The 64,135-nt window shown below is 48.6% G+C and overlaps 3 protein-coding genes across 8 annotated transcripts in view; 2 read left to right on the forward strand and 1 right to left on the reverse strand.

Annotated features, from left to right (window-relative positions):
* LOC144142420 (calmodulin) overlaps window positions 1-11,868 on the forward strand; it is a 25,254-nt gene extending 13,386 nt beyond the window's left edge. For all 3 annotated transcript variants that reach the window (XM_077673924.1, XM_077673922.1, XM_077673923.1), the window contains exons 4-5: window positions 8,560-8,802; window positions 9,332-11,868. In XM_077673924.1, the coding sequence (XP_077530050.1) occupies window positions 8,560-8,802; window positions 9,332-9,360 (272 nt within the window). In that variant the 3' untranslated portion in view covers window positions 9,361-11,868. The remainder of the gene's footprint in view (window positions 1-8,559; window positions 8,803-9,331) is intronic.
* Window positions 11,869-19,086: 7,218 nt separating this feature from the next.
* Window positions 19,087-34,160, reverse strand: LOC144142418 (uncharacterized). 4 transcript variants are annotated; one of them, XM_077673917.1, is made up of 5 exons: window positions 34,089-34,160; window positions 32,608-32,691; window positions 30,476-30,575; window positions 24,516-26,385; window positions 19,087-19,932 (listed from the first exon to the last, which is right to left on the reverse strand). In XM_077673917.1, the coding sequence occupies exons 1-5, from the start codon at window positions 34,143-34,145 to the stop codon at window positions 19,599-19,601; spliced, it is 2,445 nt and encodes an 814-aa protein (XP_077530043.1). In that variant the 5' UTR covers window positions 34,146-34,160; the 3' UTR covers window positions 19,087-19,598. The 4 variants fall into 4 exon arrangements, with proteins under 4 accessions (XP_077530043.1, XP_077530044.1, XP_077530045.1 ...); XM_077673918.1 differs by lacking the exon at window positions 34,089-34,160 and adding an exon at window positions 33,417-33,553; XM_077673919.1 differs by lacking the exon at window positions 34,089-34,160 and adding an exon at window positions 33,226-33,352.
* Window positions 34,161-34,540: 380 nt separating this feature from the next.
* On the forward strand, window positions 34,541-59,424 carry LOC144142419 (uncharacterized). Its single transcript, XM_077673921.1, has 5 exons — window positions 34,541-34,879; window positions 39,352-39,471; window positions 42,787-42,922; window positions 46,470-46,602; window positions 59,283-59,424. Exons 1-5 carry the CDS (start codon window positions 34,718-34,720, stop codon window positions 59,377-59,379), a joined length of 648 nt encoding a protein of 215 aa, XP_077530047.1. The 5' UTR covers window positions 34,541-34,717; the 3' UTR covers window positions 59,380-59,424.
* Window positions 59,425-64,135: the final 4,711 nt, after the last annotated feature.

Genomic DNA, 64,135 nt, shown 5'->3' on the forward strand with positions numbered 1-64,135 from the left:
GAAAGAACGAGCTGCAGAAGTACCCACACGAGGCCAGCTGAAGCATGAGAAAGCACATATATTTTTCAAACACAGACTAGACGCTAGGCCTGCGACACTTTAAACTTCATTCACGGATGCCAATCTGCCAAGCGGCATCGCTTGCTTTGGGCTGTACCAGCAGGGGTGAGACAGTTGTGCATATTGCACAGATTTGATACAAATCTGTTTTCCTGCTCCAAAAGCTTGAAAATTGCAAAAATTGCGTCAAACTGCTTCCAGAACAGTCCGAGAGCCAAGGATTTTAACGCTCCCGTCTGTTTCGGGGGGGGGGGGGGGGGGGGGGGCGGAATGCTTACTGACGGCATTATTTTTCAGCACCCCCAATGTGATGGTGTTTGTAAAGGTTCAATTGATTGATCATTCATTGTCCCCGAGGAAGATGTCAAAACGTGGCCACCGGGAGAAGCATTTGCTTGTGGTTCAGGCAGAGTGCTCTTTGCCGATTTCTACCTTGGTTTTGTTATGGGGGTAGCTGGGTTTACATTTAGTCCTTTGATCTGTTGCGGGTACGTTGCGGGACTTGAAAGACGTGCGAGTTCATCAAAAACATGACGCCCGCGAATTTGCCGTGTTTCGGCTTTTGAGTGTGAGGCCAGCGCGTGCTTGAAGTGAAATTTCGGACTCATTGCAGTGTTATAAAACGCTGAGTTATTGCTGCCTTTCACAGCGAGCTTGCGAGCGACGGGACTGGGACAATCGATGCTGCAGAAGCAGCGGTGCAGGCTACATCGCCGCAAAATGTTCAAGCAGTGTCCGATAGCGGGACGGGGTATTATTTCACGCTAGTAATGATGGTTCATTTATCTGAAGTGAAATTTAATGCCAAGAGGGAGGCGGCTAAACATAGCAACGTTGCTCAAATTACGATCGTAGTGAACGTGCACCTTGGGAATTGAAATGGGAGGGCTGGTGGGGTGCGACGACTGTCACATCGCTTTCCGCAACTTTTGTCATGGCTCTACACTTGTGCGTAAAGCCGAATCTGGGATTACAAAAATAAGAATTTCGGCATTCACATGATAATAAAAATGCCCTACGATTGCTTAGTATTTCAATTCGATAATTTGAACGGGGCTCCACTATGAGTCTATCTATTCATAGAACCTAAGAATTTAAAAATGGTTTGTAAAAAGGTAGTGCAGTTCGTACCTTGTGATACTCTGGTAGAAAAAAAATTTTGAGAGGCTGTTTCAGTGTTATGTATGTTCAAAACCGATTAAAAAGTGCACTTTTCTCCCGTGAGTTGCCAAAAATTTGATTTTTTAGGCTCCTAAGGTGACGCAATAAATGTTGTTCTTCTGCTCCAAAATTAAGGTTTCGCTGCTCCAAAAACTGCTCCCAAATCTGATTCACCTGTCTCACCCCTGTATCAGTTCAACGCTGACCCCCATGAGGCGATTGCTGTGATGAAACAAGCAGTGCGCTTCTCTAAATCAGTGGTGGGAAACCTGCGCAAATTGCGCCAATCTGCGCCAACGGGACATTACTGCTCCGTACTGCTCCAAAAGGGCCTTTTTTGCCTAATTTGCGCCATTGCTGCGCCACAACGTGGTTTCTGAACCGAAACTATGTTTCGCGAACAGCGCGCCCCCTGAGCGGAAGGAAGTACGTCATGGCCGCCATCTTGTACCTTGCGCTGCGGTATTTGTTGATGGCGGCACTCTGATGGCGCGGTAACGTGAGCACCGTACAAGACCATAGTGCAAGCAACTCCTCGTGTGTTCTCCGCGGCCGTTTCTTGCGGTGGCCGCATTCACTGACAGCTGCCGATGCGTCATGGCGCTCCCGAAAGGTAAGTGAGGTCTATTCGTTTTGCGTGCTTGAAGCTGTATTCGTTGCACTGCAAGACTACCTTGAAGAAAATTGTCAGTTGGGCTCAGTATCGAGCTTTCAAAACGCGCACACTGTCATTTCGGATAGAGGACGATTGTTCGGGCTCTTTGTCAGCTATGTTGTTTGCCGAATGTATCTTGGGTAAACCTCGTGAAGAAACTAATGCATACGGCCGAGCTTTTTATGCAGTGTTAGGAGGCTGGGTTATTGTTATGTAGGAGGCCGCACTGAGCTTGGCAAGTGCCAGCGTCTTGTAGCGGGGTTTACGGTCAGTGGTTGGCAATGTTGCGTGTACTTGAAGCATCGTAGTCTTGTACAGTCAAGGCTACAAGTACGTTGCTGCCAGCACCGGTGCAATCGCTAGCGACGCCGGAGACCAACTTCAGCCTGGCCATGCGGACTACATTCTTAAAACGCTTCAGGACACCGAACGTGTGGAGCGTCTCGTAACTCGTGTCTTATCACCCCGCTCGATCGAGGAGCGCGCGCAAGCTGAATCGTATCTTCGCACACGGGACGGGGGAAACTCGAGAAAGACCTGCGCGCCCCCCCAATCAAACGAACCGTTCCTCGGCACGCCACGGCCGCTAGCACTAATGGCGGGAAAAGAAAGCGCGGGAGTTGCGGCTCTACGGAAGACTGCACTGCAGCGGCGTTTGCGCGAAGTTTGGGTCCGCTTCGCGTTTGCCCGCCCCTCGGGGGGGGGGGGTGGGGGGGGGGGGGGGGCGCGGCTCGTTATGTAGTAGTTTTGCCATTTTTACGATGAGTTAGGAGTAGATAACTTCAGACAAGGTAGTTTACTACATATTCAACCCAAATACATGGATTTCCGAAAAATCGATTCTTTAGCGGTTTTTTGGTTTTCAAAGGCCGCGTCTCCTTCGAGTATGAATATAAGATGTGTATCCCCTATTTCGCCTTATTTAGGGGCACGGTTTTCGAAAAATTGCATTACTGTATAATCGTTGTTTGGAAGTCGTTTCTATCGAGTTTTTGAGAAAGCTTCCATGTAGCAGTTTCCCACAAAAGTGCATAAGTTCAAATATTTAAAATTTCCTTTCTCTCTGTGTTAACAGAACTGCTGTTAGATTAAGTAGCTGAGCAGCAAATGAAGTAATTAGTCTCCTGTTTCTTCCAGGCCGTCGCAGCAAATTCAATCAAGACACATTAAGCCAAGAGGATGAAAATGGTGACCGCATCGGTCTTTGGTGTAGGCCAGGTGACAAAGAAGAAGACGCCTATTGCATTGTGTGCAGCAAAACCATACATTGCTTGCATCATGGAGCAGCAGCCGTGAAACGACATTCTCGCAACAAGAAGCATGTAGAACTTTGCAAAGCTTTACGTGGGCCTGACGGCACATTGAAGCGGCCACCGACTGTTCAGGCTGTTCTGGACTTCACTGGAGCAAGCAACATCATGTCCCATGCTGATGCTGTGACGGCCAGCGAAGCACGTTTTGCTCTGGCTGTTACATTGCGTCAACTGCCATACAGCTGGGCGGACACAGCGACGCCTTTGTACCATGCGATGTTTCCAGACTCGAAAATTGCCAAAGATTTTTCATGCAGTCGCAAAAAAATATCCTACATTGTCTCAGACGGCCTTGGTCCGTATTTTGAAGGTCTTGTATCAAAAGAACTGAATCAGCCTGCTGTTTTTTACAGTGTAGTTGTGGACGAAACACCGCTACCTGAGCAGCGTTGTCAGCAGCTAGACGTCCTTGTGCGTTATTTTTCGGACGTGCAAAAGGAAGTCGTTGTGGAGCATTTGCGCTCATTTCGCTTAGGAAGTGCAACTTCAGATGTACTTTTTAAATGTGTTAACGAGGCACTTGTGAACATTCCTCGTGCGGGCTTTTTTTCTTTCTTCAGTGATGGTCCCAACGTGATGAAATCACTGAAGAAGAAACTTGCGGATGATAATCTTTCTCTTTTGGATGTGGGAGAATGTTGGCTCCATAAGGTACACAATGCTTTTTCACATGGCCTGGATTCTTTTGCTGTTGAAGTTGAGAGTGCAGTAGTTGACGCATACTATTTTTTTAAGCACTCATCGGTACAGAGCAGTCACCTAAAAGAACAGCAAAAGGTTTTGGGACTGCCTGAAACTGTGTTTCTGCGTCACGTCACCAGTTGCTGGCTCTCCCTTATGCCAGCTCTGGAGCGGCTGCTGGAACAGTTGCCTGCACTCAAGAGTGTACTGGCTGCTGAAGCACCAGTGCGCAGTAGTGGGAGCATCAAGGAGCGCTTGAGGAAGAACATCAGTAACAAGGAATTCCATGCGAAGGCTCTCTTTGTGAAGAACGCAGCTGAGACGTTTGCAAAGTTCCTAACGTTATTCCAGAAAAGTGAGCCACTCATTCACATTCTTCATTCTGAGTGTGTGACGCTCCTTAAAAAAGTCTTGGGAAGGTTCCTGAGGTTGGATGCCTTTCAAAACATGTCCGGGCATCAGCTGGCCACGCTAGATATAGAGTCGTCTCAGAACTGGAAGGCAAATGTTGAGCTTGGTGCAGACACTGAAGCTGCCATGGTGTCATGGAGTGCCGAAGAAAAAGCGGCATTCAGGCTTGGGGCACGAACATTCTACATGAAGTGTGCCAGGTACCTTCAGAAGCAGCTTCCCCTGAAAAACTGTCCTCATGCACCTTTCATGCTTGGAGCCTCGTGCTTCCGTTTCGGAATCCTCTAGAGAGTCATTCAGGCAGCTTGCTAAATGTGCACCACAAGTTATCCCCTCAAGTGATGTGTCGTCTCTCTTGGATGAAGTGACAGAGTTTTGCTTGGAGCCGTTACCTGCTGCTTTAGATGGGCGGCTGGATAGGTATTGGCAAGATGTGTTTGAGCGAAAGAATGCAGAGAACCAAGTAAAGTACCCCCTGTTGACAAAGCTTGTGAAGGCTCTTCTCTGCTTACCGCATGGAAATGCTGATGTGGAGCGTGGGTTCAGCCAGAATGGCAGAGTACTCCATGATAGGTCCAGTCTCTCTCTTGAAAGTGTAAATGGCATTCGTCACACCCTGTCATTTGCCCAACGATATGGCAGTGACCCTTGCAAGTTTGAGATTGGAAAAGACGTTGTAAAAGCTGTGAGAAATGCTTCGAAGCGATACTCTCAACGGATGGAACAGGAAAAGCAGGCTCTTAAATGGCTCCGAACAGATGCTGAACAATCAACACCCAGCACATCTGAAGCAGACAGACAAAATGAAGCTGTGGATGCAGAGCGCATGTTAAAAAATGCGGAACTACTAATTGAGCGTGGAATGAAACAGAAAAATTTTGGCGACATCCAAAGTGGGCAGGTTTTGCTTATGCAAGCCAGGGAAAAAATGACAGCTAGCATGAAGCGACTAGAGTCTGTGAACAAGGCCAAAAAAAAATGAGCATAATTGACATTGCTTTCTCATTTGGTGCTTAACCGTTTAATGCCCAAAACTATTATTTTGCTTAAGCGTTTTTTTTTTTGTGATCTAAACTCGCACTACTGAGTCGTGATACGTTTTGTTTATGTTTCGTGATACGTTTCATATGTAATATATACGTGAATTTCTGTCTGTGAACACTTTTCATTCGGCAGCCAGTTGGTACAATATCCTGCGCTTTTGTGCCACTACTGTGTTTATTCTACGTTTGTATATTTTTGTGGTCATTTTGTGGGCTAGCTGCCTATGTTAAAATCATTATGTAAACTAAGAGAACTGAACATTAAAGTCAATGTCCTTCCTCTGTGTGTTTGATGAAAATCCCGTGCCTGCTCCAAATACACAGGTGGCTGCTCCAAAAGCAAATTTTGCATGCTCCAAAAGCTGCTCCAAAATGCCTGAGGGCATTCCCACCACTGCTAAATCAATGTGTTGGCTTCGGCGAGGCCTATGGAAACCATCTTGGCCGGGTTTGCTTGCAGAAAGGGTTTCCAGCTGGAGCCGCCCTCTGCAGGTGGTCATTTGTTTACGTCAAGTCTTCAGGCAGCATCTGAATGGTCTATTTCTTCAACTATCAAAATAGCGTCTCTTGAAACGGGCGTCGACATGTTGCTATCGCAAGGGGAGCCGAACAGGAGTCTAAACACTTGAGGGAAACGAAAATCACTGAGACCTTGAGACACTACAACGCAAGAACCAAGTCAAAGCGCAGTGCAGGCTGTCAATGCTGTCACTAGCACCGTAGAAGGAAAAAAAGAATTAGTGCTCTTCCACTCTGTGAAGGATGACCTGCGAAGCTGGATGCAGTACATGAAATGCACGAAACCAAACACGTTTGTTGTTTGGAATTTGGGATCGAGCAATGGACCTTTTTCCAGTGGCGCTCTGCGCATGCGCTACTCTCACTCCCAGCGGCTGATCCCCATTATTGGGGGCAAAATGTAAACAAAACGACACCATATTGGATTAGCTCCCAACTCGTGCCTGATAAACCTGAACCAATTATGTGCGCGGGCTTCGAAGTAAAGGGGACCACCGAAATTGCCACTCTGAAAACCCTTCAAGCTGAACAAGAAATATTGGCTCACGTCGCCGTTGCTGTTCATCCGGGAGAGATTCCCAGCTACTCGATGAGCTGGAACTTGTGGTGAAAACGGCAGCGGCGCGATTTTCAGTCGTTTTGGTGCCCATTAGTGTGTGTATGTTCCGGAAGACGCTCCTTCGATGCCCGCTGTTCTTCCTCTGAGTGAACGACACGCGTCTTTCCGCAGGGAGTGAGAACCTGGAAGGACTCGAGCCTATTCTAGTGGACAAACATGTGGCAGTCCGTTTCGTAGGCACACACCAACCCAAACTGAAACTGCTCGACCATTGAGGACAGCTGACGCGTTGCATTGAGGCCTCCACGTTTAAATTTCCCGCCAGCACAATGCTCATGTCATCGGTGGCGGCATGAGGACTAGCTGTGCGTGCACACCCCCCTGCTTCCACCCCCAACCAGTGCACGCAGAAACAGACAACCTGTGATGGGTGCGTTCTTAGGCGTGAAATACACGGGCTAAAATGTGACGTGGAAAGCCTTTCCTGCTGAAAAAGAATGATGGGCTCACGTTGGCGTTCAAAGCGGGCAAGTTGCAAGTTGCAAGATAAGGGTGCTACCGCCGTTATCAGCCGATGGCGCAGCTTGTGAAAGAGGCATTGGCGGGGACAAGGGGAATAGCAGTGGTGAAAGAGGTGTCTGCGGTGGCAAGGAGGGGGGAGTGCCATAGCGGTGCAGAGTAAATCGGTTTCACTGGAATGAAAACTGGGGGGTTAGAGATTACCGCTTTGCAGTAAAAAAAAGAAAAGAAAAAACGAAGAGAGCCAGCTTTGGCTTGCAGTGGATCCAAATGGTTCTGGCACGTGTTGCCAAAACTGCAGCCGTCAATGAGAATTGGGTTCATAATTGCGCTTTTCAGGCAACTTGAATTTCAGTATTTGATTGTAACGTGAGGGTTGACTTCAGGTAGCAAAAATTAGGGTGAAAAAAACTCTTTAGTCAAGTAAATATGGTCAACTGGCTCTTGTGATCATGGGCAATCTAGTTTTTTCACCATTGCAGTCTCCCTATCACTCACTATTGTTGGCGTGCTGACACATTTGCCATGTTCCCATGAGCCTGCAACAGTGCTGCCATGCTCTCAGGACAGGACTGGAAGGTGCAGGAGTGATTGGGGCTTTCAGCGGCTCTGAGAGGCATGAGGCAAGTTTGTCAGTGTGCCAACGATACCGCTCGCCAAGAAGGAGGTCGCAGTTCTGAAAATGAAATAACCCGATGGTCTATGAGCATGCACGCAAGTCGACATCTTGTTAATCTATTTTTTAGGGATTGTACCATCCGCCAGCCCATTGCATTGCTATGCGTTATGGTCAGCACGTTATGGTCAACAGCCAGTTGCAAACTTGCACACCAATGTACGGTACGTTCTGCTGCCCCTGTCCAAGTCTAGGTATTCAGTGCACACTAAATTTGAATTCCACTTTATGTTGTTGCTTGTCTTGGAAAGAACCTTGGTAGTGAGGAATTAGGGGAATGATCTCTCTTGGTCGCTTGTGGTAGACTAGTTTTAAAAGGTGCTGTAGCAAATGTGTTAATCTTATTTGCCAGAGTGATGCCCCCCCCTCCCCCCCTTCCGACTCTTAACGTGCACCCAATTTCCGCAGCAAGAAAAAAAAGTTGATGAAAGTGCAAGCCACGCTTTTAACAGCATGCGATTTCCACGAATGACAAGTGTGCACACATTTTTATACTATCGGATCACATCAAGCTGTATTCAGTTTGTCACATCCGATGTTTCGTAATTCTTGAATGCCTTCATAGCCGTAGTCAATGGAATCCCTAGCCAACTTGCCAGTGTGCTGTTCTTTCTATTGGGGCACTCCTCACAGCTTGCTGTTCTCGTCCATGTGTAGAATAAGCGTGCTTGAAGCTACTGTGCTGCCGTAGCATCTCTCTAGCTTCCATTGTTGCACAGAAGTATCCCATGGATTGAAGAATGGCAGCACTGCACCAGACTGCCAATGATTGCTGCAGCACTTGCCTCCCAGCCTCAGCAGCCGTGCTTTGACATAACGGTTTGCTAGGGAACGACAGTTGGGCCAGTTTCAGTGCTTCCTGTATACTCTAGCATAGCTTTTCTTCTTCTTTTCTCGGGCACTTTTGTTTTGGGCGTCCCTCAGGGCTGCACCCTGAGCCTTCCGTTCTTCTTCCTTAACAGGCAACGGGACGATTGACTTCCCCGAGTTCTTGACGATGATGGCGCGCAAGATGAAGGACACGGACAGTGAGGAGGAGATCCGGGAGGCGTTCCGGGTCTTCGACAAGGACGGCAACGGCTTCATCTCGGCTGCCGAGCTGCGCCACGTCATGACCAACCTGGGCGAGAAGCTCACCGACGAGGAGGTGGACGAGATGATCCGCGAGGCCGACATCGACGGCGACGGCCAGGTCAACTACGAAGGTGCGTCTCGTGTTGCGCGCTGCGCTGGCTCTTCCTTTCTACCAGGACCCCTTGTATAGCCATGGGCGGTGCTGATGTGGTCGACTAACCCAAGTTCCAGGCCGGGCTCAAGCCCTTTGAAAGCCCTTGGAATGGAAATTATTTTCGAAGCCTTGAATGTCATGGAGAACTTTGTTCTTCTTGAAAACATTCACTTTGAGCAATACACGGGAAGCCATTTTTTTTTTTTTTATTAGGTAACTCAAGAAATTCTATGCTTTGGTTGTAGCTGGGGATGTTATATGTATTAACCAAGTTAGGCTGGCTGCTTGCTTCAAAGGAACTTACGAGACTTTTCTTAGCTGGAGCACGAATGCTAGGCTAGCATAACTTGTGTTGGCATGCACGTTTCTTCTCCAGCTAAATGTCTAGGGATCGCAGCCATTGTTGACTTTGAGTGCTTGTTATAAGAGAATTGTTGCAATTCATTCTGTTGCGAGCTTCCAGCTCTTGCTAATGCTAGCGTTCTCTTTGTTTTTCTCTCTTGCAGAGTTTGTAACGATGATGACTTCAAAGTGAAGAGGATTCCGTCTTCTTACGGGGGGGTAATGTTGAGGGGGAAAAAAGAACTACGGAGGAGGTCCTGTTGTAACGCGAGGAAAACGCCGGCGTGCGCGGACTTTTCCCTCTTGCACGGAGAGGAGGTCTTGCCGCCGCCGCCGCCACCCCCCACTTGTAATTAATGCCGACGTCAAGAGGAACAGAAAAAAAAAGTATATATAAATTTTTTGTCGCCCTTTTTACCCGGTTTATTATATTTTTTTTTCCGTTCACTCTTCGAACTCCTATCTTCCCCTTCTTCCCCAGTCACTCTTCTCGTTCAATGCTTTACTCGCTGAGTGAGGGCGCCATACGTAGCTGCGATTGTTCGATCATCAATCCCCCTCCCTCCCTCTCTCTCTCTCTCTTTCTCTCTCCTGTAGTGTAGGCCTGCCTTAAGTCGACTCCGCGTTTTTCAACAGGCGTCGGGCCGCGGCTGCGATCAGGGAGGTGTTTGTAAAGTTGGCTTTCCACCGAAATGGCCGAACGTTGCACCGAAGCCACCGACCGACCTTCTGCCTCCCCCTCCTCCTCCTCCCCTGCCCACCGTGGGGTGGCTTGTACATCTATGGCTACGAGAAGTATGTACTATAGCGAGAGAGTGTGCTTGTTGTGGTGAGGTGGCGACGTTGCAGAACCCTCCTCCTTTCCCTTGTTATTTCGCCCGACCCCGTCCCGCCCCTTTTTACCCGACTGCGTGCGAAAGTGCTTGAAGGCTTGGATCGGATTGGGGCTCGGCTTTTGACCCTGGCCTTGTCAGTCTTCTCGGCATTGTGCTTGGTTTCCGTTCTGTCCTTCAGTCTGGCGGATTTTGTCTGCTGATGGACGCCATTGACACCGGTTCGTGTTGTGCTTGCATAGTGCTGATCCTTAGTTTGCAAAAGCCTTCAGAAGTGGAAAAAAAAAGTCCTTCACCACGTGATCCTGCTTTTCGAGCGATTGGGGGCAAACCCTGTTGCATGTATTTTCACCGAATCTGTAGGCATTTTATCCTACATAACGTGTTAGGTTTCCGTATTCTACAGGTAGTTTTACGAGAAGTTCTTGGCTTGCGGGGGTGAGGGGGGATGGTTACTAATGTGTTTTTAATGTTTCTTTTTTACATGTTTTTTCCCCCCGGTAACTTCTTGGTGTGGGTGGCATTCTTTGCAGATTACGAAGTTTGAAGGTAAACTTTGGTGGCGAAAGTTGTAGGGTATCCATTGCTTCTTCTGTGCTAGGTTGATTCCCCGTGATGCAAGGATTTAGTAATCGTGATGAACTGGTCTCTACACCCCGTTGATCGCTGCATTGAGTGCTAGGAGGCTCGTCGATGGAAGGGTCTGCTCCTTTTGTTGGGGTGCACTTATTTACGGCACCTGGGACTGCATTTCTACGTGTTGTGTCGACTCTCAAATGCGTCGCGTTGACTTGGTCTTAATTTATTGTTTCCATTCTTTTTTTAATTCTCTCGCTCCCTCCCCTTCTGATCTATTTATGGCTTTAACCCTACCTCTCCATGCTGTGCTGCGCATTTTTCTAGTTGTCAATCCAGGCCGTGTGCGTCATTTTGTGTGGTGCGTTCTTTTTACTTTTTTTGCAAACACCCCACACTCTGTTTTCGCTAGGTTTTTTTTGTGCGAAGTTTTGTAGGCTGAGGTCTTGAAGAAAAACATTCCATTGATTTCAGAGGTGGTTGAAGGAAGCAAGGGGCACTTAAACGTTGGTTCCTTTGGTATGGCTTGGTCATGGCTACCACGGTTACCATTGATTGGGGTGCGTAGTCAAAAACCTATCGGTGTAAGGGCGCAGCTTTCTTGTTCGCTTTGCTTCACGAACTGTTCTGGCTTTGTTTTGCTTTTGCGGCAGCATTTCAAGCGGATTACAGCGATTGTCTGCTGGATCGATGTGGGCTAAATTTTCCGAATGAGGCTCTTTCGAAGCATTGTGATGCAAGTCATATCGTTCTCTGTCGCATCTGCACTTTTTTCTGCTGGGTTGACCTCTCTAGCGAACGTTCTCTCATCCTGCCGCCTCTGTGGACATTGCGCGGAGATTTTCACAAATGTTAGGCTTAGCGACAAAACGCTTATTTCACAGCGTAAAGGGCCTCTTCTCTGTCCCGAGACCCATTTTTAAAAATTTCTCGCCTTGCATCCTCTCCTGGAAATTCTTCTCTAGCAAAAAAAGGTCCTTTGAGATGGCTAGTATCCAATTGCCTGGGTTATTTTGCGTTCCTGGTGCTCCGATAATGCACTACCCCTGCCTCCTTTTTTTTCCCCTGAAGTTGTACATCGCGCACACTTTGAGGAATACGTTTCAACATAATACTGTGGACGAGAGTTGCGTTGGACACCCACAGAGTATACGATGCACTGTAACGTTGAGTGAGGGTTGCGAGACGCGTGGCTCCTAAGCGAGAACCGAGGAGAAAAAAACAATGGGCCTGGCAAAGTGCGGTGTACTCTGAGAGCGGAAGAGTTTTTCAATAAACAATGCTTCACCTTTTTTGGGTGGTTTGGATGGATCGATGTACGTCCAGGGCCACGGGAAGTGCGGTCGGCGGGCAGGCGTGCATAAAGGTACTTTTGCTGTCTTTTCCGGCTTGCTGGTGCAGCTATGCCGAAACGGAGCACTTTTGCGAGTCAAGATTATTTTAGCACACATTTTCAGGCAGCCTGGCAATTTTGGGTCATTTTTGAAATTTTGAAGGGAGCTTTCTTCTTTTTCTTTTTTTTTCTTTTTTTTCTGATGAAGCAAACACACACACACAGTCACAAAATAAAAGCGCACACGAAATAATGGACCAGAACACGCAACTCTAAGAATTTGGTTTGTGAGGCTCGTATAATTTCGCAGCTGTGGTATATTTGGAAATTCATGATACTTAACTGCTCTTAAAAAGTTATCCAACAATTTGACTTGCCTTGAATACACAGTTAATTCGTCTTGACACCCGCTGTGGTGGCTCGGTGGTTGAGGTGCTGTGCTGTTGAGCCTGAGGTTCAATTCCCAGCCGCCGCGGCCACCTTTCTGGTGGAGGTGGTGGTAAAAACATTTGAACTTAAGAGGAAAGAGAAGGGGAAGTGGTCAGCCTCCCATGTCCAGGAGGCGGCTGCAAGCCGGCGCCGATTCCAGAGGCACAAAATGAAAATGTCTGTATTTAAGATTTGGGGGCATGTTAAAATTCCCAAATGGTCAAAATTTGGAGCCCTTCACTGTGGCGCACCTCGTCGCCTGTATACCGTCAGGGCCGTTAAACCTCTTAATCATTCATCCACGGCTGTACATGGTATTACATTGACCTAAAACTGTAAACTTAACATAGCCAGATGCTTTGCTTCAGTGGGAGGTGCTTTTCTTCAGGTGTGAAACGGGCAGGCGTAAATGCAAGGTGCAAGGATAATCACTTAAAGGACGCATGAAAAGTTGCCGAGATGACCTAGTGGCCGTTGGGTGCCTCTTCGACACATTAAAGCACAAAAACAGTTTTGCCTGATCAATGCCATCGCCACATGTCCACACTTCGTCTGGAGCAGGTAAGGCAAAGTAAACTGCTGCACAGTGCTTGTCTTCCTTTTCTGATACGGGCAGCCTTTAAACCTTTTTCGTAGCCACTTTTGAAGCGGCCATGCAGGCGAAAGTTTGGTTCATTTGAAATATTGCCTCGTTAGAATTGGATGGGCACTGCTAAGCTATATAATAAAGAAAAAGGGAATGGCCGTGCGTCCCACTGGTTCATATCCTGCAACAGAACCTCTGTCATATGCCCAGCTGTGTGAATGGCGGAGGCCGGCAAATGCAAATTGGGCACGGCATATAAGCTTGCTGAACCAGCTATTTGCACCATAGTTTCTTGCAAGAAACTGATTTGCGCTTTAATGGGGTGCATATTCACTTCACAGCAGTTAGAATGGTGGGGTAAAGAATGAAAGTTGCGATAGAAGGATAAGAATGGTGGAGCCCATTCGGCAGGCAGTCTTGGATATGAATGGCAGCCTACCATTGTCCCTGAAGAAGTATGGCAGCTGCATCTTGCCGGTACTTGCCTACGGGGCAGAAACTTGGAGGCTCGCTAACAGGGTTCAGCTTGAATTGAGGATGACGTGAGCAATGGAATCTGATAGGTGTTGTGTTAAGGGACAAGAAGAGAGCGGAGTGGGTCGGGGAACAAATGCGTGTTAAGGACACAAGTTGAAATTAAGAAATGGGCGTGAGCAGGGCATGTAATGCAAAGGCAAGATAACCATTGGTCATTAAGGGTAACAGAGTGGATCCCTAGAGAAGTCAAGTGTGGCAGGGGGCGGCAGAAAGCTAGGTGGGTTAGCACAGGGCGGGATAATTAAAGGGCTATAGGAAAGGTCTTTGCCTTCATCATCAGCCTAGACAGGCTGATGATGGTGATTCTCTAGAAGCCTGCCAAGGATATAGCTCTTGCAGTTTTTTCTGGGTTTTATGAACTGGCACCCCACCAACTGTTGGATAAAGCAGCTGTGTTATTGCGGCGCACTCTTGTGGTGCCGAACTTGCTTCGGAGTGATGTGCATGGTCTAGACAATGGGTGCATTCGATTCAGCCCAACCAGTTTGCAGCGGTGCAAAGCAGGTTGCGCTATCCTGAATACTTGGCAGAACCAGACCTGCACTTTCGCCTGCTTCTGCACTTCCTCGGCAGGCAAAGCCATGAACTCGTGCATCCGTCGAAACCACCAGTGGATCGAACGGTGCAGTTCAGATGCCGGGAGCTGCACCACTGAAACGAACGGCAAAGTGCTGCACTGTCTGAAGTAATTCATGTGGTGCAGGTGAAACGAATGGACCCAATGTTCCTTGAGAGAGACTGCTTTGATGGAGACTGCAAAGTTTTCCAGTTGGGAGCTTGGTCAAGCACATTGGGGAGTGGGGCTTCAAACACTACCACCACAGGATGCTTAACCAGTAGTTTGAGCACACTACCACCACAGGATGCTTAACCAGTAGTTTGAGCACATTTCACGTTGGAATGCAATTTCCTCTGGTGTTCCGACAAATCTTTCCGAGACAGCTTTTCTTTGAAGTGCATATGGTTCCACGCACGCTCACTGAATTGTGAGCCTGTGGGGTGACAGCTTATCTCCGACTGTCGTGGGGCCCACACATTTGCGAAATGCAGTGCTTCAGTGGCCCGAGCAACCATCTTCCACCAGATGGACACCGTTGCAGCTAGAACGGACACCCACGGTGTGCTCCATTACCACACATCTACAGACAACTTCCCCATCCATGAGGCCATACAAAGAGCTACCGAAAGGGCTCCCTGTCTCAAGGCTTGCCACTACAAGATACTTGTGTGTGGGCCGTACGCGCCAAACACAGACGCCAAGAACTCCGCCGTGCCTGCTCCGGACACCTTGCGTGCAGTTGGCACTTTCTACTTGCATCCGTCGAGCACGGACTCCCCGTGGTGCATCAAGACCTTCGCCACCACCGCCTACTGCGCTCCCTCACTCAGCATCATGCATGCTCTCGCGTGTGGGTGTGTGGCCGTTATTCCAACATTGAACGCGTGCATGGCTCTCTCCTGCAGCCACATGTATAGCTTCTCCCCCCTGCATTGGTCGGACAGCCGGGCGATCACTTCGCTAGAGACCTGTTGCTGAAGAAAGGAGTCCAAAGCCACTGAAAAAGAAAGACTTGCGTCAGGCCGAGTCCATTTCTTTGGTTGACCCATGGCTGCTCCCATAATCGGGCTTCTTTACCTGGGTTGTTTCTTTGCAAAAAATGGAGGAAGCTCACACAAACGCGCAAGACTTGAAGGTAGCGAAGCTGTAGCAGCCTTCACGGCCATCATGAAGGTTTAAATCCACGATTGCAGCCAATTTCCTTTGTGCTGCAGTGACCTTTACTCCATACTCAGGGTGTCTAGCAAATTTCCTAATTCAATTTCCCTGACTTTTCCAGGTTTTCCATGACCATTTTAGTTGAAATTCCCTGACCAATACAACACGCGCCATTTTGTGGAAACGGTCCGTGAAGCATATAAAATGCGTAGAGAAAAGACATTCTATCATACGGAAAAACACATTTGTTGCAAGTGCCCTAATTCTCAAAATGCACTTTGATTAATTTCAGTTTGCTCATTGAGGTTTGCTTGTCTTCAGTTACGGCTTCAGAGTTTATTTCATCTTGCGGGATAGAAACTTCAAGTTGCGCTTCAGCAAGCACCTTTTGCTTTTTTTCTTGATTGTCCTGGCTTGACATGCAACGTGAACCGCATGGTGCGTTGCGCGTGCGATTTTTTGAAGCCCGCGTCGACGATTCGCGCACGCGGCAGCTTCTGCCTCGCTCAGGAAATGACGCGCGTCGCGCGCGGCAGTGGGAGGAGCCTGACGACTTGCGCCAATGGGGAGCCGCACGCCTCATGGCGGCAGTTTCGAAGCTCTCGAGGCAGCTGGCTGGCTCTGCCAGACATGTCTTACCACCCCGGCAGGTATTGCATGGGCCCTTTCAGTAGCGGCGCGAATGATGTTTTATTGTACCGTTTTCGCCCACATTATAAGCTCCTTTACCTCACAAGCAACTTCGTGCGTGCCTTGTGCGGCATTTTAGAGAGCGCTTAGAAGCGGTCGCTCGAGCTCCCGTCACCACTTCGCGGTCGAAGCCGCCGTCATGTTGCCGCCGCCGGCAGCACCACGCGCAGCGTGCGGGTAGTTCCACGGCAGCGTCAGCGCGCCTGTGACGTGCACGGCGCGTTTTCGCGAGCAGAAAACACCCCATGCGGTTCACTGGGTTCGCGCTAAACCATGTTTCTTTTTGATTATGTAATTCTGGCTCCTGATGTCATAAGGAAGTTCTTTCAAAATTAGCCCCCCAGAAACGCTGCCTTTTAAAATTCGCAGGAAAAAAAAGGCCCGTTTTGGGTGCGATTTGGGCACCACCTAGACGTCCCTCTGCCGCAAATGCACCCAGCAACCTAAGCCAGGTGCGTGGACCGCACGGCGAGTTTCTGCACGTGATTCGTGCGCGGTATTTTCACGGCCGCGTCGACGATTTCGTGCCTGCGGTGTCTCCTTTCCTGCACAAGCGAGTGCGTTTGTACCTTGAGTAGCATTTTAAAGTGGTTAGAAGCGGCCGCTGGAGCTACCGCACTACTCCGCGGCCGGTGCTGCCGCCATGTTGCCACCGCCTGCCGCTCGGCACGCACCGTGCGGGAGGTTTCCGCGGCGGCGTCAGCGCGCCTCGGGCGTACGCGCCGCGTTTTCCCTTGCAGAAAAACCACAAAACGTTTCATGCGGTTCACGCTTTCGTCGCGCGCGAACGTGTTACGTTCGGTTTGCGTTCGCGTTGCGTTCGACTGGTTTCCCCTATTCTAAAACTGTGTGGGCAGGCCCCAAAGTGGTTTTCCCTGACTGGTACTACTTGATTCAAAAATTCCCTGACAATTTCCTGACTTTTCCCGGTGGCTAAAAATTCCCTGACTTTTCCCGGTTTTCCCGGTCGCTAGACACCCTGATACTTTTGCTGCAAGTGTGAGCTCCTTTCATTTTTTGGAAGTGTTAATCATTGGACATCACCTTGGAGGGGCGTACACTATGGTGTCTTCCCCATTCCCAACAAATGTTGCTACGATTACGGCTAACGCTGGAGTGTTTCTAGTTTCAAGCGTTTCCACGATTTTTTGGGGGTGGGGGAAATCTTGTCAAAGTGGTCACGCTTGGCTTGACAATTGTGCGCCGGGGAGGCTGGGAGGTCGCCACGAGGTGCACTCCCACAAGCGCTAGGCGTTGTCTTGTTTTATTAAAGTTCCTGGTGGTAGCCACAATCTCGGCCAATTCTCCATAAGTGGGTACGCTTGGCTTGACAAACGTGCGGACGGTACGCTGGGCAGTTCGCGAGACAGACAGACATAAGCACTAGGCATTTTCTTGGCTTGTTAACTGCCGGGTGTCTGCCACAAGGCTCGTGCTCGGCAGTTTCGTGGTAATTTTAACTGGGGACAGGAAAAATTGCGATTTGCTAAACAGGCTCCGCAGGTAATAAAATGTGTGTCCCATGCTATGCCTGCTATGTTGGACTGCCCAGACGCCTTTAAGACCTCCAATGTCTCGGCCCAGACTCTGGCATCACCAGCCTCAGTGTTTCAAAGTTTTCTATCAGTGTGCCCTTTACAAGGCACATGAAACAAAACAGCCCAAAGCTGGCCCTTGCGCCCTTTGTAAATTTTCCTAGAGGTGTGCAGTGGGGGGAAGTTGACACGTGCAGAGGAATAGTGAGTGGGGAACTTGAAGTGGAAGGCATGTTATGGTTGTGGAAAGTGTTGATGCCCCCGGTCCCTGAGGCACTTCACCGGAGGAGAGGCGGCTCCAACCACCACCGCCACCCCACTTTAGTTGATTCCTCCTCGGACCAGCGACTGCTGTTGCACTAGCAGACATTGCTGGCTTTGCAACGTGTTAACACTGCGCACAATGCAAACACAGCTTGCCTGATGTCCCCATTGGTTGCGATGTGTTGCGGCTGCTAAAGTGGGTGTGCACTGGCTGTAAATGCGGCCATGTGCCAGCTTGACATCCCGGTTGGCTGTGACCCATCGTGGCTGTCAGTGCCCGTTGCTGACATTCCGTTACACCTAGCAATGTCTTCTGGTCAACTGCACACTGCCACCGTCTCCGTGATCAACTGCTGAGACAACTTGCATTCCGGGTTCAAGTCGAGACAAATCCACTTTTTCTTTTTTATTTCCGGGACTTTAGAGGAGAGATCTTCCCGTGGACGAATTCTATGCATTCTTTTTGCAAATACGGGCGGCTAGGTCGCAGCGAGGAGCCCACCACCAGGTTTACTCGGAGTTCTCCATTTCACCAGAACTGCTCGTCTTGTACTGAAATGGGAACGGAATGTCACTTCCTGGTGCTTGCATCTGCTGCAAAAGAGGGCAGGCACTGGCCTTGACGCCCCACGGGCTGCGAATGCAACGCAACAGGGGCAGAGCTTTCAATTCGACTCCCAGCGGCAGGGCTGTAGCCAGCAGGGGGGTTTGGGGGTTTGAACCCCTCCCGAAATCTTTTCCAGGCAGCGCATAAGCAATACTTATTGTTGCTTCCGGCAAAACTACCCCCTTCACAAAACCCACAACCCTCTCCGAAAAAAATTATGGATGCGGCCCTGCTCAGCAGTGTGGTATGTGCCAGGAAGACATTAGGCCTAACATTACGCTTTTTAAGGTCGACATTGTCAACCAGTACCTGCAACATGACGTACAATGAGTGATGTTGCTCGACATGTACCATGCAACCAGCCAATCCTCTGGTACTACAGCAGCAGAAGGGGATGAGGGTATGCACTGGCCGAAAAGGCCTAGCATTGGGGCTATTATGCCTAAGCCTAAATGTAGGCTTAACAAGGGCAACTGGTGAAGGCTCTCGGTCACAGTAATGGGAGAAAGAAAAAACGATGACGAGAGGGTACGCAGCTCCAGAGTGCACACTCTACAGCCCCGCCCAATGGCACAGCAGTTGGCAGCAAGTTTGGTCACTTTGTGCGGCTGCACTTTGTGTTCCTCTTGGGGCCCAGGGCGTATTTATTTCGCAGTTGGGCATTAATGCTTTCATCGCAACTTGTAATATGTACTTGAATGTCCTCGAAACTCTTCTTTTTGCAAGTGGTAAGGGGACTTCGGTATTTGATGAATCGTTTGGGTGTGTGGCCTCAAATCTCTCTAAAGAATAACAGCCGCTGCTACTGCTACTTATTATTGCCGTGGAGAGCTTTTACTGAAAGACAGACAATTCCACAAAGACGTTCAAGCCATACAAGTCTTGGAGTAAAAAAGTGCTGCCAGTTCGGGCATATTTCCCCAGTCAGTGCACACATACTTCAGATTTTGTATTTTGTGCACAATGAATTGAGCCATTTCCCTTTTTCTTTACATTACCTACTATTGCCAAATAGATAAAAACAAGAGGGCCTGATACGATGCCAAATTTAAAAAATTCCAGCTGTGCTTTGCGCGATGCAACCCCTTCATTTCATCGCCTCTATCCTCACCTTCATTGCCGACACCTGTGGCAGGCATCTGCATGACGAGAAACTTATGAACCACAAGCCAAACTTGAAAAGACTAAGAGTTTAAAAAGTGTATGTTTCATATATACAATGCAGGTACACAAGTGAAATAAAACAGCAGAAAAATGTCCTTGTCATCCGTTGCCTCAGGTGACCTAATGCTGGATATCACAGAATGCGATCGCTGCCCCCACATCACACACCAGAGTCGGCAGCAGCCAGCGAACACTTGGCCCGTCTGCAGCCTCGTCGTTCTCGGATGTCCTCCAGCTTGAGGTAGCGCCTCACGCCTGCCCAAGAGTACTCGTTGAGCCCATCAATCTGCGTGCGGCCGTCCTTGCGGGGGTGGCACGCGACCCTCTCCTGGACGACACCGGCCAGGCGCATGAAGTCGTGCATGCTTTCGAAGCTGCGCAGCCCTTGCTGGACTCTGGCAGCCGCCACCTGCACGCTGACGGAGGCCAGTGTGGCAACCTCTTCCACCAGGACAGGGTGCCCGGAGATCGCCTCCAAGGCACGCGCGCGATACCTGCGAAAAGAGTGGGCGCTAAGGGGAAAACTCCTCGCCCAAAGCATCACCCCCGCTAGGCGCTCTAGATCGAGATTAGAAGCACAAATTGTGAATTATAGCGAGAAAGAATTTCTCGACAGCCGCAAGATTCATTGAGAAAGGGGAGCATTTCTTTGGGGGATGGTCAACTTGTACCAACAGGGGCTGACATCTTTTAATAAGGCTGAAAGCATCGACAATTGCTGCCTTCATCCTGGTAGAGTAACGTGCTCATTGTGATAAGTGTACGCATCCGTACATTTTTCCAATGCACCTGGATATGAGCTGAGTTTCAAGGAAGTTCGCAGCTTAAGAAGTAAGTGGCGAGTCACAGTGGTAACAATATTATTCACTACACTACACTCATGGAGTTTTTTTTCTTATCCCGAGCAGAATCATGGGTTCCTAATAAAATTTTGGTTGACTATTCTAAGGAGATGACTCGGCACATTTCACAATGGGGTTTAATGCAACCACTAAATGAGCTTGGAAGCAAGCCAACGTGAAGGGTTCAAGTGCAGAAAATTTTTGAATGACCAATGGTGTATTTTGCTTCCATCGGAAATGTGCGTAATGTGACAGGGTTCCGAATTTAGTTCCTTGCGCAAATCGGCGATAATGGCTTAGCCACAACACTAGCACAGTAGGTCACTCCAACCTACACTCGAACCAATTTCTTGTTCTGCTGACACAACACACAGCCCACCGTCCAGGAGGCTGCTGGTTCCCTGACTGCACGTTATAAGTGACAATAAGATAAAATTACGAGCTGTTTCACTCAACATGAAAGCTCTCGGAAGTGCAGAGCAGTGATTCGCCAGAGGGGCTGTGGTGCTATTATCCGCCATTTGCTACCACTCCTCCCTTGATGAATTGAACAGAGGTTTTGTCCAATGCAATTCAAATTTCCCTCCTTCGCCGTGCTTGGAACAGCACAAGTGGGAGTTCCGTTGTTTTGTGTCGGCTTTCATCTCGCACATGCCAGAGCCTTACTGCGCAGCTTTGAATGCGGCATTTTTTGTCTTCCGCGGCCACTTTTTTCATTTGCTATTGTAAAACCAACCCAATGAGCATTCGTAACTAAAAATGGACACCGGGACTGCCGGTCGATTACCGCAAAGTTCCAAGAGAACGCCCTCCCCCGAAACATGGCCCACCCCCGTTTACGGGTGGAATATTTTAATTCACTAAAGATTCCAAACATCGCACACCCCCTCAAATCAAGGGCTTTAGCATCGACGAGCTAACAAAATAAATGCGAATCACCTTCTCGTGTCGATGTGGTCACTTATTTGTCCTTTCCGCGATTGACCCGAAAGTTTGCCCATCTCGGATTTTTTCTTAATATCTCTGCAGTTTTGGTTGGTGGTGCGGCCACTTTATAAGGAATTCATCGTACTAGCGAACTTTAAGACAAGTACGTAAGTATGCAATTTTTTTGGCAAGTACGTAAGTTTTTGGCGAGGGGAAGGTGGTTGTGCGTGGCTGATGGATGAAACTGTTCACACGTGTGAATTTCATTTCCGCCATGCGATATGGACCGGCGCTGTGATGTGATATGGACGAATTCGTAGCGCAAAGAACGAGGACACACAACACACAGGGTTCGTACGGGCTTCAAAAGCAAAAATTCAAGGGTTTTCAAGGACTTTCAAGGACCAGAAAACACACTTTCAAGGTCCCCATCTTATGTTTTATCTGGGGTTATTTATAACTTTTTCAACAAAATGCAAAATTTTGATATTGGCTAATACCTAAGCACGTTATTGCACATTTAGATAGGTGCTATGGGTTCATGAATGCTCCCCCAGCTTTTTTTTCATAATTTATATTTAAAGGTTTTTCTTTTTTCTTGGTGTTTTGCTGAGGCTGTTTGAATTCAAAACTTAGTTAATGTTGCCTGCATCTCCTGCTTTGTCAGCATGAGTATCAGCTGAAATCACCTCGGCAAGTGTTGCTGCAAAGCAGGATGAACTATGTACACGTCCACCATTTGCACGTAAAAGCAAACGCAGGTGGAGCGTATGAGGCACAGCAAACATGCAATGAAAGGCCATCCACAGACTAGATGGAACATGCAAGATAGAGAACAGAAGCCGGCATTCACGGGAATGGTATCGTGACATGAATTCTATTGAGTGCTGCTCCCAATGTTGCCTCGTAATAACGAGAATCCACAACTCGTACTTTCACGCAATACACTAAAGCTTGATTGTTACAATGTTTCTTTACATGTGTAACACCTAAAATTCACGACGACCACTTTAAATTCTTGTGAAAAGATAGGGCCATTGGTTATCGCCAGAAAAATCGAGGGTTTTCAAGGACCCTTTAAAAATTCCAGGACTTTCCAGGCCTTGAAATTTACACTTCTAAATTCAAGGGATTTCAAGGTTTTCAAGGACCTGTGCGAACCTTGAACACAGCGGTAACTTCCAACTCTTGGAAGTTAGCGCTGTGTTGTGTGTCCTCGTCCTTTGCGCTATGAATTCGTTAAAATTGCCACCCCAACTTTACCAAGGATCCGTACTCGCTGTAATGTGGCCTGTGGTATGAGCGATAGCATTTTGTTTGTTTTCACTGCATTTTTACGATAACACCTTCAAATATCATGTACTTATTGGTGTTTCCCTGTTTTTATGTGGCATAAACTGAGTTGATCTAGCATGTGGTTCATCTTCTCCCTAGCTTTGTCTCTGTCTTAATGTTCGCTAGTCCGATGAATTCCTTAGTAACCAACTCGCCCAACTTGGTGCTTTAGTTGGCCACTTTATAGTCTTTCGCTCCCGACCCGAAAGTTCGCTCGTCCCTTATTCTTCACTCGATATCACTGCACTTTGGGTGGGTGCTCTTTCGGAACTTTATGTACACATATTTTGCCTCAAATATACCTGCAGTTTTCTTTGCTCTAAATAATGGGGGGCATGCATGACAAGTACCAGCGGTTCAGGAGATTCGAACAGTTATGACTGTGTAAACCGCTCGTTCAAGTATGCCGGTAACTCTTGGCCGGAAGGCTGAATCGAGGTATAAGCGGATATCTTTTCGAAGCATCTGCTTGGGTGCGTGACGTTGTGTGGCCCTGTCTGGGTGCGTGATACCGTGACAGCGAACGAGCTACCATGACAAGGCGAGCCCCTAAAGTGCTCTGCGCTTAAAACATTTCTGGGCAAGCAGAGTTCAAGATGTGAGTCTTCAACACCAGGTTCCTCTCTAGCGGTGAAAGGCAAGTACAGTAGAATCCCGCAGTTACGTTCCTCACTGTTGCATTTTCCTGGCTGTTACGCTGTTTGTCATCGATCCCGGCACATAGCTCCCATAGGATATAATGCATTGCGAACCCCGCTGTAACGTCGCAACTGTGGGCCCGTTCCCGTATGATGAGTCGCAACCTGTCACTCCGAAGCCGCTTGGGCACCGCTATTTTGGCTTTTGATGAGTCTTAGCCAAGCTTTGTTACTGAACTGGCTACAAGAAGCTGCAAGCGAGTTGGAGAGGCCATCACTAGATGGACATCCGTCCAGAGTGCTATCACCATCATCACTGCGCTTACAACAGAAGCTTCCCTTTGGAACGCCGAAAGTGCATGATGTTAGCGCCGCCGCACTGTTATAATGGTGCCTTTGAGCGTTTCTTGATTTGGCCAGTTGGCAAAGAGCGTGGCCTCCCAGTACCGCGGCACGGGCCGGTGCTGCCGCCGACCAGGCCGTGACGCGCGGTAGCGTTGAGATCAGTCTCGGCGCGTCGTTTGCTGCTCCCTTCGTGCCACTCTCGGCGCTTTCTACACCACCCATGCGGTCACTTGTGCCAGTTTTGTCGCACAAAGCCCATCATTTTGGCAGGATGCAACACTCCCTTTGGGTTGTTTTCTGCATGACTTTGGCGTCTTTGTTTCGACTGTTGCTCAGGTATGTTAGGGGAAATAAGTGGCACCGCGCTCTCCCTCAGGGTCCACCTGCCTCGCGGTATCCTTAGTTAGACCATTTACGATGTAACAGTTGACGATGTCTGAAGGCTATTAATGAATGTGACAGCCGTGTGTTTGCGACGTAACCTTGAAGTTTTTCCGCGGAATCGCGCTTTCCCACGCCTTCATTCCGCCAGGATCTTACGGCGCCTTCAAGAAATGCCGCGGCACAGACTTTGCCGCTGCCGAAGCAACCCCAAACAGCAGCCCGGCGCGCAGCACGTCAACCAACCGCACCAGCACTTTAGATCCGCTAAAATATGTACGCACAATGGCAGCACAGAGTTAATACTTTAATATAGACATGATTGCAACAATGGAGCTCTAGATAGGGGGTGATTTAATGACACCAGTTAGACGCCGGCCCATTTTCGTGGCTTTCCTCACTTTTACGTTTTCCCAACTGTTACGTTTTTCTTTCCCGGTTCGGTGAAAAAAGTATTAAAAGGGTTCCACTGTACATAACTTCAAGGATTACGATGAACACACACTGAGCCCCAAAACATGCTGCCTTTCTCAGACAGTATCGAAGATGTAGAAGGGGCAGTCCACAGAAAAGGCTTCATGCACGCCCTCTGGTGGCAGTTAAGCGTACCTGTCGCAGACGGCTCCGGTCACGTACTGAGCAGCTCGCGCGACCATCCGGCAGTTCCGTCCGACCACGTCCTGAATGGCAAACCAGTCTCTGTCCAGGTCTTGATACCCCGCGTCCTTCAACGTGACCTCGATGAGTCTACGGTCTTGGGCAATGCCCGAGGACAGGCCCCGCACGATAGCCCTGGCGACAGACTTCTCTCGAGTGCTGAAGCGGACTTTGCAGACGTTCGGACTGGCCCACACGGTGTTCACCAAATCGTTGGCCACTTCTTTACTGATGCGCTCTGGCTGCAGGCCCAAGTCCCTGATGCTCTTGTTCTCCATCAGTGCCTGGGCTATGATGGTCCAGAACCAGTCCGGCGGAGTATTCAACTCCGCCATCACACGGTCGTACTGTGCGCTCACGTGGAAAGTCCTCAGTGTTGTGGTGGAGGCAATGTAGTCACCAAGGGCTGACATCAGGGTGGGCTCCAAGCAGTACAGGTCTGCTGGCACATCCAGATACGTGACTGGGCCGCACGAGGGCAAGACTTGCAGAAGCCTTGAAAGTCGGCCTCTGCCCACCTCCAAATCTGGTTCTGCATACAACTCCGACAGCCTGCTGCCTTCGAGCTTAATGGGCCAGAAATCTATGAGCAAGGGAAGGTTCTTAGAGCGCACGTCTCTAAAAAAAACCCTGTCCTCCACTTTGCTTGCCTTGATGGCGTCACAGACTTCGCGCATAAATCCAGCTTCAATGAAAAACACCTCGATGGTGACTCTCCTCAGGGCCGGTTTCTGCGCCAGTGCAGCGAAGAACAGTGCCCACATTTCGTCGTCCCATATGTGCAAGGGAAGCGTGATGTCTTCCAGAGTTTCGTTGCGCAGAAGCGCTAGAGCGCACTTATTGTGATAGCCGTCAGCAAAATCCCACTGCGTTGAGAGCATGTGGAAGCTAGAGAGGACTGAATTGTCTCTCCACACCAACGCTATTGGACCGGCTGCATCATCCAATCTAAGATTTACAAGACGCACTTCTGAGATGGACTGGTTCTGAGACAGACCCAACAGACACATGTACAAACAATCCTGGGATGGCCGGCTGGACAGCTGAAGAGTCAGCACACTCGGGGCAATTGTACTCATCACGTGCATTGCCATTTTTGGGCACTGCAGTTTCGCCAAAGCAGAATCGTGGATCGAGAGCTCGTTTAGGGCGGGGGCTGCAGTCAGTGCTTCGAAGAAATCACGGGCGGTCTGGCGGTTTTTCCAGCGCAATGAAGAAATCCTGAGGGAAGCCAACAACTTCGCTCTCTGAAGAAGCAGAGGCAGAGAGGCCGCGAGCTGGACTTGGAACCTAACTTCTCCTGTGCACTCAAACTCCCTGAGCTGCGTAAGGGTAGAGATGACTTCGCTGAGGCCACTGTGTGTGTGCAGACTAAAGGTGGAGACCGTCAACGACTTGACAAAAGGACTGTCCCGAAGCGCGTTGGCTACAATCGCTGGGTGTGCGTTCCAAGTGCTACCCTGGATGTCGAGGACTGCCACGCAACGATGAGTCTTCAGCAGCCAATACACGAGTGCCGCTGCTTGTTCAAACTCGTCCCTTGAGGCCCGGTACGTGCGAACACCCTGGCAAGCAGACAGGGACAGTTGCCCATGTACTCCCGGCGTCTCTTGGAGCTCGAGATGCGCCTTGCACAGGAATTCGTTCCACACAGGCAGGTGGCGGACGATCTGACACGTGTTGTTGTGCGTTGCTGTGCAGGCGATGCGATAGTCGATGGAGGCACCTGTGAAACTGCCTCTGGCGCCATCCAGGTTGGCAAGGTCAATGCCAGCTGAAAATGCTGCACACCCTTGAAGAGCTTCAGCTTTCCTCTTGCGGCCTGCATACCAAAGGCAGAGAAGCGTACAAGAGCTTCGCTTGAGTTATCCCCCAAAAAAAATGTTGATTGGGGAAAAAAAAAAAAAAAAAAAAAAAAAAAAAAAAAAAAAAAAAGAAGAAGAAAGAAACACTGAACCACGAGCAAGGCAGTGTGCTACCAAGAAAGAGTAAAATCTGAATTTATATTGACGTATTGTTGCTTGCATGCAGAATTTTGTGCATGTTCCAAAGGTTCTATCAATTAGTCATAGTGTTCACTTCTGCTGCCGCAACATAAGACAAGACCAACAGCAGCTACTGAGACTGACAGGGTCCACGGCATGTCCTGAGAAACCACTATGAATATTGGCCCAGCCTAGAGCCACTAAATAAGAAAACTCATCTAGTGGCTCTAGCTCAGCCAAGTCCACTCAAGCTCTCTGACTGTACTCTAACAGGGGTTCGCACAGGCTTCAAAAGCAAAAATTCAAGGGTTTTCAAGGACTTTCAAGGACCAGAAAACACATTTTCAAGGTCCCCATCTAATGTGTTATCTGAGATTATCTATAGCTTTTTCAACACAATGCAAGTTTTTATTGCACAATACCTAAGCACAATATTGCACATTTAGATAGCCACTAACAGGTGCGTGAATGTCCCCCCAGCTTTATTTTTTGGTATTTCATAGTTTGTATCTAGAGGTTTTTCTTTTTTCCTGGTGTTTTGCTGAGGCTGTTTGATTTCAAAACTTCGTTAATGTTGCCTGCATGTCCTGCTTTGTCAGCAAGAGTATCAGTTGAAACTGAATCAGCAAGTGTTGCTCTAAGGCAGGACGAACTACGCACACGTCCACCATTAGCACGTAAAAGCAAACACAGATGGAGCGTATGAGGCACAGCAAACATGCAATGAGCAAACACGTCCACAGACTTGGAAGATGCAAGATAGACAACAGAAGCTGGCTTTCACTGGATTGTATTGTGACCTGGATTGGATTGAGAAAAGCCTGCTCCCAATGTTGCCTCGTAATAATGAAAATCCACAAAACTTTTTGAAATTTCAAGCAATACACTGAAGCTTGATTGACACAATGTTTCTTTAGATTTGTTAACACGTAAAATCCACGACAAACGCTTTAAATTCTTTTGAAAAGACAGGGCCATTGATTCTCTCCATAAAAATCAAGGATATTCAAGGATCATTTTAAATTCCAGGACTTTCCAGGCCTTGAAATTGACACTTCTGAATTCAAGGGTTTTCAAGGTTTTCCAGGACCTGTGCAAACCCTGTCATGCAAGGGCGTGGGGAAACATCTCAGCAGCTAGTCCATGCCAACCAACACCCACTGCTATGAGGTTTACCACATAGCACTCAGGGCCTCATCAAAACAATTACTTAGAGCCTGGCGATACTTTTCAGCGACTGCTTTACTGCTATTTGCTTTCATTTCTTCGTCTTCTTGTGTGAAGCACGTCAGTAGGCTTGTTTAATGTTACTGTGTTTGCGTAAGTGTGACATACCCCTGTCATAAGGCAGATCTAATGACATTTAGAGCAAGTGTCATTAATTTGGCGCTACAAGAGAATACCGAATGACATTTCAGGTGAATGACATTACCAGCTAACTGAGTTCCAGGACCTCAGTTAGCGGCCAAACGAGTAGCCTCGACAGCAGTTGTGCATCACTACACAAGAACATTTAGTAATAAGCCAAAGAATGCTGTTTCTAAAAACAGTCAGTAAACTTATATTTTTCTCTTTGTGTTGTTGTTGTTCAAATAAAGAAAGGCAAACAAGTACCAGCAAAAAAGAAAATCTCGTCCTTAGTGCACGTGCTACCCTAATGCGGATTTTTGCGGACTTGTCTTGCTTGTGAAGTCTACCGATGCCACCTAAAAAGGTAATTTTATTTTTATTTTGGAAAAAAAAAAATTCCTTTGTTATGTTGTTTAAAATCATGTGTGAAAACATTCTAGATGCGCTATAAATATAATTTTGTGGTTTTGAGGCCTCGCTAATCCGGACTGCTATCGCAATCAAATGATATTTGTTTCGCCGTGTAGACCCGCACAGCCAAGCCGAATGTCATTAACAGCTAATGAATGATCATTCACTTGAATGACATTACAGTTGCCGTGTGACAGGGGTATTAATGTTCACTTTGGAAAAACTCCCCCCCCCCCCCCCCCCCCCCCCCCCCCCCCCCCGACAATTCTGACCACTCACGGCCATCATGTTCACCTGTCACGGGTCAGTCGTCAGGCCACTTCTTGCTCCATTCTGGCACACTGCCCGCTTAGCGCTGCAGTTACTGCACTTGGCTGTTGCTCTCACAACCAGCGTCCACAATCCAATCGAGCCCCAATGCGTTCTTTAAAGGGACCCAGAAAAGCTTTGTGAAGGTGGCAATCGAATGCATTCAGGTGGTAGAACACATAACGGGGGATTTTTGAGTCAAGTGTGAGCCCCATACGTTGTAGGGATAATTTGTAAACAATTTTTGAAGATCGCCTTTCTCAGCCGATGAGCGCGCCGCCGCAGCGAGCCTACCGCGGCTGACGCTTTGGCGAGGCGCCCACCTGATTTGGCCGATCGTCGGTCGCCGGCAACGTCACTGCCATTGGCTTCCGGCTGCTCTTCCTCCTTCCTGCGCGATCCCAAGGCAAAGGCGGGTCCGAGGCGATTGACACGTGCCTAGGCGCAGGAATGTAGCTAGCGGAGAACGGAAGTCGAGCGTCGCGATGTCACATGGCTATTCCCAGTGTTTCCAGCTGCTTTGAAAGAAGCAGAGAGGGAGGAGGAATCGATCGGCAAGGGGGGAGAGGTGCACTTAATTGCTTCTCGCACAGCTAATACTGAATGTAGATCAATAATTCCAACGGCAATGCATCGCTATATTGGTACTACGCGACAATAAAGGCCTTTTGTGACTTTTACAAAAGGCTTTTCTGGGTCCCTTTAACCCTTTGAGGGTCATGGCCGTACATGTATGGCATCGGCAAACACTTTCAAAATGGTCAATGATGTACATGTACGGCATTGCTTGTATCTTTATCCTTAAAAAGTGCACCTTTTTCGACAACTTCTCTTGCTTGGCATGTGCTGCCACACTTCAGAAATACGTCAAATTTCTTTCTTGAGCCGATGGCTCTTCTTTTGATTTTTATGATTTACTTCAGCGGCACGCCGGCTATCGCTTGTGCATCTGCTGAACGAGGGGGCACGCTGGGTATCGCCCACCTGGCACCTCTCCCTTCTTGTGCCTGCCACAGACCAAGGTCACCTGCGAAACTGATGAGGCTCTTTTCTCCTTTTTTTTTTGTATTTTATGAGCGGTGCGCCGTCTATCGCTCCCGCATACAGTCCCACGCGCCCGCGTGCGCGCAGCCGCTGGTTTCGGTATCGTCCTCCGGGCGCTTCCCGCTTTTTGCACCCGTGAAACTGATGTCTATCTGATTTTGATTGACTCAAAAGGTGCCAGCTTGTTACTCTCTCATTTTTATTTAGAATTCTTGTGTTACTCATGAATAAACCACACGTATGTAACAACCCAAACGATTTTTGTCACTTTATAGTGGCCCTAAAAAAATTACGATAATTTTTTTCTCGAAATAGATTCATCCGGAGAATTTAAATCGGCAATAAAAAAAACGACGCTGGGGGGTCGCATTAGGCGAAAAAATTCGACCCTCAAAGGGCTAATTTATCCTCTTTACAGCAGAGGCTGTTTTGGTGCCATTCATGTTGACGATGACTACTATTACTTTTAGTGTTCGACAAGACATGTAAAGCTTTCGGCCTGGGGAAAGCTATGCAGCCATCGTCAGTGACCAACAGAACCCAGACTGCCTCTAAAGGCTGGTGCTGCTAGCATCATTTAGCAACATTTCCTACCTCGCACAGTCATGGGCCAATCGTCTACTGCAGGAGCACAAATGGAAACTGTAGACAGGAAATTAGTGTGATATTCAACGATAGGGCATGACCACCAGGCAAGAGGACAGGCCGACCCCTCACAAGCTGGGCACAGGTGTGAGATGGCAACTTCCTGGCTTGAATCTGTGCCCTTCGCTGCCCGTGGAAAGGAGCCATGGCAGGAACCCGGTTCCTTACCACTTTTGGGTGCTTTCTTGTCATCCTTTCCTGGGTTGGCCCCGTCCACAGGTGGCGTTGAGTCTTGGCTTGGTGCGGCCGCTCCCAGAAAGGCAGGCTCCTGAAAAGACACAATTTCAACATTGTAAGCTCAATGCGCCAAGGCTGCACCAAGGCTTGAGGAACGCCGTAGCGGAGGGCTCCAAATTAATTTTTACCACTTGAGGATCTTCAACGCACACTGAAATGTTGACACATGGGGGGCGTTTTTGCTTTATGCCTCCTTCAGAAAAGCGGCCGCCTCGGCCGGGAATCAAAACCGTGTCCTAGGCCTCAGCCGTACAACGGCGTATCCTCTGCGACACTACGGTGTCTAGGAATGGATACAGACAGTGCACGATACGAGCAATTTGGGAGTCAATGGCTGAGCCATTTGTACAGTAGTAGTTGTAGTAGCAGCAGTAAACTTTATTTTGTGAAAAGGGGTGAGGGAAAAGGGGGAGAGATCAAGGGTGGGACGCAAATTCCAGGACCCCAGAAGCTATTTGGCCATCCCTGGCCCTACTAAGCAGCGCAAGCTGCTGTGCAGGGTCCGAGCTGGACAGGGCTTCCTCCCAGGACTCTGACGAGGTTTGGTGGCTATTTTTGTCCCAAGTAATTGGGCAATTCCAGACTGCATGGAATAAATCGGCCTTCTGGTAACATTGCTTCCAGTCCTCACTATACTTTTCTGGGAACATTAGTGAGAGTCTGGGCTTATGTAAGCAGGTGCTCGCCTGTATTTTTCCAAAATTTCTCGCTTCTTCAGCAGTTAGGCTGGGGTGTGGCATAGGCATTGATCTTCGGTGAAGCCTGTAGGACGTTAACCTGTCCGTGCCTTTACAGTAAGCAGGGAGGGCGTACGAATGTTGCGGGTCTCTGCGGTCTATGGTAGTCCTCGCAAGAGAATCGGCCGCCTCGTGACCCTCTAGCCCCTGGTGGGCGGGAGTCCAGACAAGCGTGTGGTTCTGTTTTAGAATTTTTGGAAGAAGTCTTTCAGCATTCCTTGGGACGATGCCGCAGATGAAGTTCCTTATGGCCCTAGTCGTGTCAGTGATAATTATTGAGTCCTTATTCTTGAATTCAGCCCATCTGATAGCTGGTACGATGGCAGCATTTGTCCAGCAGAGGACAGAAATAGGTTGCTGATGATGATAGTTGTGATGTCCACACAATGTGTACGGGGGTCACCTTGTGAGTGACAAGCGTTACGGGAAACGTGCTACGGGAAAAGTTTAGACATCCCCACACCAACAGCGCGCTCTTTCAGGGCAGTTAGTCCAGAGCATATAGTCTAAAACACTTGTCTGCTCTTCACAAGGTACAAATCTAGTACAAATTACAAAAAAAAAAAGAAGAAAAATCTGCTCTTGCATGGCACTCTGTTCACTGTCTGCAGAAATTTTGTACTGATATCTGAACAACAATGCCATCAGTGGAGAGTACTAGTTAGAAAAATAAAAAAATAAGAATATAAATAAAAATATAACAAATAAAAATAAAATGGATAAAATCGGGCCGTCAACAATGTTGTGCAAGTGCAAATGGCTTATAGATCGGTTGGAACTGCCTAACATTTTAATATTTGTGAATATTAGAATTGCCAGTAATTATCCCAGGGCACACAAAATATATCATTAGGGACGATTTCTGGTGGTATATTCATTGTTTGCTACAAGCACTGAATTTGCGAAATGAGTCACCCTGACTGCGTCAAAGGCGTGCTCTTAGTCGCCACCTCATCGTCCAATTCTTGAACCCATGCCCCATGAACGCAAAACAATATGGTGCCATCAGAAGTTAGGCAGCATGCTTTTTTTTCTCCGTTTCTGTGAGCTGGTTTTCTCCAAGAAAGCATTATTAACTCTACAGTATGCCTTCTGAGAACGTGCACGCATTTCCCACGCAAGCACTGACCGCAGCAGCAAGCAATTACGTGCCGCAATGCTCTCAGCACAACCAACAGGTGCGGCGGCGGTTGTACTTGCAGTTCTTACAGCGCTCTTCGAGCCTAAGTACGCAAAACATATTACAAGAGGCCCAATCCTTGCTGAAAGCCCGCCGCACGTGTCTACACAAACAGTCTCTGCATTCGGGAGATTAAACGCGCTCACCTGACGCGGCACCGCATTGAAGGGTTGTACTAGACACCATAGTTGTACCGCAACAGCGTCGTCGGCCATGCTGCAGATCTCTCCCTGCAACAGGTTGTGCTGCCTGTAAACACTCGCAATGCGTTCGCGTCCGTGAAAAAACCAGACTGCCGATGGAAAAACAGGGGTATTATTATGCTTCAACGACACTTGCAAAAGACAAGACACATCCAGTGACCAATAATCGTAGTTCGCGAGCAGAGCTGTTGTTTATTGCGACACACAGCTCCAATTCACGTACTGCAGTAGAATGGAGAATTCGGCTAGCTGGTTCATCTTGGTGTTCATAGCGCTTGCAACACAGGGACGAAGAAAGAAAGACGTAGCGGCGCTAACTCAACCAGAAGCGGTTGGTCCGGTTGCGTTAAATCCGACTGCTTCCACGGCGGCCATGATGGAACACTAATTAGACCATTACCTCCGCCTCGTCCTGCACGAGTGCAGGGTAGTTCTGCAGGCGGCAATGTTACAACTCACGTGCACCCGACTCATAGAAGCACATGCCGCTCTGCGACGTCTGCTACGAGTCCAGCAAAGATTGGAGACTCATTTTTGAGAAGCGGCTACCCAACATAATACCTGATCATCATTGCAAAGCGCCAGGCTAGACAACCCGTGTTGAGCGGAGCACGCTCGACGCTTGGCCTTATGCCCGGCGCTGACAGCGCACTGGAGAATGTTCACACGACAAAGCAGATGGTTAGCTCGATGGCGTACTGCGAATGCGGTTGCTAAGCGCTTGTAATTGGTTGGCAATACCCGGTACTCACCTCGAACAAACAGCGACGCTACGACCGACGGGATGAAAAACGCGCTAAAATTCCACGAACGCGCGAGCACAGCGCGAGCGTACTCTTGTCAGCGGGCCGAAGTTGCGTATCTCAAAACCAGCTACATCCGAAAACTGCCGAAACATACTCGTTCCCTCGTTCCAAACATGTCGGAGGCAAAAGCAAAGGGCTAAGACTTCAGAATTCCGCTGTAGTTTTATTCAAATCCCGCTCCGGCGGGGCAGGATAGGGCTGAGAGTACGAACGCTGTGTTATAGACAAGCCTTTTACCGGCTGTACGTCCACTCTACCTATCTAGTAACGTTGGTCCACTCTCACGTCGCTATAAATAAAATGTAAACCAAATCATAACCGAAATGTTTAATTAAAGTGAAAGTGATTGTGCCCGTAGGGGACTGTAGACAAATCGAGAGTGGGAAGGGGGGCTTTTAGCTTATAGCGCGCATCCGTACGGGAGAAGGTAGGCTGCCGGGCGGTAACAGCGATATTCCGTGCTCCTTGTTCACGGCAGTGAAGATAGGCGGCTGAATGCCAGCGAAAATGGGTTGTCTCGGGCTGGCGGCCAGCACTCTGGTGTATGGGCTCCTGCCTTTTGGCTGTCTCTGGCTCTCAGCTGTATGGAAGTTATGCCAATAAACTTTTACTCCTTACTCCTGGCGGGAACAGCCTAGCAGACGACTGTTGCACTGGCGGGATTGTTCTGCGCATGCCGACCTGCCTCGCTCGTGTCGCCGCTTTCTAGCACGACGAGGTGCTGACCCATCCGCCGGTCGACGCTTTAAAAAAACAACAAAAACGCCGGCTGTAGTACATCTCGGTCAGTCAAGCCGCTACTGCCGCTACTCTTAAAATTAGCGCCATTTTAGACGAGGTGGCGCATCAGTCGGTGGAGTAAACGAACTGCGTTTCGCGCAAACATTTCGCATTCATGGCATGCGTTAGTATTGTCGCAGTTTTGCTAAGTATTTACGCTTGATGCGTGTTTAGAACATAATTTAGACCTGTTTTTTTTTTAATTAAACAACATGTTGGTCGCGCCGCGCAACATATGCTGCAGAAAAGCTCCTCCTGCGGCATGGCGCTGTTGGCGCTCGAATCGAATTGCAACTGGAGCAACCAAAACAGGCGCGCCGGCGTTCGACCAGTTCGACTCATAGAGATAATATACGTTCGACTGTTCCGACCAACGTTACTAGAACAGCTTATTATAGTAACGTTGGTTCCGACGGCAGTTGCGGTTCTAGCAGTCACAGAACAGGGAGGATTTCTAGTAGACGCCTATGGCTGATAGCGGTAGGGATGGGCCCTCGGCCCGAGCACCTGGCACCAATGCGCCGAGGAACGCTTCCCGCCGGTATGTCGCCCTCTGGTCGGCGTACCTGCGCGACAAGGCCCGGCAACAAGATTTGCAGGACCGCGTCGCCCGACTATCAGAGCGTGAGGTAAGGGGTGGCATTCTGCGCGTAGCCTCTTCCCACTCTTACTTCTTCTAGTTGTTTGAGCGGACGCGGTTAGCGTAGCAGCTTATGACGTTGGTGCAGCGCATTTGCTAGGGGTTTCTTGCCCACAGGAGTTGTCTGGTGATTTTTCCGAGAAGTTTAGGAGTAGTGGTGTGGCGTCGGCCTCAGGGGTTGCCACTGGTGGCTACTTTTCGCCAAATTGGCGACTTTGAAAGGCCCGTGGTGAGGTAAAATCATGAATGGCGACATGGCGAATTTCTGGCGATTCCTTATCCGCTTCCCCTTTCTTCATCTGTCTCGGCGGCAGTGTAAAGCTTTGCCGTCGGGCCGGAGCCAGAAAGCGGCGTTCGAAGGGCTGTTTGTCTCATTTCGCCCGAGGCGTGCGCATGTCTAGGCGGGGGCACGGGGGCAGGCGGAAAGCGGGACGTACAGGGGGGATTAAAAGAAATGCGAACAACGGAGCGCACAGCCTCCGACGCATGCTGCACCGTCTGGCTGCAAAGTCAGTAAACTGCGCGCATGCGCACTCCTTCGAGAGCGTTTGAGAGTGTGGCCTACATTATTGGGAAATGCTTGATCAAGAAGCGACGCCGGTCGTTTATTTCGAGGCGCCTTTTCACGCTGCGTCGCCACTGAGCAGGATGATCGTTGAAGAGCATCATGCTAGCTACAATCGACCTGCTGCACGCTTGGCTCCCGAATGTAGCAGATAACAGGATGCTCAGTGGCGACAGAGCATAACAAGGCGCTGTGAAATAAATGATCAGCGTCGCTTCTTTATCAGGCATTTCCCCTAACAGTAGGCCACACTCTCAAATGCTCGGAAAGAACTACGCATGCGCGCAGTTTACTGACAGTGCAGCTAGACGGTGCGGCGGAGGCTGTGTGCTCCGTTGTTTGTATTTCTTTTAATCCCCCCTGTACGCCGCTGTCATGGCTCCAGTGAGGCTGGGGCACCGCGCAGGTAGCTAACTTTCAGCGTGCTTTTGGGTACTTATCCCTCCAAGCGCAGCCACTACTTTTTTTTCTGTGTTTGCAAGATAACAATCACATGCTACGTCGGTGGAAAAGTCTCTTCGTCGGCTAAGCCATAGCCTACTGTATAACGCTATGGCTGAAGGTAAAGGTGGCGCCTCGGCGTGGTTATATTTTAATGTTTATTATTATTATTATTAATTAAGCTTTTCCTGCAACTGTTGCTATGTTCCCCCACACCCCGCTGTACTAGCCTTCTCAGTCACAAAGAAAAAAAAAGCTAGAGGCTTTGGTTAAAGCAATGAAGGAACTTTAGATATTGATGATAACTGATGATGATGATTAGTGGCTCTTCCTTTGAATCGAGGCGTCGGTTGTCAGCGACCGACTTGCCTGTTTTATTACGCTTACCTGCCCTACTCCCAGCTAACCTAATAGATTTGCTTCCTCCCTCGCATCTCCCCTCTTCCCTGTTCTAAACTCATCGCTCCCACCCCCATTTTACTCCGCCTGTGTACCCACCCCTTTCCTACTTTTCCTCCACCACCACTCCAGTCGCCTCTTCGTCACCTATATGGCGAAGTTGAGGTTCCCCCTCGCCCCAAATTCCAAAGCCTCTGCCAGCGCAGTCGGTGTTGGCCAGCGTTGTTTCCCCCTCACCCCGCGGTGGTCGTATCTCTGTGCAGCCCCTGACAATATGGTCTATAGTTTCCCGATCACTGCCGCAGCATGCACATGTTTCATCCTGCTGCCTGTAGCTACCCGTGTATGCCCGGGTTCTCGGGCACCCCGCCCGTGCCTCGAAGAGCAGTGCACTTCCTCTCGTATTGCCATAGAATCCCTCCTTCTTGATTTCCCATTTCTCTGCGTTATCAGTCTCCAGGATTTTTTTTTTTTTTTGCTTCCATTCTCTGTCTCCATTTTGCCGTCTCTGCTGCCTTTACCTGCTTTTTAACTTTTGTGTAAACCTCACTTTCCCCTTCCAACTTTCCGTACCGCTTGGTCAGCTGTCTGGTCCTCCGTCTCTACCGCGTGTCCTCATATACTGGTACTTAAACAACCTCGCAACCCATTTTTCGTCCTCCATGTCATGAAGTCGCTCCTCCAACTTTATCTTCCTCTGCGCATCCCTCGAATCGAAAGACGGCCAGTCCATATCCCCCTGTACTGTTTCATTTGTAGTTTTGCTGTGGACCCCTAGGGCCAATCTGCCTACCGCCCTCTGCTTTACCTCGAGGCCCGCTTGGGTCTCTGGTTTCATGCACAGAACCGAATTTGCGAAAGTTAATCCTGGTACCATGACCCCTTTCCAGACTCCCCTTACCATTTCGTATTTGCTGAATCCCCAGAGGGCTCTACGCTTCATTATAGCCGCGCTCCGGCTTCATTTCGTCTTAATGTGAGCCTCATGCACGTGCGTGTAATCTTCGCTGTTGTTCAGCCATACTCCTAAATATTTACACTGTTTCACCAATGGTATTTCTACTTGTTGCACTGATACTGTATTGTGCTCCGCACCGTCGTTAAAGACGATGATTAGAGTGTACTAGAAGTTTACCATGATAACTGGGCCAGCCTTTCGGCACCATCTAACTAGTCGAAGAACCAGGAAATTTTAAGCGCACGATGCTACTGGCGTTGAAAAACGTCAATATAATGTAAGTGTTTGGAACAGTGCAGATTTTTAAGGGAGTATACAAAATTAGAAGCTTTTATTTTTAGGTGCTACCGCAGATATCAAGTGTGGCGATATGTTTGGCGAAATCTTAAGAAAAAATGGCTAGTTTGGCGACTTCTTGCTCGCCGTCTGGCGACATTCACTTCAAACTCAGTGGCAACCCTGCTGCGCGTATGCCTGTGCTACACGGCGACACGGCTGTTTCAAAGGCGTTCCGAAAGCTTCGCAACCAATGGACCTTTTTGCAGTAACAGTCGTCCTAGCAGCTGCCACGGCGAACTAAAAAATGGCAGTCAGGATGGTCGTCAGGGCACGCCGCCCAGAAATCTTGCAGTCGGCAGACTCGCGCACAAAACATTCTCGTCCTTAGTTTCTCCCGCACCTGTCCGTGATCGCCCGTACTTTTCACATGAATGCCACGGAAGTAGGTGCACATTTCCGAGTTATCGGCAGTGGCTGAAGCTCCTTTTTCGTTACTTTTTCTTTATCATATTTTCGACTTTCTCGCTGGTAGCCCTGTTCTCGCAACGTGGCCTCAAACGTCTTTGCCTTTTTTCACTCACCAGGAACTCACCAGGAGTTGTCGAAAAGGAGGAAATAAAAATTTGCAGCGCTAGGAAGCATAGCCGCCGTCCGAGCAGAAAGCTGAGGGGACGCCCTTCTGTTCATTTTGCCGGAAGCGACTGCCGGAAATCGCGGACTGGCAGCCCGCGCATGCGCAGCCTGCCACTAGAAGGTAGCACTGGCCTTTGCAGCTGGCATTTCTCTTCCTAGAAGGGTTGGCGACACCTGTCGCGCATTATTCCACAAGCAGTTCTACAAACCTGCCCGGTCTGTAGCAAAATAGCTAATACAGCTGTGTTGATACTTGAAATGGCTCTCAAAAAAGGAAGCAAGGGGACGTAGCTGGAGGGGTGTTTGAGGGTTCGAACACCTTTTGAAAAATTTTTTTGCGGGCAGCGATAAGTGTTGCAAGGCTTAGCGTTTCTTTCTGCAAAACTCCCCCCTTCCAGTAACCTGTAACCCCTTCCAAAAAAAATTTATGACTACGGCCCTGGCCGCCATTGAGGCAAGAAATGGAATGGAAATTCAGCCCAAACAAGAACGTGCGAGAGGACACGCTTCACAGGGCACCACTTCCAACAGTTTTATTAATAGAAGGCTTCCGATGTAGACATGTAAAACTGGCACACATCATAAGACTTGGCACGCAACCCAGAAAGTCAAGCTCCTTTTTTGTTGAGGCTACAGAGGCAGTGCTGACACACTGTTCCCCCGTGTTTTCTTATCAGCTGTGCCTGTGTTACTTTGTGTTTGGCCACAATTTCACACTTGTGGAACGGAGGGTCGCAACCGCATTTTGTGCAGCGTAACACCAGCCATCCCACCGAGCCTTTCTTTACATTGCTGCTGTGTTCGTTCAGTGAGGTAACGCCCGGTCTGACCGATGCACTTTTTCTTGCAAGGTAGCGGAAGGCCTTCGGCACCACTACCAAAACTGTCTTTGTGTTTTTTATTGCACGTAGGCTAAGTAGATCGCTTATGGTTTGTAAGTCTGCAAAGCTTCCAGAGCTTATGTGGTGCCAAAAAACGCAACCCTTTGTAGGTCGTAGGTGGGAACAGAATAGAAGTTTGGGCTAGTTGCTATTGATTTATCTTAGTGGAAAAAGCATTCAGAAAACACCATAAAAAAAAAGAGGCTGGCGACAGGATGCTAACTCACAACTACAAGATTATTGGAAAGACGCAAGTACATAGAGTCCTGAATGTAACTAGTTTGTTGTTTCCTCCCGTGTCTCAGCCTGAAGCTGTTAAGCTCACTCATCATCAGCAAGAGTTGTTGAAGGAGATCAAGAAGCTGGAGACGCGCAGGGAGACCCTGCAGAATCTTCGCCACTTCCAACAAGTGCTGGACACCCTGGTAAGGAGGGGGACGAGTGGGCTTTCTTCGCGTCTCTTTGTCTTTAAGAGGCTGCAAGGCCTGCTGTCGGCAGCGCAGCATTACCAGTGCTATGACCACTGGGGGAGCAAACGTGTGGTTACTGTGAGTGCAAACATGAGACCACCTGAGTAGCAGCTTAGGGATGGCATGAGGAGGAGGTTAAGGCAAAACTCGCACGAGAGATGAGAAAATTTGGGGGCCAACAGTGGACGTGAATAGTGCAGTTTAAAGGTGGTTGGATGTCTTTAGGAGAGGCCTACAGTAGACATAGACAAGCGTGCGGAACCCATCACCGACATAATGGCCAAGTTGCTCAGCCAGTGAGGTTGGTTACCCGAGTACTTCCCTGGGGTGCTAGTGCCTAGGTCCCCACAGTGCGTATGATGAGGAAATAGCGAGAAAGTACGGTATGGGCACAAGGCATAATTGTTTTTGAAGCCATAGAGGTTGTCAAAGGAACCACGGAAACATGCAAACTTTTTCTTATGGTTCTCCTCTTTTATAACCTGCTCCTCTTTTTATAATAGCTCCTCTTTTATAACCTGCTCAACTCTATTCCAACCCCAGAGGGTGCTGTTTTCGCAAAAGGAGAAAGTGATGTGGGGTGATTAGCCTATCAGGTGATTAACGAAGGCAGCAATGAGCCGAGCGGTTTTAAGAAAAAGGAGGCGGAAGATGTGCCGAGAGATAGATCACAGTGTCAGAAGTGCTGCAAGGCCTGTGGTCTCGGGGTGAGGCCTAAAGTGAAGACCCCGCTGTCACACAGTGGATGCGGTTGGGGAGAAGAACTTGAAGTGCCTGTGCAGCTACTGTGGGGTGTCCACTGGTGGCTATAAGAATGCAGTTGAACCTCGTTATGACGAGCACTGATATAGCGAATTATCGGCTATAGCGAACTAAATACGAGCCTTGGTTGGTCACACTTCATTTAAATGACACTTATTCTTTTATAACAAAAGTGAATCTGTGAGAGCTGCTCACACTATCGGATATAACGAAGAAATATTTGACCGGTAGGCTGAGAAGCTACTTGGAAAAACACCCGGCGTCCGAAACTGCAGAGGTAGAAAGGGCCCCTTTGTTCGTGGACACTGTGGAACACTTTGTCCTGCTCAGTGCTGTGAGCAGCCACCACACAAAGATCGCATCCTTCCTCGAAAAAAAAAAGAAAAGGAACGGAGGCCTGTCGTCAAATGAATTTTGTTCTGTTGTAATTCCAAGTTTCATGTTTTGGTTGGTTGAGCTTGCAATGCCACAATGAGAAGAAGGATTACGTTGTTTATAGTAGGTTCGAAGAATAAAATAATGCATTTTTGTATCAAGAATTTTTGCGGGAGCAAAATTATTTATTGGTTTAAACAGATTTTTAGCTCGACTTTTTTTTAATGAATATCGAATATAACGAACTAAATTGGTGTCCCAATGCTACTTCGATATAGCAAGGTTCGACTGTAGTTGGTCAGGCCGCAAATGTGTAGGCAGGTATTGAGCGTGCTCACTCGCTCACTTACTGCCCTTGCTAAAAAATGCTTTATCCTACTTTCTTATATTCACTTTGCATTGTTACTTCCTACCAGTGTAGAAGGACACTTCTTTCTGGGCACTTTTGCTGCACTGCATGCATTTTCACAGTTGCCAAAATGTTCTGAGCTAAGCCAGCTGTTAAGCTAATGCAAATATGCTCTTCCCATAATGGCCAGGCTAGCAGGGTGGCCCCCAAATGCTAGTGACAGAAGAATCCTGTCTGGCGTATATTGCGTGAAACTCGGCGTTCGTAGAGACAGGCTCTTTTGCAATACTTTTTGTTCAAATCAACTATTAGCACACAATTGCAGTCCTTGCATTTGCCAACGACTTTCAGTACTCGAGCAGAGCCCTGTGCCGCATGACACACGTGCACGGCAGACAAGCCAACTTCCTCGTGCTTTCTATTTTTGCTCAATGAAAGGAAGCTCGTAAAATTGAGGACCTGATGCTGTTTTATGAAGAAATTTTGTACAAGGTGATGGAAAGAAGCCTTGGTGTAGTTTTGGTGCAATTTTGGCTATTTTGCACTGGGGATAATTGTCACACACTGGATCGTGTGTTACCGCATTCTTCCTTTTATTTTATTTTTTTTTGTAGACAACAGCTGTTGCGCAGTGTTTTTGGTCATCACTGTCGCTTAAGACATGAGCGCTTGATTTTATCCGGAATGTGAATTTTCCGTGTTTGTGGTCTCGGCAGATGCAGCAAATGATGACATCACGCAGAGACATGGATGGACTGTGAGAAAACGATTTGGTGCTTTCTGTAAAAAGCAAAAACGTCCGTGTGTCTGAGATTTTGGCGCACGTTAAAGATCCCCAGGTGGTCAAAAAACCCTCCACTATGGCGTGCCTCATCGCCTGTGTAGCAGTGGCCCTTTAAACCCCGTAATGAGTCAATTGCTTTGGTGCTTTCTGCCTTTGCCCAAGCCTTAGTGCCATCAAAAATTGTAACGTGGCGTCATATGTTCCCCAGAACACAGTGAGTTGTACGGCTCTGTCACTCATCAAAATGCATAAGCTACTTGCTGGAGTTGGCCGAATGACTGGCTAGTTGGTACTTGGGCTTTCAAATAGTACAACGAAAAGAAAATAGCGAATGTGGTGTTGTCTTCTCTGTTTGGTCATGATCTTTTTAGTCGTACTGTTGGAACTCTGCTTGGTACGTACAAGTTCACTGCATTTGTGCAGATGTCCAGGCAAGTGTTGAACTGTTCCTCAAAGACAGCAGAATAGCACGAAGGACGGTACCAAGGAAGAGCAATGGGGCGAAGCGCTGTTATCTAGGACAAACAGGATGATCTATGAATGATCACCTGCGCGAACATGCGAACACGCTAGAAGGCGTTCCTAACTCGTCTTTCGGCTCGCTGCAAAAAATGCGGACGCAAACCTCTGTTCAAGAAGTGTCAAATAATCAAACCATACGGGGACCAGCCTACTCGTGAAATGTGCGAGGCGCACTGCATTTATGAACGCGGCGACACGTGTGTGAGCGCTCCGTCATTGGCCCTACTATCAAAAGAAGTAAGATATCTGTCCGATTCCCTTTCCTCGTAAAGTTTGCGAGTGTTTGTTTGTTTGTGTCCCCCCACCTTTCTTCACCCCTTTATGAACGGAAATAAAGCGTTTGGTTGTTAGGCAGCGCTTTGTCCTGTTCTACCTTTGTCCCGTCCCTTGCGCTGTTTTGCTGTCTTTGAATATGTACCAGCCAGCCCAAATTTTTACCCTGTTGAAGTTACTGTTCTTCATCCCCTGCACTGTCCAGGGTGGTGGTGATGGCGGCCTGGCTGGGTCCCATGCCAACCTGAAGGAGCTCATGGACAAGCTCGCGCAGACTCTCAACGGGCTGGAGACCACCTCAAGGCCCCTGTCGCTTGCAAAGGCGACGCCGGTTGACCACGGTGATTTCCTGTTTACCACCTGCCTCTGGTGTATTTTTCATGCAATTTACATAGGGGCTGCGTGTCAGCCGAGTTGAACAAATGTAAAATTGAACAAATTGCAGGTGCAAGGAGTGCTTATTAAGTCCAGGGTTCGTACAGGTCCTTAAAAACCCTTGAAATTGAAAATTGAGTTTTCAAGGGCCTTGAAAGCCTGGAATTTTTTCCTTCTCCTTGAAAACCCTCGATTTCTTTGGGCATTAAAGAAGAGGCCTGTATATGTGACGGGGTTTTTGTGGCGTATATCAGTGTGGCCCTACACATTCCCCATCCAGAACAGGCGTTTTACAATTTAAAGCCAGCTTGGGGGGGGGGGGGGGGGGGGGGGGGCAGGAATGTGCTTTACACATTGGCTCGTACGGAAGGAAGTCCGTGCTTCCAAGCAGGCAGAAATTAGCATAGGTCCCCTTGCGATCCTCCATACTGCTTTCTGCATTGCCTCATCCTGTTAGTCATTTTACATATCGTTCCCTGCTGGGCCCCGCCATAGCCATGCCCCACTATGTTTCGAAAACAAATGGTGCTGAAACTCTAGGGTGAAATAAATGAGCACAGATAAGCAAGACTGAATGCAAGAACACAGTGCATCTAGCTCCTAAGCTTTACTGGAATCTTTTATTTAGACGGGTGTGATGGTGGGCAGAGCCAGTAGAGTCGTCAATGCCCCCCTAATGAACACAGAAATTTGAGGAATGGGAATGGCAGGGGCTATTGAGTTATGTTCCTCGCTATGTGTATTAAGAGCATTTGCAGTGCTTGAAAAAGTTCAAGATGGCATGGCTTTTGTAAAGCCCTCTCAGTATTACTGTGGGTGGGGGCAAACTTGCCCACTTCCGAAGGGTGGAGCTGTTCCCAAGAGATTTTTCGTGAGGGTTTTTTTTAGATGCAAAGACGCAAACGCTTAGCATGTGAAAACAGTAGTGAAACGTTAGTACACGTACATGCTCCGCTGGACCCTTGAAAATGCCCTGGCAGAGCCTTGAAAGTCCTTGAATATCCTTGAATCTTGTCCGTGAATCCTGTACGAACCCTGTACGTCAATGTTTTCTGTTGTTCATTTGTTGCAACTTTCAAATGCCGCATTCTATTTTGGGTCAACAACAGGAGTACCGTATTTGCATGACTCTAATGCGCACCTTTTTTTGCTGAAAGGTAGCCTTCGAATTTTTAAATTTGTGTGCACTTTACAGTCGGGCTTGAAACCTAAGTAGGCTTTAAAGCAGCCTGCAGCATTGCCATATTTTAAATTTGTGTGCACTTTACAGTCGGGCTTGAAACCTAAGTAGGCTTTAAAGCAGCCTGCAGCATTGCCATACACGAAGTCCTTTGAAAATCCAACTTAACCAAATAAAATAGCAATCCGTCAGCACCACGTGAGTGAATTTTGGCAAACTCATTCCTCAATGGCATACCTCGGTCAGCTGCTTCCCGCTGCTGCAATTAGAATTATGAAGGTCGAGGCCCTTTATATCGCAAACAGCTTCAATGTTCCCCGCTATAGTTTAGTTTTATTTCCAGCAGGAGCTCAACAAGCAAGTTTATAAAGGGTGAGGATGTAGGTTCAATTCGCTGCCGTGGCAACCGCATTTCTGGTGGCGGCGAAAGGCAAAAACACCCGTGTATTCGAGATTTCGACGCACGTTAAACGTCTTCAGGTGGTCAAAAGTAATCTGGAACTCTCCACAATGCGTGCCTCTACAATGAACCCCATCAATAAATCAAGCAAGTTTATGAAGCACAATTAATTTTGGCTGCCACAGTTGCATGCGTCAAATTAAATGTCCTTCTTTAATGCATGTTGTGTCATGTCTTTTGCATGTGTGCGGTAGAGGGTTTTTTTTTTTTATTATTTTATTTTTTTATTTATCTCTGCAAACCCGCCCACGTGTTCCTATCGGGGCGCATTAGAACCGCGCAAGTACGGTAATGCAGGCCTATCCACCTGTTAGTTTTCAGTCAGCATACAAAGCGTTTTTTGCCTGGCTGAATTTTGTACCTTAAAGGGGCCATAAAGACAAATTGCTACAAGTTTAGTTTATTTAGAAAACGGCTTTGTCCTGAAAACAGTGATACCAATTGTGTTTTACCAAAAGAGAGAAGAGAAGGGTGAGGAGAGGAGTCCAGTAAGAACGACTTACTGTCAGTACTACCGCTTACCTCTTTTTGGTACGCAAAAAAGAAAGCTCCACTTCAATGAAAGTTTCATTTCAACGACGCATTTCAGCCGTAGGACAGATGGTGCCCAGCTTAAAGCACACAACTTGGCTCCTGGCCTCAGTGCTGTTTTGGTTGGGTTGGCAGAGGATGCCAAAGGTCAAAGGCGGCACCAACGCTGGTCATGTGCTGTGCTTGCGACCCAAAATTTTGTTCTCGCGTGATATCTGTCTGACCACGACTGCTTTTTGTGCTAATAATGGCAGAGCAAAGGCAGTAAGGACAGCGGGTGGGGGGGCAACTTTGCGGAGATAGTCGGTGTGTGCTGCGAAATTCAGAGCGCAAGCAACCACATTGCGACTGCTAAAATTGCTTGGAAAATCAAGAGTGGTGTCGGTAACTCTGACGAATGAAACGCGAATCAACAGTGTGGAAACCAGGGCGTAGACTTGGGAGGCGCAAACAGCACAAACGCGGTTTTTCGCGACATTTGTTCGCGTTTCGACATGCATCAATTAGCCTACTTGCTGCCCATTCTGGGGCCTTGCAAGTGGGACTGGCACTTAGTGAGGCATAGCCACTGGGTTAACATGGATTTAACAGTGCACCAAGTTAAAGGGTACTCTTTTACTTGAAGACAGAATATGAATAAAAAATACAACGTTGTTCAGTCACTCACTCAGCTTTTCTTCACCCCGAAAAAGGGAAAAGCATCGAGGAACTTGCAAATTTCACCCTACTGTGCTGTGATATAGGCCAGCCCTAAGAACCCAATTGCACATCAGCATTCAAGTGACGGAATTAACCGGATCTCTTGGCCCTACTACCATCACCCAGTCAATGTTTCTGGGTGGTGATTTGGGTCGGTGGCCGCTATTCGCACAATCAAGATTCTGTGACATCATAGAAAAATCGGCAGAAAGGCGTTTGGGGGGTCTCCACTCGTCCAGCTGTTTTCTCTAATATCTCCATTGTTGCAAGTCCGCTCTGCAATTGGCATCATGGATGACAGGACGAAGCGGCATTTTTAATGAACCCAAGTTTTATTTTGTCTTCATGGCCGCTTTGATGTTAGCATCCACCAACAGACAGTCGCTCGGGCAAGCTGTAATTTTCACTTTGGCTGTCTCTGCCTCTGCACCGAAACTCCATAGTCCTAGAAAGCGTGTGTGATCTGTGGGGAAGTTTGATGTATCCACATTTGGGACGTTAAAGGCTTGCACTACCGTGAGCTATGCAGCTTTTGTCGACACCATGCTTGCGAAGTCTTGCCAAGTTGGTTCACTCGGCTTATTGTGTAGCTAACGGCGGTTCGTCCTTAATGCTGCTGTTATGTCGTTGTCGCCATTCGCAGAGGCCCTGAGTTCCAGTCTGGGGGAGCTCTTGGAAGGCCCCCACCAGGCCCGCTTGCAGCTGCTGCTCGACATTTGCAAGAACAAAGACAGGCTTCACACGGCAAGCAAGGCCATCTTGGAAGAGCTAACCAGGTAATAGGTCGAGTTCCTTCGTTTAAAGACGACAGTCTTCCTTTGAGCTACTCAAACGTGAAAATTTTGGTCTGCCTATCTGTCTGTCCATCCCTTAATTCAGCCGCCCGGGGAAAGCGGAAAGAATGAATGAGCGAGATATTTAACTCTTTCGTTACCACGCCTATTCAAATCGATCACCGGTGATCGATGATTTATATTGCCTATTTCGACATGTTGTAGTCATTTCTCGTGTACCTAATGCGGTCAGTGGTTAGTCTAGGCACTGCCCTTTTAGAATCAGTTTAAATTTTCCCGCTCCGGCGACATTGAGATTTTTGACGGCGTTTTTTGCGAGCTGAGGTGCCTGTGTTTTTGAGGAAGGGGGCGTGGCTGCTGCCCTTGAGAAAAAAGCATGCAGGTCGTCGCTAGGCTGCATTACCATAAAATATTTTTGTCAAAAGGCTCCCGGCAAGTCAAATACCAAATAATGGGGTCAGCTTTGTAATCCGACAGCGTTGAGAGGTGATAATTACTCGAAAATGGCCCCAGCTATCCACTAATGATCTTTGGTTCGGACAAAGGGCAGCTTCATTCTCCCAAAGCTTATTTCTGATGGTCCCCCGCATGTCTAGCAAGTGTGCCTGCCATTTTCAACCAGTTTCCAGAAGTTTCGGTTTCGTTTCTGCATTGCGAAATTCATATTTGGCGCTACTACCACTACTACGCAGTTACCCAACTACAAGCTCATTTGCCATGGCGCCTCCGTTGCCCGCTACTGCTCCTCAAACAAGCATGCCGCTCGCGCTTCCACTTTATCTACGCCTTGCTTCTGCGATAAGAGCTTCCGCTGAATGTCAAACGATAACACCAAGTCGTCGGGTGTCAGTTCAGACGAGGAGAACGGTTCCAATTGGCCTTGAACACCGCCAGCTGTTGACCGGCCAGTTTCGGTTTCATACGAGGGTATTTCCGGAGGTCTAGTGTCGCTTCTTAGTAGTACTGTCTATTCTGACAGAGTCTCCAACAACCTTGTATTTGTTTCTCTTCGAAATTGTGAGGTGGCGCTGCAATGTAGTAGGCTCGGAGTGCTGAACTCGTTTCACAGCCCGATGGCGGCTTGGTGGTGAAAGCTTGCTGGGCATGATTCTAGCGCATAGTACCTTATTCCTGCAAGCAAGGCTACCATAGTGAGTCAGAACATGATAATAAACCGCAAATGAAAGTTCTGACTGATAAGTGATCATCAGAACGTCAACAAAAAGAGTTTGGTTCTCAACTCCAAGTGGATTTTTTCACATCGCTCGCTTGCCTTCAATATTGTGCCGGTCATAATCATTCACAAGGTGTTTTTACATCATGTGCAGGCTAATTTGGGCCTTTAATAATGTCAAACCACCAGATTTCTTCTAGAGAACCATCCAAAATAGCAAAATTTGAAATAGTGGTTGGGCTTCACCACATGGCACGGACACCACGCGGGCTAACATTTTCTTTTATATCTCACAAATTGTACCGCGCAATTCAATTTTTTTTTCTAGGACGAGTTTTTGAAATGTCTGCCTACAAAATGTATATTCTCAATTTTTTCTACTACTGGTGGTTTATTGTACACAACTTACGTTTTCTTATTTTCTTCGACGCGTGGACAGAAATTTCGAATTCGATAATTTTTTTCGCAATGATTATTTAGGAAAACATTATTAAAACTGGTGTCATTGGAAAGCGCGTGGAATAATCTGCATTTTATGTCACTGCAATGTGTGCCTAACCAATATGTACAACGCAAAAAAATGTTTTGTTAGACCCTTAAGAATTGGCCAATTTCCCGCGGTAACGAAAGAGTTAAATGGGCGAAACATTTTCAGTGTAATATACCTACAAAGGTGCTTCATATTTGTCAACGTTGTTCAGTGAAAAGATATTAGATGTATTTGAGGAAGATTGAACTCCACAAACCTCCAGTGGGTGGACAGTCAGGGGTGGCCGATGACTGTCGTCTGTCGATGACAACTGCAGTGACGCAATTGTAATGGATGCATGGCCTTTTTCTTTTTTTTTTTTCCCCGGTAGGAAAGGACAATAGAAAATCCTTTGCAGGTCTTGCTGCTGTGTCACGGTACATAATCTGCTGTATATCTGAATTGATTTGTGAAAAAAAAAAAGTGTAAAGTGGCTCGTCTTAGGAAGAGTGTGTTTGTTCGTACACATTGTTTTGCCATGACTACATTTACTCCAGCTTCCCGTTACATTGCAATTCAATCCATGTCATTAGCCACACAGCTTGGCTTACTCCTCGTGACCACTGCATGCGTGTAGGTAGCTGACCACAAGTAATCTACGGTCATATTTTATTGCGGCTCAAAACTGTCAGCGCATTACATGTAAGCACTGCTAGTATCTTGTTTCCTTTGGCATTCCACAGGAGTTCAAACTCAGAAAGGCCTGATATAGGTGCATCAAAGGACCTACTTTTCAAGGGCCACCTACTTGCTCTTTTGACATGATTGGATAAAATGTGCAAAACAGGATGTTCGTGTCTTTTTGTTCGTCCCGTTCTTTTTTGTGCATTTTATCGCATCAGTGATATGGGTGGTTCTGCTTTGCTTGGAAGATGATCTTGAACTATGAACAGTGGTCATACTGTTCTCATCAGTCTCCGTCAGTAGCTAGTTACTAGTAACACGTTACCTGGTAGCTAGTTACCTTTTCAGTAACTCAGAACTCTAACAAGTTACTTTTAAGTTAGAGGGACTTGCAACTGTAATACTGTTACTTTTTTTGCACAGTAACTGCAACAGAAAATACCGTTGGTTGTTTCACTTTTTATAAGAAATTATCCAACAGCAACACTTGTTCAAGCCCGACATGAAGATCGCACTTTTCTTTTTTCTTGGTCTTTCTTCTTTGTCATATCCTCTCCACCTGTCACGTGTGCACAACACAGCTGCTGTTGCAGTTTAGGAGAGGAGGTGGCTATGAGGAGTATCTTCCTTGTAGAAGAGGACGGAGGTCAATGTTTAACACTTTCGATACTGTGGAAAAATCGGTTGTTTTTGGGTAGTCCATGAAATATTTTTCTCCTGCCACAGAAAATGGTTTGTGCTAAAGTGTAAGGTATGAAATGATAGAGGAAGGATAGGTCTTTTCAACAGTATTAATTTCAAACAAATTTATTACCAAATTTATCAAAACAAAAAGAGCAACAAAAGGAAGAACATGATGAAAATATCAACGCTACTTTGCACAGGGTAAATAAAAAGAAATTGAAGTATACACTTCAAGTAAAAGGCCCTTATAGAAGAATACGGCAAATATAAGCACTGTAAGTACACAAGTTATTTACGTACGTACAAAAATATTGAGAGACGATGGAAAGCGTGACCGGTTTATTCGGACACTCGGACATAAAACCCCATCAAGTGCTGATGATGATTATGTACAGGTGATGATGATGCCGGGGCCATGAGAGCTAGCACTGATGATAATGTACCGATTACGAGGAAATGTCCGTAACGTGTTGAAGAGCACAGAGTCGTGGTCAGGGTGTCTCACAATATAAGCACTAGTGCCTATCATGCCATTGAGCAAAGCAGTTTCGCAACGCGGTGGAACAAACGTTGGCTCCACTCTTTGTGCAGCCGGTGCCAAGTGGTCCCACCCGAGCGAAGTCGACACCGTTCAGATAAGAGCTGTGGCCTTTAGAGCAGGCCGGATATGTTTACATCAATGCGTGGCAGCGATAAAACGGCCCGCAAAGAAGGAGAAAGTTACCAGCGGAGAACTGCTGATGTTCCGGGGCAGTTTGACACGCTTTCGCCTTTCATGCTGAAGTCTGACAAATCAGTCGTCTTCCATGTCTGCGCTGCTACAGTCTTCCAGAGATTACAGCTCAGATTCATTGGAATCTATTGAAATTCACCATTTCAGTGGAGCATCGGTGAGCGGCAGACCTTTAAAAATATCCCCCCGCGGTAGAGAAAAGGAACTTGAAAGCGAAACTGATGAAATACTTCCTCTTTTACCTTTTATATGGCGTTAGCTGTCCAGAAGCGCTTGGAGAGCACCAAAATTTGTATTTGTTATCATTGATAATGCTGCCCATCGAAAACAGTGTTAAGGTGATTGAGTGGTTTGCTAAATGTGTGATCTGCACAGGTCAAGTTTAAACTGAAATTTTTCACGTGTAGCCACTGATCGCAGAGCAGTGCTGTAGCCTGACAACTTGTAAATGTAAGCACTTGGAGATTCCACGCACTTTTTTAAAGGGGCCTAAATTTTACAATGTATCACAGTAACACTCCAAGCTTCCTCGAGCTCACTTGCCTTATTTACTTGATTTTAATGCGCACCTTTTTTTCCTGGAAAATAAGTCCCAAAATGGCGTGCGCTTTCGAATTTAGTACAAGCTGAACACAGTGCCAGTGGTTGCCTATCACTTCGACACAGGGCACCCATAATCACCCTTTGGCGTGAGCAAGGCTTCAAAGATTGTGCAGACTGCGGCAGCAGCATCAAAACAGCAAAAAACAAAAACGCAAGTGAGGTTTATTGTTTCACAAAGAAAGAAGGCGCCTGCCACCCACTACAGCAACACACACACAAAAATGATGCGCACGAGAGTCAGTCTTACCCTTTCGGTAAGTGGTGGCAGATTTTTACAACTGTAGTTTGGAAGAGTGGCCCCTCATGTGTGGTTTGCTGTAAGGTTTGTGAAAACTCTGGAGTGATAAGACCCATCTTAGTGGGGGGGGGGGGGGGAGGCAACTTTATTTAGTCGCCTGCAGAGCGATACCACCATTAAGTGGCGCCGCGACGCGGGCCCTTACGTCTTCTCAGCGGGTGGTCTTTACTCGACTACGGCGCGTGCTACTCCTGCGTTCGGTCGCCCTTGGGGGCAACGTCCCGGCGGTTTCGCTCGGCCTTTGTCTTTCAAGAGCCGCCAAGACCTGCTGGACGGCCCAGGTTTGGATTTCTTGGTCATAGCACTTCGCCGCAGCCGCGAGCCGCGGCGGAATCGTTGTACTTGTCGACGCTTCGTTGGGGAACTTGGTGCAGTCCCATAGGATGTGCGTTAGGGTGGCCCTCTCCCGCTGGCACACGCGGCACACATCACTCGCATACACTTGCGGGTACACATATTTCATCAACACTGGGGTGGGTAAGGACCCAGTCTGCAGTTGTCTGAACAGCACCGCCTCCGCTCGGCTCAGCCCCGGATGCGGGGGTGGGAGAGTCCTTCGAGCCAAGCGGTGGAACTGTGTAAGTTCGTTGAACGTCGTCATACGGTCCTTGGCGCTACACCACAGTGGACGGTCGGTTGCAGTGGCGCGGTTGGTTAGCGCTCGCGCCACTGCGTGTGCCGTCTCGTTGTGGTTGTCGTGCTTGGCCGACGCATCGTTGCCCGCGTGCGCCGGGAACCACTTTATTTTAACACACCTGTTCTCTCGTTGGAGGTCGGCCGAGCACAGAACGCGCACAGCCTCACCGCACACTTTGCCCTTGGCATAATTCCGCACGGCACTCCTGGAATCGCACAACACTGTCTGGCACCCGGGGTCGGCAATGGCCAGGGCTATGGCCACCTCCTCCGCCTGGCACGCCTGTCGGACCCGAACGCTCGCCGCCGCCCTCGTCGCGCCAGACGACGCCTCGATGACGGTAGCCACGAATGCCTCGCTGTCTCCCTGGTATTCAGCCGCGTCCACGAACCTGGCGTGCTCGTCCTTGGCGTACAAGTCGATGAGGGCCTTGGCCCTCGCCGCTCTTCTCTCCTTGTCAAACTCCGGATTCATGTTCCTCGGGATGAGATCTACCCGAATCCGGCGCCGGATCTCGTCTGGGACAGGAGCGTCGCTGCTCGCCTTCGCCGCAGGCGTGAAGGCCAAGTCTTGCAGAATGCGCCTACCGGTCTCGGTCGTAGAGAGCCGCTCCAGTTGGGCGGATCGTTGCGCTTCAGCAATTTCCTCGAGGGTATTGTGTACCCCTGTCGGTGCTTGTGCACTCGAACAGCCCGAGCGCCGCCTTGTACGCTCGGCGTATCAGGGCGTTGATCTTATTCTTTTCGCACTGCATCCAATTATGGAAGGCTGCAACGTAGGCGACGTGGCTGATTACGAAGGAATGCACAAGCCGAATCAAGCTCTCCTCCTTCATCCCGGCCTTGCGGTTGGCGACCCGTCTGATGAGACGCACTGCGTTGGTAATCTTGGCTGTAAGGCGGGAAACGGTCTCGCTGTTGCCGCGACGCTTGTCTATAATCATACCGAGAACCCGTATCTTATCGACCTCCGGGATCACCTGGCCGCTCCTCGTCACGATCTTTATCGCCTCGTAATCCCTGGGCTCGCTCTTGTTTCGCCTTACGTATTTCGGTCGTAACACCAGCAGCTCCGACTTGCTCGGCGAGCAGATCAAGCCGGATCCGTTTAGCTGGTCTTCGATAGTGTCGACAGCCTCTTGCAGCGTGCTCTCGATGTGACCATCGCTGCCTCCCGTAACCCACAGAGTGATGTCATCGGCGTAGATGGTGTGCCGGACCCCCTCGACTCGAGAGAGCCGCTCGGCAACCCCGATCATAACGAGGTTGAATAACAACGGCGAGATGACCGAGCCCTGGGGGGTCCCGACACTGCCGAGCCTCTTCTCTTGGAGTCGCAGATCGCCGGCGCAGAGCTCTGTGGTCCGGCCTGTCAGAAAGTTCTTGATATAGTTATAGGTTCTTGCGCCCATGTTCAGTCTGGACACCTGGGCTAGGATCGCAGAGTGCTTCACTTTGTCGAAGGCGCTCTGCAGGTCCAGCCCCAGGATGGCTTTATTGTCTTTCGTTAGGTTGCCGTCAATGGCCTCATTCTTCAACAGAATCATCGCGTCTTGGGTGCCGAGGCAACGCCGAAACCCGATGATCGTGGCGGGGTACAGTCCTGACTCCTCCAGGTAATCCTGCCACCTACACATGAGGACGTGCTCCAACACCTTGCCCACGCAGGACGTGAGCGAGATGGGCCGGAGGTTGTCCGTGTTCGGTGGCTTGCCCGGTTTGGGGATGAGGATTGTCTTGGCAGTCTTCCACTGCTGGGGAAGTGACCCCGCCCTCCAGCACTTGTTGTAGTAACCGGTGAGGTTCTCGATGGCCGCATCGCTGAGGTTCTTGAGCGCTCTGTTCGAGATGTGATCCGGGCCGGCCGCAGACTTGCTGTTCAGGTCATGCAAGGCCGCTCGCACCTCCTCGACGCTGATGTCGCGGTCGAGCTTATCGTTGGCTTGACCCGCGTACTCAGGATGCCTTTCCGTGGGTGTGACCGGGAGGTACTTGCTGTCGATGCGTCTGATTACTTCTGGTTTCCCGTGTTCCTTGACTGCTCTGTGAATGATCTTTGTGAGGCGGTCGCGTTGATGGGATTTTGTTTTGGTCTCGTCGAGCAGATGCCGCATCAAGTTCCAGGTCTTGCCGCAATGCATCTGCCCGTCCGCAGCGCTACAGATTTCATTCCACTCTTGCGTGCATAGCACGCGACAGTGGGCTTCGATGGCGTGATTCAGCTCCGCTACCTTCTTCCTCAGTCGCCGATTCAGCCGTTGTTTCTTCCACCTGTTTAGGATGGATTGTTTCGCTTCTATTAAGTGCGCCAGGCGGCTGTCTATCTTGTCGACCTGTGCGTCCGTTTCTATGGTCTTGGTCGCTTCCTTGATCTTCCCCGCGATGAGGGCCGACCATTCTTCTATGTTCTCGATGTCCTCCTCCTCCGTCGGTAACAGGCTACGGAAGGCATCCCAATCAGTAAATTTATGCTTTCTGGTGTCCTCCGACGTGTTGACCTCCTCCGGTATGATGACCTCCACGATGTAGTGGTCACTTCCGAGCTCGGACCCCGTGTTGCGCCAGGTGATCTTGCCCTTCTCGTCGTTCTTCACGAATGTGAGGTCCGGCGTCGTGTCTCTGGCCACGGAGTTTCCGATCCTCGTAGGATCCGTCGGGTCCGTGATGAGGGTGAAGCCCAGGTCTATTGTGTCTTGAAACAGATCTCGCCCCTTGGCCAATTGCTTGCGGTATCCCCATGCCGGGTGCGCCGCGTTGAAGTCCCCACAGGCGATGAGCCTGTGGGTCCCCGCCGTGGTGCTGGCTCTGTGCAGGAGTGTCTTGAACTTTTGTTTCCGGTGCGAAGGGCTACTGTAGACGTTAAGCAGAAAGGTGCTGTTCTTGTGTTTCTTGCCCGAAACGACCTCGATGAGAGTGTATTCTATTTTACTCTTGTGCAACTCATGTTCGATAAAGGTGACTCCCTTGCGAATCAACGTACATACTCCTCTACCGCCGGTGACCTCCGGAGACTTGATGTAAGCCCTGTAACCGGGGAGCGATACCGCGTCGGTGCGAGTCTCTTGTAACATGATTATATCTGGCTTGCGTGCTACTTGTGTTATGTGTTGCTGTAAGACTGCCCTCTTGCTAGCGAAACCGTTACAGTTCCAGTGCCAGGTCACCAGACCCTTCACTGCTGCTGTTGTTGCTGGAGCGGCCATGATTGTTGCTGATTGTACTGCTGCGCTGTGACTTGCTGTATGGCGTTCGCTAGCTGCTGACATGTCTGCTCGATGTCGGCGAACTTGTCGAAAATCATCTTAGTGAAGGTTGTCTTAATATATTCCTCGAGCCTGTCAAGGTGTTTCTCGATTCGGTCGACTTTGTCTTCCAGGTTGTCCACCCTATCGTTAAGTTTGCGCTCCTTCAGGTTCTCGATCGCTCGTCTCTTGGGTGCCGGTTCCTTCGCTGCGGGTACAGCACTGCTAGTGCTGGGTGTGGGTTCACACGGCACCGCTTGAGGCGTTTCGTTATTGGTGGAACGGGGCGTCAGAAGCTTTTTGATTTCCGCGATCTCTTTTGCCATCTTGCTGATAGTCGCCTCTTGCCTAATGACTGTCGTCTCGAGCTCGTTGTTCTTGCGCCGGAGTTCCTCGTTGGCCTCCTTCAACACCCTCATCGCCTCGTCTTCCTTCGCCTTGGTGCTGTTGCCGCCGACGTTTTTGGTGGTTGCGGTGGCATTGGAGGTGGTGGTGGTGGTACCCCCCTGTGCTTTCATAGCATCATTTCTTGCTGCATCGGCCCAACTCACGCGGTCACGTGATTGTGATCGCTTACGGCTAACGCTACGCCGTCTGCTCTCGCTGCCCCTGCGCTTCGAGGCGGAACGCGATGCACGGCGACGAGCTGGGCCGGCAGCTGTTGCAGCTGCTGATGTCAGCGGTGGAAATTCCTCAGCTTCGAGCGCCGCTTGTTGCTGCTGCTGCGCTTGCTGTTCGGCCATCCTGCGCTCCCACTGCCTCTTTCTAACTACGTATGGGGTCTTGAACTTATTCTTATAAACCTTGTCCCCGGTCAGATGTGGCCCGCCGCACAATTTGCAACTGGGGGTACAGGTATGGTCGTCCTTGGGGTTTACGGCCCCGCAAGCGAAGCACGTCTTCACGTGAGGGTTCGGACAAACGTCGCGGCGGTGGCCCACCTTTCCGCACTGCTTACACACATCGAATTGCTTTCGGTATAGGCTGCACTTGATGAGAACGGGACCGTAGCACACGTAATTCGGGACCTTCAGGCCCCCGAAAGCAACGATGACCGTGGTCGAGCTACCAATCCTCTTCGCGCCAAGTGCCAGGGGATTTCTCGAGTTTACAATGTTCCGGTCGATCATGGCTGGGGAGTCCTCAATCGGGATACCTCTAATCACTCCTTTAACGGTGCCATATGGCGCAGTTTGGTATGCGCCAACCACATGTTCCTTGCCACCAATGCAGATCGATTGTATCTTGGCGTAAAGTAAAGCACGTGCATCGTCGGGGGTACTCACCACCATGATGTTTTGTTGCAAATTGGGGCAGAAGGTGTCCGCTGCCCCGTCCTCCCTTGATACATTCGCCGCCGCCATGATTGCCGATGCCACGATGGCGGTATGAGTCCTCGCGATGTTAAGGCCTCCCCTAGGCCGCACCACCACCTTCGTCTCCTCCCTCGGTAGAACGTCCGGCATCCTTGCTGCCCTCGTTACCGAAGCTTTCACATTCCTGGCGAAGTTCTTCGTCGTAGACCTCGACTGTCGAGGGGCGGTGACCTCGCCGGCTGGGGCCTTTATACGCTGGCCCACGTGCGACCAGCCCGCACCGTCATTGAATTCCTCGGAAGAAATTTCTTCCCCTTCAACTTCAATACACATCTGGCTAACGCCGGAATTCGCCGGTTCCCGATCAATAGACGTCTCCATCTCGGTCGTCATGTTTGTACAGCCACCGCCCGAGGACGACGGCCCTCCCTCACCGAGGTTAGGCCTAGCTAGCTGTGGACTCCAGCTGTTCGATTAGGCTTGGCGGAACGCCGCCGAGCCTCACAAGAAAAGTCCCGCAAAAACGTACCTTTTGTTAGCGACTGGTACTGGTTAATGACCCGCACCTTTACAGAAACATTGGTAATAGTTATGCGGCGATAACTAATAATTAGCACTGCAAAAATGGTCATAAAAGCCGGAGCCGATGTGAGCACGTCAGCTCTCGTTGGCGATCGCAGCGCCACCCCTTAGTGGGATATTATAGATGGTTTTAGATGCAGAGCATCTGATTCACTCGCCTTGTCCCTCCGGCGTCGGTGTTGTCCGCCCCTCCCCCATTCTCCTCGCTGCGCTCTCCGCCGCTCACCCCCTCTCATCTCAGATAGCGAACACTCTCTCGCGAGGGGCATTGGATTGGATTCGATTGGCTTGGATTGGATTAAAGTGGATTGTGTTGGATTGTGTTGCGTCATAGCCGCGGCAGACGCGCTGGGGCCGGCGCATGTGCAGTACTCTCTCTTCCGCGGTTTCCTCTCCTTCGGGCGCGCTGCGCATATAACCGGTGTGCCGTTCTCCGGTGAAGCAACATCCACGCTTGGCTCAGACCTAGAGTCCATGCCGCTTTACAAGTACGCCAACGTCATCGACTGGGACCGGCTTACGCAGTCCCCTCAACGTTATGCGCGCTATAAAACGCGGTCCCTTCACCGCTCCGCCTATGCGTCGCATCTACACAGGGGTTCCCGCGAGGGGAGGTGGGAGTTTTTTGCACTCGTAAATGGCTTGTCCTGTAAAAAATACTTCTGCACTTTTTCTTCTCTGTTAGCGAAAATCAGGTGTGCGTTAGAATGGAGGAGGTGTTGGACTCTAGAAAATATGGGTTAATTGTACAGAGACGTCTTTGAAGAACTATTTCATTTTTGTTGAAGCATGCTTTGCCTATGCATGTACAGTCAGCAAGTTTGAATCAAAGCCATCTCGTGTGGAACACGTGGAGTTGAACATTGAGAAACACTACAGAGTTGTTATGTGGTCTATTTACCTTAGGGTTTAAAGCCCACAAACATGTAATTTCTGTCTCGAGTTTTGTTATGCCAGTTTACACATTTCTTTTTTCACAAGAAAATAAATTGTCAACTGTGGTTTTCTGGCATCATTTTTATTGATGCTTGTGATGTCGACTATGCTGAGCAAGTCTGGAGGGCACCAATTCAATTGACTGCAACCGCGTTTGGTCTGTGAGTGTGAACTAACAAAAAGGTAATAGTAAACCTTCAAATGCGTAAACGTGACTGTCTTTGAAGATTGAGATGCATTTGAACTAGTGCAGTGTCACTGCAGTGGTTGTGATGCAGCTGTAAACGGCATGTGGCATTTTCTCTCATAAGCAAAGAGCTGAGCCTTCACACTTTGACTGAATAGTGAAATAGAAAATGTGGTTGATCCTCTTTTCATAGGAATCGATAATGCTTTCACAGGAGCAGGTGAATGTTTATTGTGCATCGATATGAACTTGCACATCGCTATTTATATTTCATCGTTATGGCACTGTTAGACACATATACATTAGACACTGGATCACACGTACTGGAGCATTGCGTAAATCTGACAGAAACCCTAGGCACTTGCAAACCGTGCGTACCAGCGAATTGTTTGGTGAAGTCACGGTCCGCTTCAGCGAAAGGAGCATGATGTGTGGGTTGGCAGAAGTCTTGTGGGTGCACTTGTCGAGCGACGTCCTGCTGGCAGGTTGCTTCGGTAAAGCTCCCACCACTTCGGTACTGATCTGTGGCGTGTACACCAGACACTTGTGTTGTGACGAGCTCAGCTTGTGGAACGCGAGAGGCAGAGTTCGTAGCTTGGTTCGCTGAGTTCGGCAGATGGATAAACGCGGCAGCTTACGCTGCTATACGCTGCCCTATCAAGGCGCCAACTACAATCGGCACTCATTAGCGTCATGGTGCACTACTTCTCCTCTCCTAGACGGCAGCACCATCTGAATGGAGCAGTTAGAGAAAAGGACATAAGGCACGCTTGTACAGCTATTCGGGCACGACTTCATGGCTCAGTCGGTAGAGTGTTTCACGCCTCTTGTTGCAGCCAGAGTGATCATGGTGTCGAATCCTAGCACCACCGTGTGAATTGAGAATTTTCTGGTGACGTTATTTCCGTGGCGGATATGACGTCGGTGAGGTTTGTATCTTGGCAGAAAACACTTTCGTGTTAAAAGTGAGACTCACTCCAATTATCCGTCTGCTCAATGTTTCCTTGCCGTACTCTGTTGGAGAGTGCAGCACTAGTTGTGGAAAAAGCAAAAGAAAGATACACAGTGATGCTCAGACCTGCACTGGTGTAATTCCCTTTTTTGTTTCCATTTTTCAGCATTGAGGCACAGCGGAAGAAGATCGAGCAAAAGCAGCTGTATCTAGATTTTGTCCGTGCAACCAAGAATGTGCATAGTGCAAAGACATTCCAATAAACAGCTGCTTCTTCCCTACTTGGTGTGATTCAGTCTGCGGATTGTGGTTTTGAAGGAGCCGACATGAACCAACTGTCCCGGCTTGGTTGCCAACTCTGGAGATTCTGAATTGTTTAATTCACCGGCACTTTTGTGGAACAGGGGAGAAAAAGTGGTCTTTCTACCAATCAAGGTTCCTGTGTATGTTAAGCATTCTGTAAGGGCCCCCGTAGTGTGTGCAGAGTGAGGGAGGCACGTCGGTCACTCTAGAGCGAATGGAATACTGCACTCTGACCCCCCCCCCCACCCACCTTTTTTTTCTAATCTTGGAAACCACAAAATGGCCTGAACAAAAACAGCCCAACAAACAAAGTAGAGGGAAGCACTGATGCATTACCAACAGTTCTGTAAAACCAAAATGTTCAAGCCCAGAAGTTTCAGAAATTGCATGACTACGAGAAATTGGGGAAGTCAGACACCTGGAATAGAATCTGAATTGGTGTCTTCTGTTTTGGCACATTACAGAGAACATCCAAAAAACAATTACTATCTTGTCATTCATTCTGTGTAACACTGCAAGCATGAGAGATGAGAAGCATGATGGTTCTCTTTTCCATTTGTAGGCTACAGAGTTGAAAGCCCTCGCACGATATTACAGCAAAAAACAATAAAAAGCATGCCAGAACAGGCCAGTACAAGGTTCTGCCAGCTGGTTTAGGATGGTGATGTAAAGTTTTATCGCTGTTGTGTGCTACCATACTTATGCTGGCACCGATTCTAAGCAGACTTCTGAAATCTGGAAGGCTGGGAAATGAAATTTCCTTGAATAGAAGCCAACCAAAATATTTGGGCAAGGATGACAGCAGCTAATAAACTAAATTGTGTTCATTAGCCATGAACCTGCTTGCGTTCAGTTTATTCGTCAATGCTGGTTTCATTGTTACTGTCCTCTTTGCACAAAAATGCACGTTTAGCTGATTAAAATAATCGCTTCCTCTCGATGACAATGAAACCATGTTTAATGCAAACTTCAAACTAGTACTAGAATTGCTGAAGAAAGCGCGAGTAGCAGTGGTGATTCCCCAGCCATTTTCCGGCAATTTTCTGGCATCGCGGAATATTTTTGCATAACTGGAAATCGCCATCCTAAGCCACCGCCATAAAACATGGCTGTGCGATTGTACGGGGCCCTGTTTGATTGTGTCACTTGAATGCTTTAACAGATAGAAAACTGTTTTTCGTGTTGGCCCATACCATGTGCCCGTAGCATTTAATTTGAAAGTTGCTCAATATTTCTTGCGTTCTTTTTTTTTCCCCTCATCAAGCACATACTACAAATAACCTTGAGGCATTACAGAACTGAGCTGTTCGCTTCATTTTTTCCAATTCTACATTTTCAAGCGTTGCAGCATTAAAACAGCATGCTCAAGTGGACAAGTTGTGTTCGGCGCACATACGCTCGCCAGTCCCTTATCCGTAAAATCTACTTCCACCCACCAACACTTCACAGCGATTCCTTTCAGCCTCCATCAGCCATTTTTTCGCGCAGAGATCATCCCAACAAAGTTAAGCGCCCACTGTGTCACTCGTCCTTCTATGCACATTCATTCCTACCATAACGGACTGGAACAATTTGCCCTCCACAAACAGACATCACTAAATTTTAAGAGTTGCTTCGCCAATTGTGACGCGTTGAATTGCATTGCTTCTCGAAATGTATTGTGCACCCACCGCTCTTCCCTTTTTTTGCCCTTCATCGATTTTGCGTAGTTAACGGTATTTAATTGGTTCTGTAGAGTAATTTCCTTGTCTTCTGCAAGTGCCTTCTTGCACAAGCGCAATTCGTTTATTTGTTCAAATGGTGTTTCCTAAAACAGATTGCATCCCTGCTATATTGTTGTGCCGAAGTTTTGCTTTTCAATCTTTGCTATCTTTCTTTCCTATCGTGCCAAAGTTTTCTTTTTTTGTTCTTTTCTACATTTTTTTCTATTTTTTCTTATACTGCTGTCAACATATGTGCATCTTCAGTGCGTGCTTGCCCCCCCCCCCCCTCCTCCATGTAATACCCTCTATTGAGGGCCTTTAGGGGTGCTCTGAAACAAAAATAAATAAAAGTAGATGGAGCTGAGCAGTTTGCCAAGGGCTAGTTCCTTCAAACCAAACAAAGTTGCATTTTGTCTTTAAGGCCCCTCCAAGTGCTCTTGCAATGTCGCATTTCTTGGAACAGGCCAGCAGTGAAGCATTCCGGGATGTCATCACCGCTTGTCTCGAGACCCCCTCCAATGCAGTCATTGACGCAATAAGCCTTGCTTAGACATTCAAACACTTGGCCGCCGGCACAACTTTCCATTCAAAGGTAGTTTTACAATGACACTGTACCAATGCAATACTAGCACCAAACAGGTGGACTTTTACTACCAAGCCAGCGCAACTCCAAGCATTGCAAGCATGTTCAAAATGCCAGGTTCCAACTAGCACTGCAGTTGACTACGACTGCGGCCACCTAGTGGTCACTAGTGGAATACTTGGCACATTTTAATATAAATGCCCCAGACTGCTTTTGCTAATTTGTGTTTTGCTTCTATGGTGGAAGGAGGAAGATCATTCAAAGAATAAGCTGACACAAGACTTTCGTATCCCGATTTTAAAAAGAAGTGCCAGCTTAGAATCGACAAATCGCAGTATGTTTGCTGTATGCATCAGCGTGTGCTGTCCTAATCAACTTTGCCTCTACAAGGATGTGGCCCTATTCACATTAATCATCATCATCATCAGGCTGTCTATGTCCACTGCATGCCAAAGGCCTCTCCCATAGATCTCCAATTACCCTGGTCCTGTGCTAACTGCGACCGATTTATTAAGTGCGAATGCACTTTATAAGCGACCCTGAATTCCGTTGACCGCCGTCCGTCCACATAGCAACAGCTGCGGGTGCCCGCGCTCCTCGTCTTCCTTGGCAACGGGGGGAGATGGGCGCGCGCTGCCTGGCCGCTGACATGGCACATACCCACATGGGGGATTGGCCAGGAATCGGGTGTGAGAAGGGCTAATGCACCCGCTTAAAGGAGTACTGACACGAAATTTCAAAGCTGAGATCCGCTCTAGCAATCAAGTACAACGACAACACAAATAGGTGTCTGTGAATAAATGCATCTTTCTTTCTTTGTAGTTGTGTGTGTGTGTGTGTGATCTCTCTATCGCGAACATTACCGAACCGCGCAAATTCAACTCCTGCATTCGCACTTTCACATTCTTCCCCTCGGGGAAATGCGGGGAAATTTTCCTGCAAACTTCTTGATCTCATCTGCCCATCTAACTTTCTGCCGCCCCCTGCCACACTTGCCTTCTCTAGGGATCCACTCTGTTACCCTTAATGGCCTACAGTTATCTTGCCTCCGCATTACATGCCCTGTCCACGCCCATTTCTGCTTCTTAATTTTTACTAGTATGTCGCACTTGTCCCCTGACCCACTCCGCTCTCTTCTTGTCCCTTTAACGTTGCACCTATTATCTTCCTTTCACTGCTCTCTGAGTTGTCCCCAATTCAAGTTGAACACTTTCAGTGAGCCTCCAAGTTTCTGCTCCGTAGGTAAGTACTGGTACGATGCAGCTGTCACACACGTTCTTCTTCTACAAGGCCGTGGCCCTATTCACATTAAAATGACAAACACGCACACTCGGGCTTGGAGAGACGTTTACTTACAGCAACCTATATACAGGACACTCTGTGCCGATTGCGAGGTGGGTGTGGGGATTGTTCATGAGAAGCTGGCAATGACGTTGAAAAAGTGGTACACCTCTTCGCTGTCATAGACGGCGACCTCGGTGCTGCACACTCCACACCGCACGGGTTTGAAGAGGTCGCGGGGGTCGTCCACTCCGTCGGCGAGGTTCCGCCGTCGTTTTGCCGACGTCCTCGATGGCGGGCATTTTAGGACCTCTTTGTCAGCAATGACGCAGTTTTTGACGAACATGGCACGGTACTGGGTGTTGTAGATTTCGTGCCTGCAAGAGTGAGTACGGCAGGCGTAAGGCAGGAAAGGGCGAGATTGGGACACACACCATTCTGCGGCAGACTGCACCTGATGACTCAATGCATGCGCAGTCACTACAAGCAGAAAAAAAAAGGCTAACTTCCCCCACGTGTTAGTTCCAGCAACGAAACTGTTTGCAAAGCATCTGGCCAGTAGTAGCAGTAACTAAACCACATTAAGGGGAAGAAATATTTTTCATTTCTGATGGCATGGGCGTCAACACGTGCACTTGTACGCCCTTGCTTACAGAACTGCGAAACAGCAGCAAGACAAAGTTTAACTGTGAAATTCCACCGAATTTAATTGGATTCTCTTAACTATAGGTGAATATTGTTTATTTCAGACATCTTGTTTGCTTGAAAACTGGAGAGAGAATCGCAGCCAACAGTCCATGAAACGGAAGTTGAGGAGCCAACCTGGCAATGTGACTACATTCATAGTTAAGCACTTCAAATTTGTTTTTGCTTTAGTTGCCAAAGGGGGTTTGGACATAGCGGATGAGCGAGCTGTTTTGCATGAACAACATTCATAAAAGGAACATCACTAGCCCCTTCATTCTGCGCAGCTGTTGAATTTCCCAATGGGTATGCGCCTTTCAATCACCATCATCGTGTATACCGTGCATTAATGTGATCGTCCCTGTTTTGGGCAGCCACGGCTCTGGTCTCACTTTCGTCGTTCTTCCGTTACAATTTTGGTGCCTCAAGACCCAGGAAGACGACCACACGCAATGAAAAAGACCA

The sequence above is a fragment of the Haemaphysalis longicornis genome, unplaced genomic scaffold, assembly GCF_048455015.1.
Source record: "Haemaphysalis longicornis isolate Haplotype H1 unplaced genomic scaffold, Haemaphysalis longicornis Haplotype H1 scaffold_6, whole genome shotgun sequence".
Lineage (NCBI taxonomy): Eukaryota > Metazoa > Arthropoda > Arachnida > Ixodida > Ixodidae > Haemaphysalis > Haemaphysalis longicornis.

Excerpts from the sequence above, each read along its gene's own strand:
- LOC144142418 (XM_077673917.1), bottom strand. The coding sequence starts at position 34,145 with ATGCGCAGAACAATCCCGCCAGTGCAACAGTCGTCTGCTAGGCTGTTC. Across the intron at positions 32,692-34,088 it reads CTAGGCTGTTCCCGCCAGGA|GGAGAGATCTGCAGCATGGC; the intron begins GTAAGGAGTAAA and ends AACCTGTTGCAG. Across the intron at positions 30,576-32,607 it reads TCAATGCGGTGCCGCGTCAG|GAGCCTGCCTTTCTGGGAGC; the intron begins GTGAGCGCGTTT and ends GTGTCTTTTCAG.
- LOC144142419 (XM_077673921.1), top strand. The coding sequence starts at position 34,718 with ATGGCTGATAGCGGTAGGGATGGGCCCTCGGCCCGAGCACCTGGCACC. Across the intron at positions 42,923-46,469 it reads GGCGACGCCGGTTGACCACG|AGGCCCTGAGTTCCAGTCTG; the intron begins GTGATTTCCTGT and ends CGCCATTCGCAG. Across the intron at positions 46,603-59,282 it reads ATCTTGGAAGAGCTAACCAG|CATTGAGGCACAGCGGAAGA; the intron begins GTAATAGGTCGA and ends TCCATTTTTCAG.